The sequence below is a fragment of the Callithrix jacchus genome, chromosome X (assembly GCF_049354715.1).
Source record: "Callithrix jacchus isolate 240 chromosome X, calJac240_pri, whole genome shotgun sequence".
Classification (NCBI taxonomy): Eukaryota; Metazoa; Chordata; class Mammalia; order Primates; family Cebidae; genus Callithrix; species Callithrix jacchus.
The window spans coordinates 140,119,374-140,191,462 of NC_133524.1; the positions used below are offsets into that span (position 1 = coordinate 140,119,374).

A 72,089-nucleotide genomic window follows, 5' to 3' on the forward strand; every position below is an offset into this window, starting at 1 on the left:
GCTACCACCTGACATGTTGTGTATTTGTTTGTTTGCTTAAATTTTCTGTGTCCCCCCTCTAATCCATTCACTTCATGAGAACAGGGCCTTCTTGTATTTGTAGTACCCAGAATACTGCCTGGAACAGTATGAGCGCTCAGTATTTCTTGAAGATATGGAAGAACAAAGTGGCAGATTCTAGAAAACAAATGATAATTGAAATTTATACTTGTAGCTGGTGAAATAAATTCCAAATAGCCAGAATTTGTGAGTTCACACTGAGCTCCTCCTCTAAGTTTGAACACTGCCTTATGCATGTTTGTATTTTTAATGACTTGTATAGAAGTGGAATATGTAATGTACTCAATAAATATTAAATGAATGAGCATATTTTCACATTAGAAAAAAGGCTAGCTATTTCAACTTGTGCCCCTTGGGTTGATGTGAAGCAGGCTTGTTAAAGGTGATTGTAAAACACTTTAAAATGTTTGGGCACTAGGGCCATGGTTGATAGCAGTTAGATTTTTATTTGAATGGAGTAGCCATTAGTACTATGGTTAGTTCAGCAATCTGATTTTTCCACAAGGGCTCCTTCATGTGGTTTTAATGGTCCTTTTCCTATGAGGGAATTAACCTGCTTGCCTTTGCAGATAGTAAGTTAGGGGCATTATGGATGCAATCACAGCACTGTAAAAAGAGTTAAGTCCTATAAAGCTTTATATTTATGCCAAACTAGAGTCATTTGGGAATGATCCAGAATCATAAAATTTATTCTAAAATATAAATGAAATTATGGCTGAATATCAGAGAAATTCAGTTAACATATAAAAATACTTATTTTAAAAATTATTCATCCATATTGAAAAGTTCATGCTCTAAAAAAGTACATAATACTCATTTTAAAGTATTTTACTGCGTTTTAAAAATCTCCTCAATGTTATTTTCCTAAAATTACATTTTCTAGATATAAGGTAACCTTAAAATGCATCACTTAAACTGGGAATGTTTGAGAGGTAAAGGGGGCTGTGACAATACCTTTGGCTGATTACAGGAACAAACAGAACTCCTTAGGCCATCTGAGACATAATGTCTCTCTACCTGGCTGTGTATTAATCAGCTTTTACATAGTTAGACAAATTTGGTTTAAAAACATCCAGATTCCTGGTTAACTTTCACTCGATTATAAAAAGGTAGATAGCCAATAAAATTAATCTGATGACTTATATTGTATATTGTTACGGTTTTGCTGTGTCCCCACCCAAACCTCATGCTAAATCATAGCTCCAATAATTCCCACGTTTTAGAAGGTACCTGGCTGAAAGTAATTAAATCATAGGGATGAGTATTTCTTGTGCTGTTCTTGTGATAGTTAATAAGTCTCTTGAGATCTGTTGGTTTTATAAAGCACAGTTCCCCTTCAGAAGCTCTCTTGCCTGTTGCCATGTAAGACTTGACTTTGCTCTTTGTCTTCTGCGATGATTGTGAGGCCTCCCCAACCATGTGAAACTATGAGTCAGTTAAACCTCTCCTTTTTAATTACCCAGTCTCAAGTATATTTTCATTAGCAGTATGAGAACAGATTAATATAGTAAATTGGTACCAGTAGAGTGGGATGCTGAAGTAAAGATAACTGAAATATGGAAGTACTTTGAAACTTAGTAACGGGCAGAGGTTGGAACAATTTGGGGGACTCAGAAAAAGACAGGAACATGAGGTGAAGTTTACAACTTCCTATAGACTTGTTGAATGACTTTGGCTGAACTGCTGACAGTGATACGGACAATGAAGTCCAGGTTGAGGTGGTCTCAGACAGAGATGAGAAACTTGTTGGGCACTGGAATAAAGGTCACTCTTGCTATGCAAAATGACTGGAGGGATTTTGCCAAAGCCCTAGAAATCTGTGGAACTTTGAACTTGAGAGAAATAATTCAGTGTATCTGGCAGAAGAAATTTCTGACTGGCAAAACATTCAAGAGGGAGCAAAACATAAAACTTCGAAAAATTTGCAGCATGACTATGCATTAGAAAAGAAAACCTCATTTTCTGGGGAAGAATTTAAGCCTGCTGCAGAAATTTTTAATAGTGATAAGGACCCTAATGTTAGTCACCAAGACAATGGGAAAAATGTCTCCAGGGCATGTCACAGACCTTTGTGGCAGCCCCTCCCATCACAGGCCTGAAGGCCTAGGAAGAAAAATGCTTGCCTGGGCTGAGCCCAGGACCTCCCTGATGTGTGCAGCCTAAGGACTTTGAGCCCTGTATCCTACCTACTCCAGCTGTGGCTAAAAGTGGCCAAGGTAAAGCTTGTGTCGTGGCTTCAGAGGGTGCAAGCTTCAAGCATTGGCAGCTTCCATGTGGTGGTGAGCCTGTGGGTGCCTAGAAGTCAAGAATTGAAGTTTAGGAACATCTGCCTAGATTTCAGAGGATGCATGCAAACTCCTGGCTTTCCAGGCAAATGTATGATGCAGGGGCAGAGCCCTCATGGAGAACCTCTGCTAGAGCAGTGCCAGAGGGAAATGTGGGGTTAGACCCCCCTACAGAGTTCCCACTGGGGCACTGCCTAGTGGAGCTGTAATAAAAGGACCACTGTCCTCCAGACCCCAGAATGGTAGATCCACCAACAGCTTGCATCTTGTTCCTGGCAAAGACACAGACACTTAACGACAGTCCATGAAAGCAGCCAGGAGGAGAGCTGTACTCTACAAAGCCACAGGGTCAGAGTTGCTCAAGGCCATGAGAACCCACCTCTTGCACTGGTTGACCTGGATGTGAGACAGGGATTCAAAGGAGATAATTTTGGAGCTTTAAGATTTGACTGCCCTATTGGATTTCAGACTTTCCTGGGATTGTAGCCACTTTTTTGGCCAATGTTTCCCATTTGGAATGGGTGTATTTGCCAAATGCCTATATGCCCATTGTATCTTGGAAGGAACTAACTTGCTTTTGATTTTACAGGCTCATAGGTGAAAGGGCCTTGCCTTGTCTCAGATGAAACTTTGGACTGTAGACTTCTGAGTTAATTCTGAAGTGAGTTAAGACTTTGGGAACTATTGAGAAGGCATGATTGGTTTTGAAATGTGAGGACATATAATTTTGGAAAGGCTAGGGGCAAAATGATATGGTTTGGCAGTTTCTTCACTTGAATCTCATCTTGAATTGTAGCTTCCATAATTCCCACACATCATAGGAAAGACCTGGTGGGAGGTAATTGATTCACGGGGACAGGTCTTTTCCATGCTGTTCTCATGATAGTAAGTCTCATGAGATCTGATGGTTTTATAAAGGTGAGTTCCCCTACACAAACTCTCTTCTCTGCTGCCATATAAGATGTGATTTTCCTCTTCATTTGCCTTCTACCATGATTGTGAGGCTTTCCCAGCCATGTGAAACTGAGTCAATTAAACCTCTTTCCTTTATAAATTACTCAATCTTGAGTATGACTTTATTAGCAGTGTGAGAACAGACTAATACATGTATATTTTTGTTTCTTTTTACCCATGTCATTTCACTTATGACACACAAACACATCATTTTCGACAGAGGAGGAACTAGTTTATGCAATAATTCAAAAACCCTCACAGATCAATAAAGAGAACTAGCATTTATTTTATGTGTCTGGACTCCCAAGTCAGATAATAAATGATGAAACTGAGATTAGAATACAGATATGTCTACCTTCAGGGTCCGTGTTCTCTGCACCCACAGCAGGACACTTATTAATGCTTTCTCAATGGGTGGGGATTAAAACAAATAATATTGCTTATGAGTTGTTGAATATTTAAGCTGGGTGATGGGTAAATGGAAGCTAATTACACTATTCTATGTTTTGTTTGTGTTTGTCATTTTCTATAATAAAAAGTATGTTTCAAATAGCTTTTCTTCTTTTCACTAACTGCAACTTTGCTTAAATGCTAAGTTAATTGCTTTTTGCTTAAATGCTAATAGTGTGTATGCATAGCCATTTTTCTTTAAGGTTTTATGATAATATTAATATATACTCATTTAAAATATTCAGAAAGTACAAGAGTATAGAACAATAAATTTAAAAATATAAGCCACTTACCCAGAAATTAATATTATATTGATGCCTCACTTTCTATTTTATTTTTTCTTTTTATTGTGTCTTAAAATACACATGAAATTTACCAAATTAACCACTGGAAAGTGTAAAACTAAGTGGCATTGAGTATATTCATAATGTTGTGCAACCATCAACACCATCTCGTTACAGTACCTTTTCATCACTACAGTGGAAATTCCAAAACCAATATAATAACTCCTCATTCTCCCCTGGCCCTGGCAATCACTAATCTGCCTTCTGTCTTTATGTATTTGCCTATCTTGCATGGTAACATATATATATATATATATATATATATATATATATATATATATATAAAATATTATATGTCTATATAAATGTAACCAATTGTATTTGGTTTTTGTGACTAGTTTATTTCACTTAAATTTTCCAAGATTCATTCCTGCTGTATAATATATCAGTACTTCATGGCTTTTATGCTTGAATAATATTTCATTGTATGCATATATCACAGTGCATTTGTCTGCTCATCAGTTGATATGAATTGTAGTTGCTTTTACCTTTTGGTAATTTTGAATAATGCTACTCTACAATATTTTCAAATTAATTTGTGTTAGATTATCCTTACGTTGTTATACAGAAATACCTAAAGTTAATTAATTTGTAAGAAAAGAGGTTTAATTGGCTGATAATTCTGCAGGCTGTACAAGTGTGGTGCTGCCATCATTTGGCTTCTGGGAAGGCCTCAGGGAGCTTTTATTCATGATAGAAGCTGAAGGGGAAGCAAACAAATCACATAGTGAAAGCAGTATAAGAGAAAGTGGGAGGGAGGTGCCACATACTTTTAAACGATCAAATCTCATGAGAACTATCACAAAGATAACACCAATCCATAAATGATCCATCCCCTTGATTCATACACCTTCAACCAGGTCTCATCACTAGCACTGAGAATTAAAATTCAACATGAGATCTGGGCAGGGACAAATATCTAAACTATATCATTTCCTTTTCATTTTTAAAACTTTTAATTCACATGCACTTGTAGTAAATAATACAGACTAATTCCATTGTACTCTTTATCCATTTTCTTCCAATGGTAACTTATTTAACACCTCCAGGCTACTGACATTGGTACAGTCAAGATACAGATTAGTTCATATTGCCCTTTCTTAGACACACACACCTGCCTACTGCTACTATTCCCTCAGTAACCATGAAACTCATATTTTCTATAATTTCTTTATTTCAAGAACATTACATAAATAAAATTATATACTATTGAACATTTGGGGTATTTTTTTCACTCATGATAATATTTTGGACTCTAGGCAGGTTGTTTTATGTGTCAATGTTTCATTCTATTTTATTGCTGAGTAATATTCTGAAATCTATATGAACATAGTTTTCATTTCTCTAGGACAAATGCAAGGTTGCATGTATAGCTTTTATTGTTACTTTTATTTTATTTTTTTAATGCTACACCTCTCTAGAGTGGCTTTCTGTTTTCAGATTTTAATCAGTTATGACTAGGTGGTTCGGTTACTCTAGATTCTTGCAATCATTTGGTGTTGTCATTACTTTTTTCCTTTTTAAAAAAATTTAAGTTTTATTTAAAGTTCAGGAGTAATATACAGGTTTCTTATAGTGTTATATAGGTAAACATGCGTCATGGTATTTGTCATACAGATTATTTCCTCACCCAGGCATTAAGCCTAATATCCATCAGTTATTTTTTTCTGCTTATCTCCCTCATCCCACCCTCCAGACTCTCATAGGCCTCTCTAGTGTTCTGTTCTATGTGTCTATATGTTCTCATTATTTTGCTACCACTTATAAATGAGAACATGCAGTATTTGGTTTTATGTTCCTGCATTAATTTGCTAAGGATAATGGCCTCCAACTCCATCCATGTTCCTTCAAAGTATATAGTTCTGTTATTTTTAGGGCTGCATAGTATTCTGTGGTATATATGCACCACATTTTTAAAAATCTCTCATTGATGGGCATTTAGGTGGATTTCTTCCTGGTTCAGTCTTGGGAGTGTCTATGTGTCCAGATATTTATTTATTTCTTCTAGATTTTCTAGTTTATGTGCATAGAGGTGTTGATAATATCCTCTGATGGTTATTTGTATTTCTGTGGGGTCAGTAATAATATCCCCCTTGTCATTTCTGATTGTGATTATTTGGTTCTTCTCTACTTTCTTCTTTATTAGTCTAGCTAGCAGTCTATCTATTTTATTAATTGTTTCCAAAAAGCAGCTCTTGTATTCATTGATCTTTTCAATATGTGTCTGTGCGTGTGTCTGCATGTGTGTGTGTGTCTCAATGCCTGTATTAGGGTTCTCTAGAAGGACAGGACTATTAGGAAATATCTATCTATTTATCTATATATCTATATAGATATATGTATATATAAAGGGGAGTTTATTAAGCATTAACATTCACAATCACAAGCTGAGGAGCAGAAACAGCCAGCCCGAGTCCCAAACTGAAGAAGCTGGAATTTGATGTTCGAGAGCAGGAAGCATCTAGCATGGAACAAAGATGTAGGCAGGGAGACTAGGCCAGTATCTCTTTTTACATTTTTCTGTCTGCTTTATATTCACTGTCAGCTGATTAGATTGTACCCACCAGATTAAGGGTGGATCTGCCTTCCCTAGCCCATTGACTCAAATGTTAAATTTATTTTGGCAACACCCTCACAGACACACCCAGGATCAATACTTTGTATCCTTCAATCCAATCAAGTTGATACTCAGTATTAACCATCACAATCCCTTTCAGTTCTGATCTGATTTTCTTTATTTCTTGTCTTCTTCTACCTTTGGAGTTGATTTTTTCTTAGTTCTGTAGTTCCTCTGGTTGTGATTTTAGGGTGCTAAATTGAAATATTTCTAAGTTTTTGTGTGGGCATTTAGTGCTATAATTTTCCTTCTTATCACTGTCTTAGCTGTGTCACAGAGATTCTGGTATGTTGTATCTTCATTCTCATTAGTTTCAAATAATGCCTTAATTTTGTTATTTATGCAAAAGTCATTCTGGAGCACATTATTCAACTTCAATATAACTGTGTGTTTTTTTGAGTGAGTTTCTTAGTCTTTATTTGTAATTTCATTGTACTGTGGACTGAGATATTGTTCATTATGATCTCAGTTCCTTTGCATTTGCTGAGAAGTATTTTATTTCTAATAATATAATCAATTTTAGAGTTTGTACCATGTGGGAATGAGAAGAATATATATTCTATTGTTTTGGGGTGGAGAATTTTGTTGATGTCTGCCAGATCCATGTGATCCAGGGCTGAGTTGAGATCCTGAATATCTTAATATTCCGTATCAGTGATCTGCCTGATATTGTTGGTGGGGTGTTAAAGCCTCTCACTATTATTGTGTGGGAGTCTAAGTTTCTTTGAAGATCCCCAATAACTTGACTTATAAATCTGGGTGCTCCTGTGTTGGGTACATATATATTTAGAGCAGTTTGTTCTTGTTGAATTGAACCCTTTACCATAATGTAATGCCATTTTTTGTCTTTTTTGTTGTTTTCTCATTTAATGTCTGTTTTGTCTGAAACTAGGCTTCTGACTCTTGCTATTTTCTATTTTCTATTTGCTGGGTAGATTTTTGTCCATCCCTTTAATTTGAGCCTACGTGTGTCATTGCATGTGAGATGGGTCTCTTGAAGAAAGCATATCAATGTGTCTTGGTTCTTTATCCAGCTTGCCACTCTGTGTCTTTCAATTGGAACATTTAGCCCATTTACATTTAAGGTTACTATTAATATGTGTGGATTTGATTCTGTTATATGTTAGCTGTCATATGTTATTTTGCAGACTTACGTGGTTCCTTTTTGCTGTCACTGGTCTGCGTACTTCAGTGTCTTTTTGCAGTGTCTAGTAATGATTTTCTCTTTCATTTCAACCTTGGAAAGTCTGAGGATGAAGTGCCTTGAGGATGACCTTCTTGTGAAGTATCTTACTGGGATTCTCTGCATTTCCTGAGGAAAGTTCTTATGAATGATATCTTAAAATATGTTATCAAGTTGGTTTCATTCTCTCCATCTCTTTCAGGGACATTAATGAGTTATAGATTTGGTATCTTTACATAATACCAGTTCTCAGAGATTTTACTCATTCATTTTTATCCCATATTTTTCTATATTCTTTTCTGAGTGTCTTCTTTCAGAAAGCCAGTATTCAGTGTCTGAGGTTCTTTCCATCACTTGGTCTATTCTGCTATTTATACTTGTGATTGCACTATAAAGTTTTTGTAATGTGTGTTTCAGCTCTATTAGGTCAGTTATGATCATTTCTATATTAGCTGTCTTGTCTGTCAGCTCCTGCATTGTTTTATCATAGTTTTTAGCTTCCTTGGATTAGGTTTTAATGTACTCTTTTAGCTTAATTATTATTGTTCCTACCAATAGTCTGAAATCTATTTCTGTCATTTCAGCCATCTCAGCCTGCTTCTAAACCTTTGCTGGAGAGGTGATGTAATCATTTGGAGGAAAGAAGCCACTCTGACTTCTTGAGTTGTCAGGGTTCTTGTGCTGGTTCTTTCTCATCTTTATGGGAATATATTCCTTTAATATTTGAGTTTGCCGACTTTTGGATTTTATATTTTAATCCTATTTGATGACTTTGAGTGTTTGATTATAGTATAAAATGGATCCAGGCAACTGGCTTTGTTTCTGGAAGATTCCAGGGGACCAAGGCTCAGCAACCAATTCCTGGACTGTGTGCTCTCACTTTAGGGAATTTGTACTGGGCCCCAACTTTGTTCCATGGGTTTTTGAGGTTAAGAATCCACTGCACTGAAAGAAGGCTAAGGCGCTCTTGGACCATTGGACACTATACTTTGATGGGCAGTGTCAGCCAAAGCATTTTGTAGTGCCGTAAAAGCAGAATCTGTCTTCATTTGCATGTTCCCACAGCAGTGGTAATGACAGTGTGGTGTGGTATACACTTATCAGGGTGCTAGCAGGTGCTAGGGTGCATGCCACCCTGCAGGCATTCACTGCAGTGGCAGAGGCAATGTAGCTTGGAGTGTGGTTTGGGGGGGGTCCCTGCTGGTGAATGTACGTGTGGTCACACTGGTGGTGGTGTTGGTTCAGTGGCAGGGCACTGGCAGGCACATGTCTGTGTGTGTTCTCTGTGCACCACAAGCAGACATGGTCTTTTAGGGCAGAAAAGAATCTTTATCTTTTCATATACTCATTTGCCATTTATGTATTCTCTTTGATGAAATAACTTTTTATGCAGTTTGCCCATTTTCTAGTTAGATTATTTCTGGACTTTTCTTTTTCTTTTTTGAGATGGAATCTCAATCTGTCACCCAGGCTGGCATGCAGTGGTACAATCTCAGGTCACTGCAACCTCCGCCTCCAGAATTCAAGAGATTCTCCTATCTCAGCCTCCCGAGTAGCTGGGATTACAGGCACGTACCACCATGCCTGGCTAATTTTTGTATTTTTAGTAGAGATGGGGTTTCACTGTATTTGCCAGGCTGATCTCGAACTCCTGACCTCAGATGATCTGCCCACCTCGGTCTCCCAAAGTGCTGGGATTACAGGTGTGAGCCACTGCACCCAGCTTTTGTTTGTTTTTAATCAATAAATTTTATTATTTGTAGCAGTATTAGGTTCACAGCAGAGGGAGCTCAGTACAGAATTTTCATATACTCTCAGTCCCCATACATGCGTAACTTTCCCCATCACAGTGATTCATTTGTTAAATTGATTAACCCACATTGATACTATTATAATCACAAAAGTCCATAGTTTAGGAATCACTCTTAGTGTTGCACATTCTATGGACTTACACAAATGCATGAAATGTCTCCACAATTATCAAATAATATAGAGTAGTTTCACCACTGCCCTAGAAATCCTCTATGCACTGCCTATTTATTTCATGTAATTTACCGTAGCTTCAAAACAGTAAAATATGTGATTTTGGAGTTTTGAGTGGATACTGGGACAAATAAATAATTTTAGGGGCTATTGAAAAGTGATTATTTTATTTAATAATGTGAGAAATAAATGAGATTTGGGGGGCCACGGGTAGAATGATATTGTTTGGATGTTTGGCTCCTCCAAATCTCATCTTGAAATGTGATCCCATTGTTGGAGATAGGGTGTAGTGGGATATGGATCATGAAGATGGATCTTTCTTGAATGGCTAAGTGTCCTTTCTGTAGTAATGAGTGAGTTCTCATTCCAAGTTCAGAAAAGATCTGGTTGTGTAAGCGTGTGGCAGCTTCTACCTCTCTCTCTTGCTTTTCTTTCACTGTGTCCTTCACCTTCTGCCATGACTGCCAGCTTTCTACAGCCCTCATCAGAAGCAGATGTTGCACCATGCATCCTATATAGCCTGTAGAACTGTGAGTCAAAATAAACCTTTTTTTCTTTATAAATTACCCATTCTTAGGTATTCCTTTATAGCAACACAAATGGACTTACACATCCCATTGGTCACTCTGAAAACTTCTCAAGGAAAATGGGACACTAACATGCACAACCTTATTTTCTTTTTGTGGGAATGTGAGTTTAACTCCTTGATAAGGCATGACTCCCACTGCAGAGTGAATATGGAAGCTTAGCTTATTGCTAGGCCTCAGTGACACTACAGGAAGTTCAGAAGGGGAAGCAGAATGCCAACTAGTCTCACTTCCCACTGCATTGTTAAATCTCATTAATGCTGGATAAGGAGCTTCAGCTTTGCATTGGACACAGCTGGTGCTGGAAGTGCCATGTTGACTATCCCTGTCTTGTGTCACTTTAACATATTATATATGATTAATAGAATCAGAGGCACACTACTCTGTAGATAAATCAGAGCAAAGCCTTGTACATCTTCTACACAAGGGATAGAAGTTCAGCATCTTCCTTGTCCCCACCAACACAATACAGATGAGGAATGGAAGTGTACCACCTGCTTCAGCAGAGAGAGAGGTTGAATGGAACATGTGTTCTTCATTTAGCCACAATGGAACCATGGGGTAAGACAGTTTGTCAACTGGTGTTAGTCTAGAATAGGATGGGTATTGTAAAAAAAAAAAATAAAGATTTCTGTTATGTTTGACCATCATGTTTCAGTCTTCGTCTAGAAAAAACAGGATTTTCATGGAGCTTTTATGACTATATCTATTGTCAGTACTGAGTTGTAGGTCACTGGAGCACTCTCACCAGGGTGTATGGGAGATAAAAAGGAAACCTGGGAGCTCATCATCACGTTGTTCCCCAAGTCCTAAAGTCCCTGTGAAGTGATGCATTTTCTTTTCACCTCTCAGAGTCTTCTTATGCTTGTTTGTTGTATTATATGTAAACTCCTTTAGTTATAGAATACTAGGGCTATTCCATCTTGGTAGAACCAAAAGTAGTCCTTCAGAGTCTAATTTTATCATAGAAATATTATATTTTGCTTAAATGTGCTCAATTTAAAGTTAACTTATTTATTTAAATACAAATTTGAAGATTCTTTAAAAAATAAGAAAAATATTTAAACAAAACATAAGGTCATAGTTGGTTTGTATGTTTGCTTGATTTTTAATTTGTAAAATAAGAAAGTAGAACTGATTGTCCTCTAACACCTTTCTAGCTCTGGCAATCTAGGATCCTAAATGCAGTCTATAAATAGAATAAATGATGGCCAACCCACTTAGTATAAACCTTCAGTCTTCATTATTGTAATAAATGTTTAGAGATAGAGTTTGACCTTTTAACTTCAGAATCTAACATTTGTTGTTGGACAGATAATTCATTCAGCCTATAAAGAGGTGAATTTTGTTTCTACATGCAAATATCTGGACTCAGTAAAAACAGAATGTTGTGGTTGAATAATTGCTGTGTCAATAGAATCATCATAATTATTAAAAGAATGTATGAAAATAGAAAACATATGTTCAGATCAAAGCTTCAAGTTTGTGTGGTCTTTCAAAGAGAAGGAATCATCTTAATTAAGGCGGCATGGACTCTGGTGTACATAGACCTCCAACTATGTTCACATTAGAGTGAATCTCAACTTCCTCACTTCTTATTTATGTGAAAAAGAAAAGTCACTTAACCTCAAATACCTCATTTCTAAAATAAGAACACTTAGCTATCTCATGAATTTGATAGAAGAATTGCACAAAAATCATGTCTGGAAAAAGTAAGCACTCAGTAATGATAGCTAATGATAAAATCTTCATCATGAAAATACATACCATCATCATCATTGTATCTATACTAAATACATATATAGTAGAAAATGGTGGAAGCTAAATGGGTATAAAATGCTTAGATTCATGCTTAGCATATTTTATGCACTCAATAAATATTCAAAAGTATTGCTTATATCTATAAATTCATTGCAGTTCCTTACCACCTAATACTGGAATATCAAGTCAGTTGAGTGAACGCTGAAAAAACCATGATTTGTAACTGAACTCACTGGCTGGCTGCACATCAGGCAGCCATGCTTTTACTTTGTCAGCTATGTAAATGCTTTAAATGGTCTAAATTACTATAGTGAATACAAGATGTTTGTTTTAAAATGGAAAACACTTCAAACAATCATAAGGCCTGATTTTCCTGAGTTTCCTAATCAATTTTAAGTACTTAAGATCTGGAGGCCTTGATTTGAATTTACCAATTTCTGTAAGCTTGCAGAGTTCAGAGTCTTAGTCATATTGCCTTTCCATTAACCACAACCTCAGTGTGTTGAGGAAAATGTAAAATTTTCATCTACTTTCATAAAATAATATTAAGGTCCCAAACTTTTCTGAGAATATCTAAATGAAGCCTCGAAATTACTCCCAGCAGCATCTTCTTGTGAAAGCAATACACAAACCAACTGTTTTTAAAAAATAATTATCACATTCAAAAATGATGTCAAAAGTACATGCAGATTCTGATGATGACAGTGTAAGGTTGTAGTACAATCTTTAAAAAGATAATCTGCAGTTTTTGCAAGCACTATGTAATACCTTATTAAGTGAAATTGTACTGATCAACTTGCTTTTCTCCCACTCTGCTCTGGGCACACACACCTTCTGAAAATGAAAGTGACTTATAATTGGCTTATTTATAAAAGGAAATGATTATCTTCTCTCTCTAATAGAGAAATAGTTAAGCAATTGAGCTATTCTTGGAATTGGAATTATGATAAAATAATTAAAAATATCGTGGAGGCTTTAGCAGCATGGAAAAATGATTGTGTTGCAATGTTTGATGACAAAAACACTATACAAAGATGTATCTGAGAAATGCTTTAACAATGTAAAATATACACACATTGTCAACAATAGTAGTGGACACAGAAAAAAATGGAAACAACAGGTCTGTGTGATGGGAATATAGATTCATTTATTCCCATTGATTATCATTAACAGTTGCTCTGACAATGAACTGATGAAGCAGAACCATATTATGCAAGGAATTTGAATTTATCAGCTTGGTATTTTTCTAATCACATTTCTGCCTCCTATCTCTAAAGCTTTATTGTGTCACTACTGGGCTTTAGAGATGTCGAATAAGCTGGAAAGACCTGGCTCCTTTGTCTCTCCCCTGGCTAAACTCTCCACACCTTATGGCTGCATGCTGAGGCATAGCCTCAATACCCTTCCACAGACCACTGGTTAATGTCTACACAGCTTCCCTAACCAGGCATAAGATAACGTCATCTATACTGGAGCACACTATATCATTCCAGAACATTATTTATTTGCCTATTAATATCTGACCCCACATCTCAGTTCTACTTTAATCCCCTGAAACATTGAGTAATGCAGTTTCCATGCTAAGGTATATATTTCCCTCAGCTTTTGCTCTCCCAAAAGTCTGGTCTTCAAAAATCCTTGCCTTTGCTCAGCCAATCATTCTCAATCCCTTCGCCCTTCAAAAATTTCCAGGCCTCTATTTCCTATGACTGCCTTCACATATCCTTGTAAGTTCCTATGCCTCTGGAATAAATTCTAAGACAAAGGTTTCCAATGATGTGATACAACTTGCATAGCAATTTTATTGTTTTAGCAGTGCCAATAAGATTATAAGCCCTGGTTATCGTAAAAAACTCAGCATATCATTAGTACCCATGTCAGCTGCTCTGACAGTTTGATAAGGCATACAATTATACATTTTCATGTAATTATTATTTTGAGAAAGGCAATGTTATTGCTTACCTTGCTACTGAAAAAAGCATCTACTTTATATAAAAGCCATCAGATATTTTTTCATATTAATTCAATTTCCTTTAAACTATGTTAGAAGAGTAATAAAAGTACCCAAAGAAAAGCTATGACATAGTCATGTCTCATATAATTAAGACAAATTTCATTCCCCCCCATCAAGAGCTTCTCATAAGACAAACAGAAACTTTGTGGCTACTATATAAGTTGAAAACCAAAGTATATTTTTTATTCCATCGATAGTATATGTACTAGGCCATTCTTGCCTTGCTATAAAGAAGTACCTGAGACTGGGTAATTACAAAAAGTAGAAGTTGAATTAGCTCACATTTACTCTTAGAGGAAGGTAAAGCATGAGATCAGGCATCTCATGCAGCAGAGCAGGAGAAAGAAGGTAACAAGAGTTACCACACACTTTTAAATGACCAGATCTCAAGAGAACTCATTCATTATTACAAGGACAGCACCAAGCCACGCGAGATCCACCCTCAAGATGCAAACACCTACCACCAGGACCTACTTCCAACACTAGGGATTAAATCTCAACATGAGATTTGGGTGAAGGCAAATATCCAAACCACATCAGTATGGCAGTACAGCAGTGAAAGCTCTGGATTACACCTGGGTTTAAACAGCTTCACCAGGACAAGCTCCTTCCCTTTTCTCAACTTCACCTTTCTTACCTGTAAAATGGAAAGAGTAATAAGACCTCATAGAGTTGTTGTGAAGATTAAATGAGATAATATAAAGTGCTTAGAAAAGTGCCTTGACTACAGTAGGTTCCCAATAAATGCTAGTATTATTAACATTTTTCACACCATTGCTGAAATACATAAAGCAAGGATACAGTTATCAAGATTGATACTGCCACTTAATCCTAAATTGATTGAATTGATTTTTCAAGAGTCACCATACTGAAAAATAGGACAGTTAATAATTAAAATATAGAAAAACAAGAAGTTAAACATGTGGTAGAGAAAATAATTGATGACACCAGGCATGTGAAATAAAATAGTTATAATAAATTAAACAGATGCTAGCTTTAGTTTTATAGGTAAGGAAGGTATAAAAATTTTTGCATTTTTTTTACAGTCTGTACAGTCAGATTAAATAACACATATAGTCTTACCTTCAGAAGCTAAATTTTACAGAAATAATGAAGAATGTATAATATGGAGTCATACTTTAAAAACATCTTCAATGTGGTACTTGCAACAAACATGTAAATCCTGTTCAAATGGGCAAGTATTGTATCTAGGCCATCTGGATTTTAAAACCTATAATGCAGTAAATCCATTTTAAGTACTTTTTTTCTCTTGATCTTTCTAACTACTGATAAAGCATTAAGAAGGATATTCCAACTTTTTGTGTGATCTTATTTAGGGTCGATGATTTTGAAAGTCATAATAAATATGAAGGAAAAATAATTTTTGCATCAGAATGTGGAATCATCATTTATAGAGCAGCTGTAAAAATGGAAGATATATGATTAAATAGTCATCAGAACTATCATAAGTATGTTACCTTCCTATTATCACAGAAGTTGCATTCTGAAATTATATTTATCTGGAAATGAATAGTTGACCAAATATCTTTCTCTTTTAAAATTGAAGGACAGAGCATATTATAGGAAAAAGGAAAAGTGGCAGGCTGTATTTTCCAAAGACAGAAATATCAGTATATTTATTTCATACCGCATGCCCTTCTTACAGTATAAATGATACTCTCCCTTTTCCTTGTATCTGAGTTGGAGCTTGTGACTGTCCCAAAATTAGACTATGGTAGGAGTGATGCGATACCTCCTAACACTAGGTATAATATGTATGAAGCTTCTACTTGACTTTTTATCTGGAGACACATACTTTTAGAACAGAGCCACAATATTATAAGAAATCCTTGGCTACATGAAGAAACCAAATGTAAGCATTGCGGCAACAATTCCTGCTAAGGTGTAAGGCTACATACAGCATCAATTGTCAAACATATGAGTGAGCAAGCTTTCAAATGATTCCACTTTTGAACTGTTTAAACCTTCCAGCTAAGGTTCCAGAAGTAATGTAGCAAAGACAAGTTGTACCCACTGTGTCCTGCCTGAATACCTAAACCCGATAATGTTAACATCATAAACAATTGTTTTCCCACTACTCAATTTTGCAGTAATTTTTTTATACATATGTAGTAAATAAAACAGAAATTTAATGTAGCTTGTATTGAAGAACTCTTCAATCCCTCGATTATCCTCTTTTAGGTATAAGCTGTCTTTTGGTAGATGCTTTTTTTAAAAAACAAATAATACATGTGCTGGCCGTAGATTGGCTGAGGATCAATAGAACTGGCCTTCTAGACTCATGGGAAGACAACTTTCCAGTGGGGCAAATTTGTGAAATTAGCAGGCAAACGAAGCCCCACAAATAAAAAATTAGGTTCAGATTCTCCTAAAAATAATGATCTGAAGGCCCACTACCATGATCATTCCCAAAATGGTATTATACAGATTTTTTCTATTAAAGACAAAATTTTTGAAAATAGATCTGCGGAACACTATTACTTCATAGTATAAAATGTTTGTCTTCTCCTTAACTATGCTAAGGAGAAGACAAATCTCCTTCCATAATTCCTATACAATCCTACGATGGGCTTACTTTCTTTCCCAGCCTCCATAATGAGTTTAAATCCATTTATACTTATGTATAAATTTGGCCAATAACTAAAATGGGTGCATCTCTGCTATGTCATGCCACTCAGATTCCATTTTCAGAACCAATATATGTATTTTCTCTGACTACTAGACTGTTGGCTACTGACAGCACAGAGTTGAACTCCTCCATATGAATTACCCTTCCCTTTCCAAGGTCACACCTCTTCCCTGAGGGAAGCCCAAATATATTGACTGTTTCATGTGGGAATGCAAGTTCATTGCCTCCTTTGAAGATACCTCAAAGGTGTCTTCCCAGCTCAAGGGCTCTCTATGATCTCAGCTGTAGGATCCATTACTCCTGCACGGCGGTTTAACATCTCCCTCTGCCCAGCCTTGCTTCTCTGTCTTCCTTAAAAGTATCATTCCTTTAAGTCTGTTATTGGTGTAGACGAATGCTTGTGATTTTTGCACATTGATTTTATATCCTGAGACTTTGCTGAAGTTGCTTATCAGTTTCAGGAGTTTTTGGGCTGAGGCAATGGGGTCTTCTAGGTATACTATCATGTCGTCTGCAAATAGAGACAATTTGGCTTCCACCTTTCCTATTTGAATACCCTTTATTTCTTTTTCTTGACTGATTGCTCTGGCTAGAACTTCCAGTACTATATTGAATAGGAGCGGTGAGAGAGGGCATCCTTGTCTAGTGCCAGATTTCAAAGGGAATGCTTCCAGTTTTTGCCCATTCAGTATGATATTGGCTGTTGGTTTGTCATAAATAGCTTTTATTATTTTGAGATACATTCCATTGATACCGAGTTTATTGAGGGTTTTTAGCATAAAGGGCTGTTGAATTTTGTCAAATGCCTTCTCTGCGTCAATTGAGATAATCATGTGGTTTTTGTTTTTGGTTCTGTTTATGTGGTGAATTACGTTGATAGACTTGCGTATGTTGAACCAGCCTTGCATCCCCAGGATGAATTCTACTTGATCATGATGAATAAGTTTTTTGATTTGCTGTTGCAATCGGCTTGCCAATATTTTATTGAAGATTTTTGCAGGAAAAAAACAAACAAGCCCATTCAAAAGTGGGCAAAGGATATGAACAGACACTTTACGAAAGAAGACATATATGAGTCCAACAATCATATGAAAAAATGCTCATCGTCACTGGTCATCAGAGAGATGCAAATCAAAACCACATTGAGATACCATCTCACGCCAGTTAGAATGGCGATCATTAAAAAATCTGGAGACAACAGATGCTGGAGAGGATGTGGAGAAAAAGGAACACTTTTACACTGTTGGTGGGAGTGTAAATTAGTTCAACCATTGTGGAAGACAGTGTGGTGATTCCTCAAGGCCTTAGAAATAGAAATTCCATTTGACCCAGCAATCCCATTACTGGGTATATATCCAAAAGACTATAAATTGTTATACTATAAGGACACATGTACACAAATGTTCATTGCAGCACTGTTTACAATAGCAAAGACCTGGAATCAACCCAAATGCCCATTGATAATAGACTGGATTGGAAAAATGTGGCACATATACACCATGGAATATTATGCAGCAATCAGAAATGATGAGTTTGTGTCGTTTGTAGGGACATGGATGAATCTGGAGAACATCATCCTCAGCAAACTGACACAAGAACAGAAAATGAAACACCGCATATTCTCACTCATAGGCGGGTGATGAAAAATGAGAACACATGGACATAGAAAGGGGAGTACTAAACACTGGGGTCTATTGGGGGGAAAAGGGGAGGGCCAGTGGGAGGGGGAGGTGGGGAGGGATAGCCTGGGGAGAAATGCCAAATGTGGGTGAAGGGGAGAATAAAAGCAAAGCACACTGCCATGTGTGTACCTACGCAACTGTCTTGCATGCTCTGCTCATGTACCCCAAAACCTAAAATCCAATAAAAAATTAAAAAAAAAAAAGTATCATTCCAGAGTAGACCTCCTCCACACAAATCTTTGTCTGAGGACCTGTCTACTGTGAAACCAGCATTCAAGAAATCTCAGTAGAATATTTATCAAAAGTCAAAGATCGTAGTGAAAAGAGTAAAGCCTCGATTATGAAATTCCAGGTTTTATTAGCCAGCAAATGAAGTAGTATTGAAGGTGAATATTGGGAAAGGTCATCTTAGCAGCACAGACTCATATTGTTTGTTTCTGTTTTGGCTTCTCTCTGTGGTGACTTCTTGGAGTACCATACCGAGAAGAATTTTGAGGCCTTGTCAGTGATTGGAAGAGAAACTATTCCGCAATCAGCCAATTATTGTCTTCCTTGGACAAAAGCTGAGATGAGACACAACTAGTGTCAGGCAGTTACTAGTTTAATAGTAATTATTCAATAAGTGATATTCTGAAAATGAATATTTCTGTTGTTTCCTCATGTAACTGATGTAAAATTCACATGGCTTATAATGAGCTACACACTTTGTTAGAGTACACATTCAGTAGAATTATGTTTCCAATATTCATCCATGACTACTATCTAGTTCCAAGACATTTCATCACCCCAAAATTAAAATCTGTAGCAATTAAGAAGCGACCTTTTGCCCTTTTCCCCAAGGGCATGCCCTGCATTCCCTTTTGCCCTTTTCCCCAACTCCTAGAAACTACTAATCTGCTTTTGCTTTTATGTAATTACCTATTTTAAATTGTTACATTTTCTTGAAGAATTGGCCACTTTCTCATTATATCATAATGCCCCTCTTAATTCCTGATAACTTCCCTTACTGTAAAGTCCACTTTGTTTGTAATTAATATAGTTGTTCCAGCTTTCTTCAGATAGTTTTAGCATGGCATATCTTTATCCCTTTGCTTTTATTCTGTTTATATTTTTTGTATTCAAAATGGTTTTCTAGTAGACAACATATAATTGGGTCTTGTTTTTTATCTGATAGTCTTTGTCTTTTCATTGGCGTATTTAGACAATTGACCTTTAAAGGGAGTATTGACATAGTTGGAATAACACCTAACAGTTATGTTACTGTTTTCTTCATTGCCCTTATTTGTTTCTGTTTTTATTTTCTACAATTTTTCTTTCTGTGATTTTAATTAAGCATGATTCTATTTTGGCTCATTGCTTAGCCTGTTAATTAAAGTTGACTCATGAACAACACAGGTTTGAACTGCTTGGGTCCATTTATACCCAGATATTTTTTAAATTAATATAGTAGGTGCTCCATATCAACAGATACTGCATCTGCAACCAAATGTAGATTGAAAGTACAGGACACAAAATTGCTATATGTGGAGGACCAACATTTTGTATCTTCAGGTTCCACAGGACTGACTGCACGACTTGAGTATGTGTGAATTTTTGTATCCATGGGGTTCTTGGAACAAATTCCTTCAATTCTTGTTTGTCTGAGAATGTCTTTTTTCACCTTCACTTTTAAAGAATAATTTTACAGGATGCAGTACTGAGATTCTTTCTCAGCACAAAACATTTCACTTCACTCTTTTCTTGCTTTGATGGTCTCTGAGAAGTCACAAATAGTTCATATTTTTTCTCTTCTATAGGGAGGCCACTCCCCTTTCCCTCTGGTTTCTTTGGAGTTGGTTTTTAATTATCTTAATGTTCTGCATAATACGATAACCCTTAATTGTAGGGTTTGGGGGAGCATGTATCCTTTTTGTTGTTCTGTGAGCTTCCTGTATCAGTGGTTTGGTTTCTGACATTCAAATTTCATTTCTGAATTTGAAACAAAAATCTGTCATTAGTCCTTCAAATATTCATTTTGTTCCCTTTTCTCTTTTTTGTTTTCCTTCTGCTATTCCCATTATCTATACGCTACACATTTTGTAGTGTCCCACAGTTATTGGATGTTCTGATTTGGTTTTTGCTTTCTTTTTTTTTCTCTCTTTGTTTTTCAGTTTTGAAAAATTATATTACTATAACCTCAAGCTTACTGATTCATCCCTCAGCCAAGTCCAGTCTACTAATAAGCGCATTAAAAACATTCTTTATTTCCATTACATTGTTTTCAATCTCTAACATTTCTTTTTTATTCTTTCTTAGAATTTCTACCTCTCTACTATACATTACCCACTTGTTCTTGCAAGTTGTCTACTTTCAATTAGAATTCCTTGTATATTAATCATAGTTATTTTAAGTTGATGGTCTAATAATTCTAGCATTTTTGTCATATCCGATTCTGATTCTAATTTTGCTTTGTCTCTTCTTGCATTTTTAGCCTTTTAGTATGCATTGTAAATTTTGTTGTAAGCTGGCCTTGAGGCAGAATACAAAATCAACATACAAAAATCAGTAGCATTGTATATATACCAATAATGAACAATCCAAAAAAAGAAAAAAGAAAGCAATCCCATTAACAATAGCTACAATAAATATACAATATGTAGGCATCAATTTAATGGAAGAAGTGAAAAGACTTATACAAGGAATACTATAAAATACTAATGAAATGAAATTAAAGAGGACACCAAAAAATGGAAATATAATCCCTGTTCATGGATTAGAAAATGACTACTGTTAAAATGACATTACTAGCAAAAGCAGTTTACAGATTCTGTGTAATTCTTACAGAAATACCAGTGACATTGTTTACAGAAAAAGAAACAAAATGCTGAAATTTATATGGAGTCACAAAAACTCTGAATAGACAAAAAATATTAACCACAAAGAAAAAAACAACAATAAAGCAGGAGCCATCATGATATGTGACTTCAAAATTTATTACAAAGTTATAGTAACCAAATAAGCATAATACTGGCATTAAAAGCAGACAGACACACACACAAACACACACACACACACACACACACACACACAATTTTTGATGACTTGACACTTTCATCAATATATAATTCCTTGTAGTTATTTTTGTCTCGAAGTCTATTTTGTCTAATATTAGTATAAGAACCCACAACTCTCTATTGGTTACTGTTCAAATGGGATATATATTTCCACCCTTTTTATTTCAACCTATTTCCATCTTTGAATCTAAGTTAATTCTTTTGTAAACAGCATATAATTGGATCATTTTTAGAAATTCATTCTACCAATCTCTGACTTTTAAATCAAGAGATTAATATATTTACATGTAATGCAATTATTGATAGGAAAGGCCTTACTTTTGCCATTTTGCTAGTTGTTTTTCATTTCTTTTTAATGATTAATTGATTATTAATCATTTTTATCCCTTTCTTTTTTATTTTTTGGCATATTTTAGTTTTGCTTCCTTAGTGGTTACCATAAGGATTGCAATTAACATTTTAATGGTATAATAAAGGTGAATTATACCAATATACCTTCTACAGTATGCAAAAAATTCAGCTCCTATACAGCTCTATCCCCCCTTATGTTCTTATGGTCACAAATTATGTCTTTATACTGTGTGCTTATTAACATAGGTTTATAATTATTTTATCCATTTTTATTTTAAATCATATAAAAGAGAAGATTAGATAAGTGACCAGCAGACTACACAGTACTGCTGACTTTTATATTTACATTTACCATCACCTTTATCATTGCCTGTTATTTATTTATTTATATGGCTTTTAGTTAAGGAGTAGTGATCTTTCATTCCAGTCTGAAAGACTATTTTTTTTTGCATTTTTGGGGGTAGGTATACAAGTAATGAATTCCTTTAGTTTTTGTTTATCTGGAGATCTTTATTTCTACTTCACTTTTGAAGGATGATTTGGACCCATATGGACTTCTTCATTGAAAAATTATTTTTCTCTCAGCACTTTAAATATGTCATCCTAATACCCTCTGAATCCTATGGTTTTTGAAAAAGAGATCAGATAGTAACCTTATTGAGCACCTCTTGGACTTGACAAGTTGCTCTTTTGTTTTTTCTATTTTCAAGATTCTTTCCTCGGTACTGGCTTTGGACAATTTGTCTGTTTGTGCATATTATTGAGTTTATCCTGCTTCAAGTTTATTAAGCTTTTTGGAATTACAGATTCATGTCTTTCACTAAATTTGAGGATATTCAAGTATTTTTTCTGGTTTTTTTTTTTTTTTGCTTTCTCTTCTTCTGAAATTTTTATTATGTAATATGTTTGATGGAATCCCATTGGTCTCTTAGGCTCTGTTTTTGTTTTTGTAATTTTCTTTTGCTTATCCTCAGCCTGAATATTCACAGTTAATATAATTTGAAGTTCACTGACTCTTTCTTCTGCCTCCTTTTACCTGCTATTAAACCCCTCTAGTAATTTTTAACTTCAGTTTTTGTACTTTTTACCTCCAGAGCTCATATTGAGTTGCTTTTTGTAATTTGTATCTCTTTACTTATATTGTATATTTTGAGACATTTTTCTCCTAGTTTCTTGAAGTTTCTTATCTATGTTTAGAATTTAACAACTGTAGCATATTTAAGACAGTTGTTGCAAAATCTTTGTCTAAAAGTCGAATATCTGAACTTCCACCTCAACAGTTTGTATTTATTTCTCTGTGAAAGAACCATACTTTCATATTATTTTTGCATGTCTCATAATTTTTGTTGAAATCTACACATTTTGATATTATAATGTGGCAACTATGACAATGATTCTCCTCCATCTATGGAATTTGTAATACCTGTTTCAAATTATTATTGTTTGCCTGTATATTGACTTTTTATAAAGTGTGGCCTTTTTAATGTGTGGCCACTGAACTCTGTGTTCTGTTAGCTTTAGTGGTCAGCTTTGACAAAGTTTTGACAGTGTTTCCGTAAGTGCCTGGGGTCACCAGTATTTTCCCAGTCTTTGCAAATTGGCTTTTTGTTGTGCCACTCTTTCAGCAATTTCCCAAGGTGTTTACAACTCTACCTTAGCCTTCATTTATTACTTGTGCAGAGACTGGAGCTAGCCAGAGGTAAATGCATAGGGTCTTCTTAGGCCTTTTTGAGTATTTGTTTCACCCTTGGCATGAATGTAACTTTCTCATTTATTCCATAGACATGGAAGCTTTAAAAGCTCTTTATTCTCACATGCATCTTCTTTCTCATCTCTTCCCTCCCAGAATTTTGGTCTGTCTATACTTGCCTCAACTGTTGTCACATTTCCTGGGCTTCAAGAATCAATATTTTGTCTTTTATTGCTTTTAGGAAAAGCAACTCAGTAAGCTGTATCAACCCTGGAAATGGTCAAAGTTAGACAAAATAAAAGAAAACCTTAATACAAGTCTTTACAGAAGCTGCCAGACAGGTTGCAACTGACAACCATATCATTTGAGAATAAAATCTCTATTGCTTTCTCTGGTACCAGCAATCTGCATCAGGAGTGAAGTGCACATTGCTGTTCTTACTACTACTGTAGAATTGGAGTGTGGGTGATGGCAGACAGGCAATTTAAAATACCACAGCAGTTTCTCACTACAAAGCAGCAGCTTCTTTCTCCACCTATGATCCAATTAACTCCCATGAGGTCCCTCCCCCTACATGTGAGTATTACAATTCAAGATGAGATTATGCAGGGGGACACAGAACCAGACCATATCAGTATGCAGTCATGGTATCTTTGAATTTATATAACAGAAACCATGTGCATTTACCATTAGCTTTCTGAGGAAAAGTTAAGAGATAACATTTATAGTGAGTAGATATGAACTTAGTCTCTTTGTTCAAGACTGCCTAGGTTTGAATCTCTATGTCACCACTTGCTATGTGGCCTCCATTCCTCATTCCCTAACGATGCTGATAGGAAAACTGCCAGAATTGTAAGCTGCTTGCGTAAGCTGCTTGCGAGGGTTAAATTACCTTAAGCATATGAAGTGCTTGATATTTAGTAAATGCTAAATAAATGTTAGACATAATTATTTGAAAATGTTAGACATTATTAGTATTATTAATAGTGTCATTCACATTTAGTGAAGCATTTCAATGCAAAGGAATATTCTTCATTTAAATGTGCATTATTTCTTTTAATTTTTTTGAGACAGTATCTCACTCTATTACCCAGCCTGGAGTGCACTAGCACAATCTTGGCTCACTGCAATCTCTGCCCTTTGGGCTCAATTTTCCTGCCTCAGCCTCCCAAGTAGCTGAGACCACAGGCACCCACCACCACGCCTGGCTATTTTTTTTTTTTTTTTTTGTATATTTGGTGGAGATGGGTTTTCTCCATGTTGCCTAGGCTGCTTTCCAACTCCTGGCCTCAAGCGATCTGCCCAACCCAGCCTTCCAAAGTGTTGAAATTACAGTGGTGAGCCACTGTGCCTGCCCAAGTGCATTGATTTAAAGTTTACTAAAGTAAAATTATTTGGGGGGATCTTTTAAAAATTAAGCTGTTTCTCTAAGAATTTAAAATAAAGCTACCATTTGACTCAGTAATCCCCTTACTGGGTATATACTCAAAGGAAAATAGATTATTATATCAAAAGACACATGCAATGCTGTGCTCACCACCACTATTTACAATAGCAAATGCATGAAATCAACCTAGATGCCCATCAATAGGTGGAATGAATAAATAAAATGTGGTACATATACACCATGGAATTCTATGCAGCTGTAAAAAAACAATGGAATTATGTTCTTTGCAACAACGTGTGTGAGTTGGAGGCCATAATCCTAAGTGAATTAATGTAGAAACAGAAAACCAAATACCAGATATTCTCATTTATTAGCAGTAGCTAGATATTGAGCACAAATGGACATAAATGTAGAAACAACAGACACCATAAAGTACTAGATGGGGGAGGGAAGGAGGAGGGCATATGTGGAAAACCTACCTATTGGATACTAGAATCACTACCTGAGTGCAATATATTCATGTAACAAAACTTCATGTGTGCCCCGTATCAAAAATTAAAATTGAGAAAAAAATAAGGTAGTGTAAAATTAAAATAAGAGTATAATTAAGATCACTATATTTACTATCTATGCATAGACATTTTTTTAGTATATATCAGCCTCAACGTTTTTTGAGTAGATATCAGCCTCAGTATTCTATTAAAATTTTAATTAGAGAGATTCATTCCATAATCTTAGATATTTTGGATACCTAGATTAATGTGCTACCTAGACCTAAACTTTAAGCAATTAAATCTAAATTCATGGAATTAGATACTTAGACATCACCTTTAAAGGATATTTCTTTCACTAGCTCAAGCTTACATTTTTAGTTATAACCACAGCTGGGGCTAGAACATTTTATAATATGAGTCACTATCAGTGCTTTTTCTCATCACCATGCTACAGTTCACTTTCCATGGTTGTGCAATCATTCAGCCAATATTTACTAATTACCTATTTTGTGTCTGACACCATGCTATTTCCAGATGATACCATAGCAAACAAGATCAAGTCTGAACTCTCAGGATATTAGCACTCAAGCTACCACACATCCTTGTCACTGTTCCAATTTTTAAATAATAAAAAACTCTTATTTTCCAAGTGATATCAAGCTTCAAAAGTTCAACAGCTTTATGCTTTTTGCCAGAGAAATATAGTAGCAAGTGTTAGACATTTCGATGTAGAGAGTGACAGGCCTGGTGAGATATTCACACCCACAGGAAAGAGCTGTAGGGGGCAAGGCCCTCTGAGGCCTCACTAAAAATCACCAACAAAAGGCAGATGGATAGAAGAAGCATACACATTTATTTAAGGGGTGTACGTGGGAGCTTTCAGAATGAAGACTCAAAGATACAGGGGAAATTGTCCATTTTATGCCTAGGAAGTATGGACAGAGGTACAGAAATAGGATTGGACAAAAGGGTATAAACTAATCCTAATGAACTGAGCGGGGAAAACACAGAAAGGCCTGTATGTCTAGATTATGACTGGATTTCTTTGAGCAGCATTCTTCCTTCTGGGTGTGTGGCAGGGACCCCTCTGAAATGGGGGGGTCTTCTGACCTACAGTCAAACAAAGTAGATCAGACAATTTCTTTATGGCCAGTTTTTACACAGAAGATGGAGTGTAAATTAGAGTAATATTTTTAGGTTTTATTGCTGGATTTGGGAAAAATAGGTGTGGGTTTCTCTGGCATGCCTTAGGGAAGAAGGATTCTAGTTTCTATGGCTAGCCTTGGAGGAGAATGAAACTGAGAGACAGGAGGGTAGGAGAAGAATGGAGAAAAACTTTTGCTCCTGAGGTCTTCATTTTGGGGTATTGTTTTCTGAGCCCCAAAAGAGCAAAATTACAGTTGATCATTTTGTAAACAGCTTTTCCAGGACAAACTCATCCACATCAACTAGGGGAGTTTATGCCACTTTCTCCTAAGTTCCCTACTGTGGTCCTACTGATCCCGAGTATGGCACTCAAAAAGTGTAAGTGTGACCTGATTCCACACCACACCTTATCAGAGAGTTGAAGAAAGACACTATGATCTCTCCTGAGACTTTCTCTTCTCTGAGTTCAGTGTTCTTCCTATATCATCCACTTGTTTCACCAGATCCATTCTCCACTCTGCTCCATGCTGCTTGGTGCTCCTAAAAACCTGACTCATATACACCATGCACTGTATTAATAAGCTCTCTTGTTTTCTGGCACCGGGATAGTTTTTAGTGAATGGTAGGTCCTTGCCGATGATTGGAGAAGGAGAATGAAGTCAGAGTATTTATTTATCTGGCTACCTCCTTGCAGAATTTCTGTCGTCTTGTTTCATCCCTTTACCTAGATCATCACTTTTTGTCTGACAGTTCTCTACACACAGCTCCCTAATTCTCTAGATTCCAGTAATTGTCTCCTCATTCACCCTATCAGACTTAGGGTTAATAGCAGTTGCCTTCCTCTTTCCAACTCCAACTTATTTCTTTCGGTTTCCCTATACAGTCCCATTCCTCTGTAGTCACTAAATGTTAGACATTCATTAAACTCTTCTCTAGTTTTCCCTATTTGAGTGTAGAGTCTGCTTCTTATCAGAACAATTCTTGATACAGTTCTTTCCATCACTTGCCCTGTGACACCATTTCACGTCTCAACATCACTCAAGTTTCTCCCTTCCTCAAATGACTATTTAATTTGCCTCTTTTCCTCTTAAGGGTTCATAACTGAAAATACTTACTGAAGTGTAGTCTGATCAACACAGGACAGAAGAAGAAAGTCACCTCTTGCTTTACTTACCTTTCATGGAATTTATTCAAAGATACGAATAGCTTTTGAACAGCCTCTTCACATTTTTGGTTCACTCTATATTCACTGTCAATTGAAAACCTCTCAGTTGATTTTTTGATACTACTGTTTAATCAAATGCCTCTCATTCTATTCATAAGATGTTAGTTTTGGGATGCCAAGATTAGAGCATGCCAATATGCTCTAGTAAATTTTTTCTTGTCGGATTAAAACCATAGTTAAAGTGGCCCACAGTCTAGCCTGTTTAAGCTCTTACTGCATTTAAATCTTGTTGTTGGAAAAACCTTCTAATCTTTGTGTCATTTTTAGACTTAATACATATATTGTCAAAATCTGTGTTCTAATGCATCGTCATGAATCTGTAAAAAAGAGAGGGCTGAGAATATCTGGATGACAAGTAAGCACATTAAAATGATGTATAACATCATTAGCCATCAGGAAAATGCAAATTGAGATCACAATTAGATATCAGTACACACTTCCAGAAAGGCTAAGTTTTTGAAAGTGTCAAAACCAAATGCTAATGCACATGCAAAGAAACTGAATCGTGCATGCATTGCTGGTGGGAATGTAAATGATACAGCCACATTAGAAAGGTTGGCATTTTCATACACAACCAACTAGAGCAACTACCATACTACCTATAATCTGGGTAATTATTACAGAGAAATGAAATCTTATGTTCACACGAAATCCTGCATGTGAATGATTATAACAGCTTTATTTGTAACAGCCAAAAACTAGAAACAGGCCAGATGTCCTTCAACAGGTAGAATGATTTGGCAAACTGTGGTACATTTATACCATGGAATATCATACTCAGGAGTATAAAACAATAAACCATTCATATATGCAACAAGAATTAATCCTTAGAGACTTATGGCGAGTGAAAAAAATATAATATGGTTTGTATGTTTGTTGCCTCCAAATTTCATATTGAAATGCAATTCCCAATGTTGGAGGTGGGTCTGGTGGTAGGCGATTAGATTACCGAGGTGACTCTCTTATGTGATAAGTGAGTTCGTGCTCTGAGATCAGACATAATCTGCTTTTTAAAAGTGTGTGGTATCTCTTCTCTCTCTTTCTTGGTCTTTCTCTCACAATGTAATGTGTCTGCTTCCCCTTTGCCTGCCATAATTGTAAGCTTCCTGAGACCCTAACCAGACACAGATCCTGGCACCACACTTCCTGTACAGCCTACAGAATTGTGAGCCAATTAAACCTTATTGCTTTATAAGTTACTCAGTTTCAGGTATTTCTTTATAGCAATGCTAAAACAGACTAACACACCGATTCCAAAAGGTTATATAATAAATGATTCCATTTATACAACATTCTCAAAATGACAAAATTATATATGTGGAGAATAGTTGTTACTAGGGGTTATGAACTGGAGAGGAAGGTTGGGGAAAAGTATTAAAAAGCAACGTAAGAGGTCTTTTGTGTTGATGTAACTCTTCTGTATTAGTATTATGGTGGATGTCCCTTGAATCTAGGCATGTGATACAACTGAATATAATGGAACACACATACACACACACAAGAACACATGTAAAACTAATGAAATCTGAATAGATGGAGCGTATTAATGTCCATTTTTTTTTTTGCTTTTTCTTTTTTCATTGTGCTTTAGGTCCTGGGGTACATGTGCAGATCATGCGGGATCGTTACATAGGTAGATACATGGCAAGGTGGTTTGCTGCCTTCATGCCCCCATCAGCCACATCTGGTATTTAATGTGCATTTTCTGGTTGTGATGTTGAACTATACTTTTGCAAGATCAGTGGAGGAGACTGAGTAAAGATATTCTGGTAGTTCTCCATAGTATTTGGACATGTTAACAGATATATTAAAAGGCATTCAGTATAATTAATTATAAGAGAAATGCCTATTAAAACCACTGTATCACTTCACACTCATTAACAATGCTGTTATCAAAAAGACAATAAATAGCAAAAGTTGATGAGCGTGTGGAAAAGATAGAACCCTAGTACACTGTTGGTGGAAATGTAGATTGGTATAACCATTATGTAAAACAGTATGGAGGTTACTAAAGAAATGAAAAAGTTGACCGCTGGGCATGAGGACTCATGCCTGTAATCCCAGCCCTTTGGGAGGCTGAGACAGGCATATCTCTTGAGGTCAGGAGTTTGAGACCAGCCTGGCCAACATAGTGAAAACTCATCTATAGTAAAAATACAAAAATTAGCCATGTGTGGTGGCACGTGCCTGTAGTCCCGGCTACTCAGGAGGCTGATGGAGGAGAATCACTTGAACCAGGGAGGTGGAGGTTGCAGTGAGCCTAAATTACACCATTGCACTCCAGCCTGGGTGACAGAGTGAAAGTCCATCTCAAAGAAACAAAGTGACTACCATATGACACAGCAATCCTTCTTCTGTATAAATACCCAGAGGAGATGAAATCACAGCCTCATAAAGATATCTTCACTCTTGGCTGGTCACAGTGGTTCACACCTGTAATCCCAGCCCTTTGGGAGACCCAGATGGATGGATCAGCAAGTCAGGAGTTCAAGACCAGCTTGACCAATATGATGAAACCCTGTCTCCACCAAAAATACAAAACTTAGCCAGGTGTGGTTGCACATGCTTGTAGTCCCAGCTGCTCCGGGGGCTGAGGCTGGAGAGTCACTTGAGTCCAGGAGGCAGAGGTTGCAGTGAGCCTAGATCACACCACTGTGCTCCAGCCTTGGCAACAGTGTGAGACTCTGTCTAAACAGAAAAATATATCTGCAGTCTCATATTCATTGTAGCATTATTAACAATAGCCAAGATATAGAGACAAATTAAATGCCCATCAGTGGATGAATGGATTTAAAAATGTGATGTGGGGGGGCGGTGGAGGGGTGTAGTTACATATAGTTATACAGAACAAAATATTATTTGATCTTAAAGAGGAGATCTTCACATTTGCCACAACATGAATGATCCTGGAGAACATCACACTAAGTTAAATAATCCAGACAGAAAGGAAAAGATTCAATGGTCTCATATGAAGACTGTATAACTTAGGGGCTCAAATAGACTGAGGTAAAGAATGAAACATTGGAGGTGGGAGGGGAAATGAGGAGATAGAGGTTGAAGGATACAAAATGGCAGATATGTAGGATGAACAAGTCTAAAGATCTAATATACAGAGGGGCTCAAGGAAATTGTCTTATGAATTTTTGTTAAATAAGATTTTTGCTGCTATTTTCACACACTGAAAAATTAGAGAAGAGGCTGGGCGCGGTGGCTCACACCTGTAATCCCAGCTACTAAAGAGGCGGAGGCAGGAGAATTGCCTGAACCCATGAGGCGGAGGTTGCGCTGAGCCGAGATTGCTCTATTGCACTCCAGTCTGTGTAACAAGAGAGAAACTCTGTTGCAATTTAAAAAAAAAAAATTGAGAAGAGTGATATGCTAATGTGCTTGACCATAGTAACAATTTTAGTTTCTGTATTCCATAATATGTTGTAAAACTCAAATATACACAACAAAATTTCATTAAAATAAAAATAAAAAATCAATCATACTTCTACATATTAACATTGAACATGTGGAAATCAAAATGAAAAATATGATACTATGTACAGTCTCTTGAAAGAAAATGTAATACTAAGGTATAAGTTAAAACATGGACAAAAAGGTGGGTACAAATATTAAAAATCAAAATATCTTCCTAAAATTTAGAAAATACAAAAATATACCTGACATATTCATTTACAAAGAAGAACAGATTAGACATAAACAGATGCATCTTAAAAACAGGGCTGAGTGAAACAAGAATTGATGATGGATACATAAATTGAAAACTAATGTCCACAAACAGTATGAGACATATATTAACACTCATACAGAGAAAAGGATGCACATCAATGCATTACAACGATTGCCAATGTAGACAAGAGGAATAAAACTGGGTCGTGGAAATAAAGGAGAGTGAATGAGTAAATCAACAGGAGTGTGTCTTGAGCAATTAACCCGAGGAACAGACCTCAGCCCTCTACACTTGATGCCGAAACCACTCTACCGTATTTCCTTCGATAAAAACAGGATTTTTTTCCATGGAAGAATTCTTTGTTTTTTTTTTTTTTTTTTTTTTTTTTTTGTTTGTTTGTTTAATTGCATTTTAGGTTTTGTGGTACATGTGAAGAACATGCAATTCTTAGTCACTGACATTCTATGAAAATACTGGTGTATGGAAGTGGTAATAAAAGTATCAACTTGTATTGTATGATTGTGTTCAAATTCTCTGTAGACTATGCTTTCGTTTATTGCCTGCAGTAGACAATGGCCACTCCCAGTGTCCCACATTTGGTAGGCTCCTGCTCCACCTAGAGTTTCTTATCAAAGAAGTGCCCTAGTATTGGGACCATGTCCTGCAAATACCATCATTCTAGTGAGTGTGATGTGCTGTTTTACTTTCCGTAGGTTGAGGTTCTTGGTCTTTTAGAGGGTGTTCAGTTGCTCAAAGAGTTGAGTGAGTTAGAAAACACACTACCATGAGGTATATGTCCTGGAGGTGTTGATTTTGATGTCTTCATTGTGGAAAGAGTGTCACGGTCACCTACATACAATGCAGCTCTTTTTATGTGCCCTTCTAAATATGTACATGCTCCAAGAAACACCAAATCCTCTACTTTGTCTCCTGTGGGATAAAATTTTAAGAAGAAGATTTGTCTCCAGGAATCAGTTCTTCACCAACTCCTTATTTAGAATGTCTGCCTCACTTGTGGGTCTGCCCACCAACCTTATAGGACCTCATATCCCTCCCTTCTTGAATGCCTACCTCTCCCCTTCCCTTCCTCCTCACCATCAGAAAACAGGCAGAGAGACACTCAGTCATCAGCTCCTCAACATTTATTTTGTTGTTGTTGTTACTTGTCCAGTTGGGTTTCTCCCCATGTGACTAATCCTGCCCACCCTCCTGTGAGGATCTGTCACATCAGTTGAGGTCTTCATCCTTCTGTGAAGAGCATTCACATGAGTTGAGGTCTTCGTCCTGCTGTGAAGACTTTTTACATGGGTCGAGGTCTTTGTACTTCTGTGAAGGTCCTTCCAATGGGTCGACGTCTTCGTCCCTCTGTGAAGATCCTTCCCATGTGTCGCGGTCTGCGTTCTCCTGTGAAGATCCTTCCCATGAGTCAAGGTCTTTGTCCTTCTGTGAAGATCCTTCCCATGGGCCGAGGTCTTCATCCTTCTTTGAAGATCCTTCATATGAGTCGAGGTCTTCATCGTTCTTTGAAGATCCTTCATATGAGTCGAGGTCTTCATCCTTCTTTGAAGATCCTTCATATGAGTCAAGGTCTTCATCCTCCTGTGAGTATCCTTCCCATGAGTCGAGGTCTTCGTCCTTCTGTGAAGATCCTTCCCATGGGCCGAGGTCTTCATCCTTCTTTGAATATACTTCATATGAGTCGAGGTCTTCATCCTTCTTTGAAGATCCTTCATATGAGTCGAGGTCTTCATCCTCCTGTGAATATCCTTCCCATGAGTCGAGGTCTTCATCCTTCTTTGAATATCCTTCATATGAGTTGAGGTCTTCATCCTTCTTTGAAGATCCTTCATATGAGTCGAGGTCTTCATCCTCCTGTGAATATCCTTCCCATGAGTCGAGGTCTTCGTCCTTCTGTGAAGATCCTTCCCATGGGCCGAGTTCTTCATCCTTCTTTGAAGATCCTCCATATGAGTCGAGGTCTTCATCCTCCTGTGAGTATCCTTCCCATGAGTCGAGGTCTTCGTCCTTCTGTGAAGATTCTTCCCATGGGTCAAGGTCTTTGTCGTTGTGTGAAGATCCCTCACACGGGTCGAGCTCTTCGTCCTTCTGTGAAGATCCTTCACATGAGTCTAGGTCTTTGGCCTCCTGTGAAGATCCTTCAGCTGTGTCATCTAGGTCTTCATCCTCTTGTGAGTATCCTTCCCATGAGTCTAGGTTTTCGTCCTTCTGTGAAGATCCTTCACATGGGCCTAGGTCTTTGTCCCCCTCCTCTTGGATTGGATCAATGGAATTCTGTCGGGACTGGTCTTTCTCCATTTGATTTGAACATATTTTCTTACCCTTCCTGTAGTAAAACACTAATATTGTTGGATATTGTGATTTTTTGGTCTTCTTCAAGCTTTGTTCAGAGGCTAAAGCTCCGTTCAGTGTCTCCTGTGTCTGGTAAGAAACCAGGGAGAGGGCAGAAAGACGTTATTTTTGGTGAAAATGGTAGAGACTGAATAGCCGTGCTGGCAGGAGGGGTTGTTTACAAGAAAAAATGCAGGTTGAGAAAGAGGTGTGTGCCAGAGAAGAACAAGGTGGAATCATAGGGTAGGGATCTATGGGGAAGAAGAAGAGGAGCATGGCTAGGGTCATCCGCGTTAGTCCCAACTGCACCATTTTGTAAGCTCTTTGCTATTTTGCAGGCCTTGGTCAAAGTGAAACATTCCATGGGGGTTCAGGCTGTGAGAAACAACCTGCCTAACCGCCTGAGCACAGGGCAGACAAAGGCCCAACTAAAGAAACATCACTATCACATCTTGCTTGGCAAAGCTCTAAGGAACACCACAATGATATTTCACCAGAACAAGGGCCAAACCATCTGACCATAAGCACATCTCATAAATAACCTGCCAGTCAGCAAACCACAGTGCTTAGATCCCTCACACCCACGCCTGTAATTACCCCAGACTGTAAGCGGCAGTAGGCTATGGCATAAAGCTGGCCCCCCACTTCCACAGGTGCCTGCAATATTTCTGTGCTGCTATTTGAGCCGCCCCATCTCTATGTGTCCTTCGCTCACCCTAGCTTTCCCTACAAAACTGAACAATCTTACCTCATCACTTTCTTTATTACTAGATTCACAGGGACTCTTCCTCTTCTTCCCGTTGGTGCTTGAAGTTGGACCTTCCATAATTATGGCAGGTACTAGAATGTGTATACTAGCCCCTTCTAGGGTACAGATACCCACAGCTACATTGAAGCTTGCCAGTGGGTCTTCCCAGAGCTCTTGCCCTCCCTATATACACCCTCCTGGTGACCAGGCAAAGCCACACCCTTGAGCTTTGTTTGATCATACAGGCAGTGTCCCAGCCAATGGCAGTCCTAGGATGGCTTTGACATCACAAAGCACCACCCCTGACAACTCCCTGACAACTCCCTGGCAACTCGCTGGCAACTCCCTGACAACTCCCTGGCAACTCCCTGGCAACTCCCTGGCAACTCCCTGGGCTTGGGGGCAAAGGATGAAAGGGATGTAGAGAAAACCAAATGCTGTTGTTGTTTCACCATCCCCTGAAGATGCATCCAAAACTGATCTGCCACCACTCCTCATTTCTCCATGTTTAATGTTCATGGATCACATCAAGTGAGAGGATGATTCCTTCAAGCTCTTCCCCACAGCCCTTCATATTAAGTAATCCATTTTTTCTCTTCCAGTCCCCACCATGACCTAGCATTTTAGATGTCTCACCTGAAATCCCATCAAGCTAGTGTGGCTACATCTAATTATTGGTGGAGATGTGAATTATCCCATTTCCCTCCTACAGTTCCTTCATATGCACCTTGAAGACAGTTTACTTTTAGCCTACTGCCAGGCAAATTTCAACCAATATTATTTACCCAATGTCCATGTAGTTCACTTAAGTGTCCTATTTCCAATCTGAAATGTTGGCTTTAAGTCTGTCAAAACTTTACTGAAAAAAGATGCTCTCCTGTGTATCCTAGTCTTGTTTCAAATGAACAGTGTCTGTTCATAGTAAATGTAGTATTCCAACGTGAATTCTACCAGTATGTGCAGTGCAGGGAGGAATGGATATTCAAGTGCTGGAAGCTTTTCTGAGTGTTTACATGCAGCATACTGCAATCTAAGACCAACATGTGCACCAGTGTGGGCATAGTTGTACTTTATACTGCAAATTGTGTCCAGTGAAAAAAAAAAGGCATTCAGATTTGAAGGAGAGTAGTAAGAGTATATTTTATCAAAAACTACTTGAGAGTCTGTGTAGTAAAGTCAATCTTAAAAAAGGCTTCTACAATCATTGAGGTTAGCAAGATTGCAGGATAGGAGATCAACATATAAATCAATTGTATGTTTACATAATAGAAGTGAACAAGTAGAAGTTGAAATTAAGAATGGTGAAATGTAAAATACCACTAAAATATTAAATGCTTAGGGATAAATCTGAACAGAGACATAAATGATCTGTATACTTAAAGCAACAAAATTTGCAAAGATAAATTAATGACACAAGGAAAAAAATTGAGATGTATAATTTGATTTTCAGTTAGATGATTCAATATTGTAAGATGTCAGTTATTTCCAAATTCATCTGTAGCTTCAACTGAATCCTAATCACAATTCTAGGAAGGCTTCTTAATATAAATTAACAGGATAATTATAATATTCATACAAAAATATAAATTTTCTAGAATAGCCAAAAGAAAAGTGTTGAATCTTAAAAAGCTCTGGATTGTATCACTGTCAGTGTTTTAGTTTTGACCGTGTAATGTGGTAGTGTACCGAAGATTTTACTATTGATGAGATTGGGTAAAGAATATATAAGAAGGCCAAAGATAGAAAAGGCATGGCCCTAGGTTTACCCCACAGCTTGACACTTGTGCCGTTCTCTATAGAAAGTCACGAAACTCAAAAATGGGAAAAAAGTTGATAAATAAAACAAAAGAGAATTAGACCTTGGGTTTTTGTTCTAGAGTTCAACAAGGTCCTATATCTTTACTTCATACACCATAAAATCAATAAAACCCTAGGAAAATGGTCTGCTAATTTTCAGAAACATTATTTATAGCATTCCCAAGACTGTCGTCTAAACACTAACACATCAGGTGAACATTGTTATTAAGGTATACTTTATTTTTTTAGTGAATCCCTGATGTTGTCTAGAGATTAACAATTCCAATTAGTAAACCCTTACAAACTCACATCTAAGTATTTATTTCCTTTGGACTCTTGTCTGAAATTAGCAGTGAGAACAGCACCCTGTCAGGTCATGTTATAAAGGACAAAAAAAAAAAAAAAAATCAAGCAAGAATCAACAGGCACACTGCATCCAATAGGGCAGGTCAATACTGATTAAAATTGCTGAAAATAACAGCTTTCAATTATTTTTTTTATTACCTTTTATCATTGTTTTTTAAATTTTTTACCAAAAAATGTTTTGATGAGTATATCACTACCCAAAGAAAATTCATCAAAATGTTAGGAACACATTCAGTGTATATTCCTATTGAAAGATGACAGCTTACATTATAAAATAACATGTATTGAAAAACTTAACGATTATGTTATATTTGTCACTAAAATGAATTTTAAAAGTTTAAGGTCATCAGCGTACAATGAGTTCATCATATTGAACTTTTTAAAAGATTTCTGATGTGTTCAGTTTTCAAGAATATTGTTCCTTATCATATCAGATTGAGTGACACACTCTCTTATGCCATGCTATAAGTCAGAGATGAAGCCAGGACCAGAACCAGGGACCACTGGATACCTTTTCAGCTCGTTTTCGGGCCTTTGTACAAATGCTATTGTAAATTGACACTAGTTTAGTCATAGTAATAACCTCAACTATATTTTCAATAATTGTTGTCACACTTTTTAGCTGCCTAAGGCAGGTTTAAACACCACACAAAGTACCAGCTATAGGAAAGGATCTTCTTGGGATTTGCTCCACTCTGGCCACAGAGAGCAAGGTGTTAGAAGCCAACCATATATTTTGCTCTGGAACACAGACAGGTGAAGAGTAATCAATGAGAACGAGTTGGTTATGAAAGAGGGATAATTCCTACTGCTGACTTTGAATGTGACTGAATGAGTGGCTTTGAAAAATGCCAGCACCATTACCTCCACTACAGTCACTACTACCTCGACATGACTACCGCTACTACTACTAGCAATAGATTCCATACCCCAAGAACCTGCTATATGTCACGCTCTGCGCTGAGCATGTAGTATCTAGATCAAACAGATGGTCCATCCAAAATGGAACAATTTGACAAATATTTGTCTGCAAAGGAACCATTTTCAAACAGGTGGATGCAGGGGGAACATCAGAGATTGTGCTAGTAGCAGCTGCCATCACTCCAGACCTAAAAAAATGAGAGCAGGGAGGAAGCGGTTACTAGAACCTACAATGATCAATAATCATGAGGAAATGGCTATCTGGAGATGAACAGTGACCTCTACCAAGAGACTCATCCAGCCCGAGGTGACTCACAGGGATGGAGCCAGGAGAATAGGCCCACAGCCCTCACTCTCCTTCCTTTCTCCCTCCCACCTCTGACTCTCCTTGAGGCTCCCCATTAGCCAAACCCGGTGGACATCAGAGAGCCCAGGAGCCCATTGAGAGAAGCCCTCTAAACTGCCTCCCAGGACAGAGTGGGTGAAAAAGGGTGATATGTGGATCTGGAAAGGCAGAGGGACGATGTTCAGCAGAAATGCGATACTCACAGCAGTATCAGGAGGTAGAAGCCACCACGGGGACCCCATTTACTGGTGAGGAAATTGTGGCCTAGAGAAGCTCAGCATGTCTGTAATTGTGCACCAGTGTTCAAACCTAGGTTCATTCTGCCCTAAATCTCATATTCTTTCTGGCAATCTGGGCAAACTGCATACCTTCTTCAGACTTTGGATCCCTCCGTTGTAGAATGAGTAAATTGGAAAAACGGATGCCATTTAAAAGAAATATGCTATGAGGTCAGGTACAGTGGCTCACACCTGTAATCCCAGCACTTTAGGAGGCTAAGTGGGGCAGATTGCCCGAGCTCAGGAGATTGAGATGAGCCTGGGCAACAAGGCAAAACCCGTCTCTACGAAAAATAGTAAAGATTAGCTGGGCGTGGTGGCGCATGCCTGTAGTCCCAGCTACTCCATGGGCTGAGGAATGCAAATTGCTTGAAACCAGGAGGCAGGGGTTGCAGTGAACCGAGTTGGGGCCAGTGCATACCAACGTGGGTGACAGAGCAAGACTCTGTCTCAAAAACTGAATAAAATAAAATAAAATCATAAATAAATACAAATATGCTATGGGTCTGACATAGATGGCTTTTATTATGTTGATGTATGTTCATTCTATACCCAGTTCAGTTTTTTTCAGGGTTTTTAACATAAAAGTATATTGAATTTTATCAAATGTCCTTTCAGCATCAATTGAAATGATTCTATGGCTTTTAGCTTTCATTCTGTTGATATGCTGTATCAGACTGACTGATTTGTGCATGAACATACCTTTTGGCATACCAGCGATAAGTTACACGTGGTCATGATGAATGATCTTTGTAATGTATTGTTTGGTTTGATTTGCTAGTATTTAGTTGAGAATTTTAGCATCAATACCCATCAGACATTTTTGCCTGTAGTTTTGTTTTTTCCTTTGTGATGTGACTCGAGGTAGACTTCTTTGAGTTAAATATGTTTCTTGTTCTATAATATTCTTATACTTGCATATTGATACCTTTCTTTATGTTTGGAAAGTTCTCTATTATTATCCATTTGAAGAAACTGTATACCCATAGTTTTTTTTTCTATCTCCTCTTAAAGGCCACTAAATCTTAGATTTGTCCTTTTGAAGCTATTTTCATGATCCTATAGGCATGCTTCATTGATTTCTACTCTTTTTAGTCTTTTGTTTTTCTTGACTGTAGATTTGCAGATGGCTGGTCTTCACACTTACTAATTCTTTCTTCTGCTTGATTGTTTCTGCTATTAATCAAATTTGATAAATTCTACAGTCTATCACTTGCATTTTTCAGCTCCAGAATTTCATCTTGATTCCTGTTAATTATTTTAATCTCATTGTTAAACTTATCTGATATAACTCTGAATTCTCTATATTATAGTGAATTACTTTGAGTTTGAGCAACACAGGTATTTTGAATACTCTGTTGAAAGGTTACGTATCTCTTTCTTCAGAATTGGTCCCTGTGGCTTATTTGCTTCATTCAGTGAGGTTATGTTTTCCTGGATGGTGTCGATACTATTAGCTATTCTTTGGTGTCTGGTCAATGAAGAGTTAGGTATTTATTGTAGTCTTCACTGTCTGAGTTTGTTCGCACCCATCCCTCTTGATAATGTTTTCCAGATAAATTGCAAATACTTGGGTGTTTGCGTTTAAGCTGTATCTGCTTTTGGGTGCACCCCAAGCCCACTAATGCTGCAGTTCTCGCATACTTGTGGAGGTACCACCTTGATGGTCTCGGAAAAGATCCAGGAGAAGTCTCTGGGTAATCAGGCAGAGACTCTTTTCTCTCCCCTTAATTTCTCCTAGACAAACTGTTTGTGTCTCTCTCTCCATGTTCTGAGCCATCTAAAGCTGGGGGTAGAGTGACACAGGCACTCCTCTGGCCACCAGCACTATGACTGTGGTGGGTCAGACCTGAAGCCAGCACAGCTCTGGGTCTTGCCCAAGGCCTGCTGTAACCACCCCCTGGCCCCTGCCTATATTTGCTCACAGCCCTAAGGCTCTGTAATCAGCAGGTGGCAAAGCTAACCAGGCCTGTGTCCTTCCTTTCAGGGCAGTGAGTTCCCACAGGTCAGTTCAGAGGTGCTATCCGGGAGTCAGGAATTAGTTAAAGATTTTAGAACTCTACCTGGTGTTCTATTGTATTGCATCTGAGCTGGGACTCAAGCCACAAGAAGCCGTTTTTCCCACACTTCCCTTCCTTTTCCAAAAGCGAGGGAGCCTCACCCTGTATTCTCCCCTGCTGCAGGCCAGGGAGAGTACTGCAGCACTACCACTGATTCTCCCTTAAGTCCCAAGGGTGCTGAAGTCAGCTCATGGTGAATTCTGCCCGGACAGGTACTCGCCCTTCAGGGCAGTGGGTGCCTGTGTAGTCCAGGGCAGGTCCAGAAATGGTGTCCAAGAGTCACATCCGTGAACCGGAGGCTCCGATAGTCCATGTAGCCCACGTGTTACTCTATTCCCTCTTACCATGCTGATACCTGAAGCCAGTAAGTCTCAGAGGACAACTCAATGCCCTCACTGTTTATTCAAGGCAAAGGACTGTTCAGTTATCCGGTTATGAATGCTGCCAGGACCTGGTCATTTCTTTCAAGGCAGCACGTTTCTTTCCGGCCCAGGGTATGTCTAGGCATGTCCCGAAGGTAGTGCCTAGAACACAGTCTTCACAACTCTGACCAGTGCCCTATTCTGCTGTGGTTGACTGGTATTCAAGACACAAGGAAAAAAAAAAAAACCGCTCCTCACAATTCCCTTTCCTCTCCTCAATTGGAAGTAAGGGCTCTTTTATGAAGCTGCCAGCCGTGCAGTCTGTGGGGCTAGGGCAGGGATGACGCCAGCACACTCTCGGCTGCTTTAGCTGGTGTCTCAGTAGGTCATCTGCACCTTTTCACAACCCCGCCACTGTCCACTGTCTCTGGGCCCAGTTCAGTGCTAAAGCTGCAGTCCTTATGGCCGAGACTGCCTTTAAGGTTTTCTGAGAAACCTGGAACAGATGAGCCCCTGGTGGCAAGGCTTGTGGGAACTCAAGTTATGATTGCTGGGATGGGCGATTTCCCTCTGGCTTGAGCTGGTTTAAATGCTCCCTTCCCAGGTGGGAGTCAGCTAAGTTTGGTCTGGGTTTCCTTTCTGCCGTAAGAGACAGGACTGAGTTCAGTACCTCACAATTGCTGTGCTCTCGCTCTTCCGGCTTCCAGAGATGCTCTTTACATCACACGGCCACTGCCTAGGGTAGGGAAGGGGTAGTGTCAGCGACTTAAGACTGTTTTTTTTTCTAACTCGTCAGTGTCTCTTTCAGTGATACAAGCAGGTACTATGAGAGTTCACCTGATTTTTGGTTCCTATAGAGGTGTTTTGTTCTGTGTGGATGGTTATTAAATTTCTGTCATTGGGAGGGGGCTGATCTGGAGGCTTGTTTTCTGCTGTTCTTACTCCACCTCTCTTACCTTAAGGTTTATTTTTTTTTTCCCTCTGGAATGTCTCAGACTGAAGAGTGTGATCCTTTATTACTATCCTAATAGGAAAAATGCTTTCATGTCACATGCTGGATGGAAATATTAGTTTGCAATGACAAATACCTTCAATTGTACATATCAAAGAGTAAGAAGAAAAGCATTGTAATTTTTTTGTTTTTACCTTCTTGTCTGACAACTCGAAAGAAGAGTTTTCTATTCCAAAGATGATATTAGGGGAATTTGTTCTGTAAATCAGTGGTAGGCATTTAATATTTGGATAGAGAAAAGAAAACTGGATTTTGTTGACTGATATTTAGTATATTTTATTGTTTCGTGTTATCCCTGACAATGATATGACTTAGCAAAAAACAGTTACAAAACTGAATATAACTAAACACACATACACACACACACAGAAGAACACATGTAAAACTGATGAAATCTGAATAGATGGTGTGTATTAAAGTCCATTTTCTTTTTGCTTTTTCTTTTTTCATTGTGCTTTAGGTCCTGGGGTACATGTGCAGATCATGCAGAATTGTTATATAGGTAGATACATGGCAAGGTGGTTTGCTGCCTTCTTCCCCCTATCACCCACATCTGGTATTTAATGTCCATTTTCTGGTTGTGATGTTGTACTATACTTTTGCAAGATCAGTGGAGGAGACTGAGTAAAGATACTCTGGTAGTTCTCCATAGTATTTTGACATGTTTACAGATATATTAAAAGGCATTCCGTATAATTAATTATAAGAAAAATGCCTAATTAAAACCACTGCATCATTTCACACTCATTAAGAATGCTGTTATCAAAAAGACAATAAATAGCAAATGTTGATGAGGGTGTGGAGAATTAAGAACCCTGGTACACTGTTGGTGGAAATGTAGATTGGTATAACCATTATGTAAAACAGTATGGAGGTTACTAAAGAAATGAAAAAGTTGGCCGCTGGGCATGGCGGCTCATGCCTTTAATCCCAGCCCTTTGGGAGGCTGAGACAGGCATATCTCTTGAGGTCAGGAGTTTGCAACCAGCCTGGCCAACGTAGTGAAAACTCATCTATAGTAAAAATACAAAAATTGGCCATGTGTGGTGGCACGTGCCTGTAGTCTCGGCTACTCAGGAGGCTGATGGAGGAGAATCACTTGAACCAGGGAGGTGGAGGTTGCAGTGAGCCTAAATTACACCATTGCACTCCAGCCTGGGTGACAGAGTGAAACTCCATCTCAAAGAAGCAAAGTGACTACCATATGACACAGCAATCCTTCTTCTGTATAAATACCCAGAGGAGATGAAATCACAGCCTCATAAAGATATCTTCACTCTTGGCTGGTCACAGTGGTTCACACCTGTGATCCCAGCACATTAGGAGGCCCAGGTGGATGGATCACCAAGTCCGGAGTTCAAGACCAGCCTGACCAATATGTTGAAACCCTGTCTCTACTAAAAATACAAAACTTAGCCAGGTGTGGTGGCACATGCTTGTAGTCCCAGCTACTCTGGAGGCTGAGGCTGGAGAATCACTTGAGTCCAGGAGGCAGAGGTTGCAGTGAGCCTAGATCACACCACTGCACTCCAGCCTTGGCAACAGAGCGAGACTCTGTCTAAACAAAAAATATATATCTGCAGTCTCATATTCATTGTAGCATTATTAACAATAGCCAAGATATAGAGACAAATTAAGTGCCCATCAGTGGATGAATGGATTTAAAAGTGTGGTGTGGTAGGGCGGGGGGGATGTGTATAGTTACATGTAGTTATACAGAACAAAATATTATTTGATCTTAAAGAGGAGATCTTCACATTTGCAACAACATGAATGATCCTGGAGAACATCACACTAAGTTAAATAATCCAGACAGAAAGGAAAAGATTCGATGGTCTCATATGAAGACTGTATAGCTTAGGGGCTCAAATAGACTGGGGTAAAGAATGAAACATTGGAGGTGGGAGGGGAAATGAGGAGATGGAGGTTGAAGGATACAAAATGGCAGATATGTAGGATGAACAAGTATAAAGATCTAATGTACAGAGGGGCTAAAGGAAATTGTCTTATGAATTTTTGTTAAATAAGATATTTGCTGCTATTTTCACGCACTTAAAAATTAGGGAAGAGGCTGGGCGCGGTGGCTCACGCATGTAATCCCAGCTACTCAAGAGGCTGAGGCAGGAGTATTGTCTGAACCCAGGAGGCGGAGGTTGCGGTGAGCCGAGATTGCTCTATTGCACTCCAGCCTGTGTAACAAGAGAGAAACTGCGCCGCAATTAAAAAAAAAAAATCTGAGAAGAGAGATATGCTAATGTGCTTGACCATAGTAACAATTTCAGTTTCTGTATTCCGTAATATGTTGTAAACCTCAAATATCATAACAACATTTCTTTAAAGTAAAAGTAAAAAATCCATCATACTTGTACATACTAACATTGAACATGTGGAAATCAAAATTAAATGCATGATACTATGTACAGTCTCTTGAAAGAAAATGTAATACTAAGGTATAAGTTAAAACATGGGCAAGAAGGTGTGTACAAATATTAAAAATCAAAATATCTTCCTAAAATTTAGAAAATACAAAAACGTACCTGACATATTCATTTACAAAAAAGAACAGATTAGACATACACAGATGCATCTTAAAAACAGGGCCGAGTGAAACAAGATTTGATGATGGATACAGAAATTGAAAACTAATGTCCGCAAACAGTATGAGACATATGTTAACACTCATACAGAGAAAAGGATGCACATCAATGCATTACAAGGATTGCCAATGTAGACAAGAGGAATAAAACTGGGTCGTGGAAATAAAGGAGAGTGAATGAGTAAATCAACAGGAGTGTGTCTTGAGCAATTAACCCGAGGAACAGACCTCAGCCCTCTACACTTGATGCCAAAACCACTCTACTGTATTCCCTCCAATAGAAACAGGATTTTATTCCATGGAAGAAATCCTTTTTTCTTTGTTTTTTTTTAATTGCATTTTAGGTTTTGTGGTACATGTGAAGAACATGCAATTCTTAGTCACTGACATTCTATGGAAATACTGGTGTATGGAAGTGGTAATAAAAGTATCAACTTGTACTTGTATGATTGTGTTCAAATTCTCTGTAGACTATGCTTTCGTTTATTGCCTGCAGTAGACAATGGCCACTCCCAGTGTCCCACATTTGGTAGGCTCCTGCTCCACCTAGAGTTTCTTATCAAAGAAGTGCCTTACTATTGGGACCATGTCCTGCAAATACCATCATTCTAGTGTGTGTGATGTGCTGTTTTACTTTCCGTAGGTTGAGGTTCTTGGTCTTTTAGAGGGTGTTCAGTTGCTCAAAGAGTTGAGTGAGTTAGAAAACACACTACCATGAGGTATATGTCCTGGAGGTGTTGATTTTGATGTCTTCATTGTGGAAAGAGTGTCACGGTCACCTACATACAATGCAGCTCTTTTTATGTGCCCTTCTAATTATGTACATGCTCCAAGAAACACCAAATCCTCTACTTTGTCTCCTGTGGGATAAAATTTTAGGAAGAAGATTTGTCTCCAGGAATCAGTCCTTCACCAAGTCCTTATTCAGAATGTCTGCCACACCTGTGCGTCTGCCCACCAACCCTATAGGACCTCATATCCCTCCCTTCTCGAATGCCTACCTCTCCCCTTCCCTTCCTCCTCACCATCAGAAAACAGGCAGAGAGACACTCAGTCATCAGCTCCTCAACATTTATTTTGTTGTTGTTGTTACTTGTCCAATTGGGTTTCTCCCCATGTGACTAATCCTGCCCACCCTCCTGTGAGGATCTGTCACATCAGTTGAGGTCTTCATCCTTCTGTGAAGAGCATTCACATGAGTTGAGGTCTTCGTCCTGCTGTGAAGACTTTTTACATGGGTCGAGGTCTTTGTACTTCTGTGAAGGTCCTTCCAATGGGTCGACGTCTTCGTCCCTCTGTGAAGATCCTTCCCATGTGTCGCGGTCTGCGTTCTCCTGTGAAGATCCTTCCCATGAGTCAAGGTCTTTGTCCTTCTGTGAAGATCCTTCCCATGGGCCGAGGTCTTCATCCTTCTTTGAAGATCCTTCATATGAGTCGAGGTCTTCCTCCTTCTTTGAAGATCCTTCATATGAGTCAAGGTCTTCATCCTCCTGTGAGTATCCTTCCCATGAGTCGAGGTCTTCGTCCTTCTGTGAAGATCCTTCCCATGGGCCGAGGTCTTCATCCTTCTTTGAATATACTTCATATGAGTCGAGGTCTTCATCCTTCTTTGAAGATCCTTCATATGAGTCGAGGTCTTCATCCTCCTGTGAATATCCTTCCCATGAGTCGAGGTCTTCATCCTTCTTTGAATATCCTTCATATGAGTCGAGGTCTTCATCCTTCTTTGAATATCCTTCATATGAGTCGAGGTCTTCATCCTTCTTTGAAGATCCTTCATATGAGTCGAGGTCTTCATCCTCCTGTGAATATCCTTCCCATGAGTCGAGGTCTTCGTCCTTCTGTGAAGATCCTTCCCATGGGCCGAGGTCTTCATCCTTCTTTGAAGATCCTTCATATGAGTCGAGGTCTTCATCCTTCTTTGAAGATCCTCCATATGAGTCGAGGTCTTCATCCTCCTGTGAGTATCCTTCCCATGAGTCGAGGTCTTCGTCCTTCTGTGAAGATTCTTCCCATGGGTCAAGGTCTTTGTCGTTGTGTGAAGTTCCCTCACATGGGTCGAGCTCTTCGTCCTTCTGTGAAGATCCTTCACATGAGTCTAGGTCTTCGGCCTCCTGTGAAGATCCTTCAGCTGAGTCATCTAGGTCTTCATCCTCTTGTGAGTATCCTTCCCATGAGTCTAGGTTTTCGTCCTTCTGTGAAGATCCTTCACATGGGCCTAGGTCTTTGTCCCCCTCCTCTTGGATTGGATCAATGGAATTCTGTCGGGACTGGTCTTTCTCCATTTGATTTGAACATATTTTCTTACCCTTCCTGTAGTAAAACACTAATATTGTTGGATATTGTGATTTTTTGGTCTTCTTCAAGCTTTGTTCAGAGGCTAAAGCTCCGTTCAGTGTCTCCTGTGTCTGGTAAGAAACCAGGGAGAGGGCAGAAAGACGTTATTTTTGGTGAAAATGGTAGAGACTGAATAGCCGTGCTGGCAGGAGGGGTTGTTTACAAGAAAAAATGCAGGTTGAGAAAGAGGTGTGTGCCAGAGAAGAACAAGGTGGAATCATAGGGTAGGGATCTATGGGGAAGAAGAAGAGGAGCATGGCTAGGGTCATCCGCGTTAGTCCCAACTGCACCATTTTGTAAGCTCTTTGCTATTTTGCAGGCCTTGGTCAAAGTGAAACATTCCATGGGGGTTCAGGCTGTGAGAAACAACCTGCCTAACCGCCTGAGCACAGGGCAGACAAAGGCCCAACTAAAGAAACATCACTATCACATCTTGCTTGGCAAAGCTCTAAGGAACACCACAATGATATTTCACCAGAACAAGGGCCAAACCATCTGACCATAAGCACATCTCATAAATAACCTGCCAGTCAGCAAACCACAGTGCTTAGATCCCTCACACCCACGCCTGTAATTACCCCAGACTGTAAGCGGCAGTAGGCTATGGCATAAAGCTGGCCCCCCACTTCCACAGGTGCCTGCAATATTTCTGTGCTGCTATTTGAGCCGCCCCATCTCTATGTGTCCTTCGCTCACCCTAGCTTTCCCTACAAAACTGAACAATCTTACCTCATCACTTTCTTTATTACTAGATTCACAGGGACTCTTCCTCTTCTTCCCGTTGGTGCTTGAAGTTGGACCTTCCATAATTATGGCAGGTACTAGAATGTGTATACTAGCCCCTTCTAGGGTACAGATACCCACAGCTACATTGAAGCTTGCCAGTGGGTCTTCCCAGAGCTCTTGCCCTCCCTATATACACCCTCCTGGTGACCAGGCAAAGCCACACCCTTGAGCTTTGTTTGATCATACAGGCAGTGTCCCAGCCAATGGCAGTCCTAGGATGGCTTTGACATCACAAAGCACCACCCCTGACAACTCCCTGACAACTCCCTGGCAACTCCCTGGCAACTCCCTGACAACTCCCTAGCAACTCCCTGGCAACTCCCTGGCAACTCCCTGGGCTTGGGGGCAAAGGATGAAAGGGATGTAGAGAAAACCAAATGCTGTTGTTGTTTCACCATCCCCTGAAGATGCATCCAAAACTGATCTGGCACCACTCCTCATTTCTCCATGTTTAATGTTCATGGGTCACATCAAGTGAGAGGATGATTCCTTCAAGCTCTTCCCCACAGCCCTTCATATTAAGTAATCCATTTTTTCTCTTCCAGTCCCCACCATGACCTAGCATTTTAGATGTCTCACCTGAAATCCCATCAAGCTAGTGTGGCTACATCTAATTATTGGTGGAGATGTGAATTATCCCATTTCCCTCCTACAGTTCCTTCATATGCACCTTGAAGACAGTTTACTTTTAGCCTACTGCCAGGCAAATTTCAACCAATATTATTTACCCAGTGTCCATGTAGTTCATTTAAGTGTCCTATTTCCAATCTGAAATGTTGGCTTTCAGTCTGCCAAAACTTTACTGAAAAAAGATGCTCTCCTGTGTATCCTAGTCTTGTTTCAAATGAAGGGTGTCTGTTCATAGTAAATGTAGTATTCCAACGTGAATTCTACCAGTATGTGCAGTGCAGGGAGGAATGGATATTCAAGTGCTGGAAGTTGTTCTGAGTGTTTACATGCGGCATACTGCAATCTAAGACCAACATGTGCACCAATGTGGGCATAGTTGTACTTTATACTGCAAATTGTGTCCAGTGGGGAAAAAAAAGGCATTCAGATTGGAAGGAGAGAAGTAAGAGTATCTTTTATCAAAGACTACATGAGAGTCTGTGTAGTAAAGTCAATCTAAAAAAGGCTTCTACAATCATTGAGGTTAGCAAGATTGCAGGATAGGAGATCAACATATAAATCAATTGTATGTTTATATATTAGAAGTGAACAAGTAGAAGTTGAAATTAAGAATGGTGAAATGTAAAATACCACTAAAATATTAAATGCTTAGGGATAAATCTGAACAGAGACATAAATGATCTGTATACTTAAAGCAACAAAATTTGCAAAGATAAATTAATGACACAAGGAAAAAATTGAGATGTATAATTTGATTTTCAGTTAGACGATTCAATATTGTAAGATGTCAGTTATTTCCAAATTCATCTGTAGCTTCAACTGAATCCTAATCACAATTCTAGGAAGGCTTCTTAATATAAATTAACAGGATAATTATAATATTCATACAAAAATATAAATTTTCTAGAATAGCCAAAAGAAAAGTGTTGAATCTTAAAAAGCTCTGGATTGTATCACTGTCAGTGTTTTAGTTTTGAACGTGTAATGTGGTAGTGTACCGAAGATTTTACTATTGATGAGATTGGGTAAAGGGTATATAAGGCCTCTGGGTGCGTATTTTGAAATTTCTTGCGAACTTATAATTGTTTCAAAATAACAACTAAAAATGTTTTAAAACAGAATAAGACAGAAGGCCAAAGATAGAGAAGGCATGGCCCTAGATTTACCCCACAGCTTGACACTTGTGCCGTTCTCTATAGAAAGTCACGAAACTCAATAATGGGAAAAATAGTTGATAAATAAAACAAAAGAGAATTAGACCTCGGGTTTTTGTTCTAGTGTTCACCAAGCTCCTATATCTTTACTTCATACATCATAAAATCAATAAAAAACTAGCAAAATGCTCTGCTAATTTTCAGAAACAAATAATTTATAGCATTCCCAAGACTGTCGTCTAAACACTAACACATCAGGTGAACATTGTTATTAAGGTATACTTTATTTTTTTAGTGAATCCCCGATGTTGTCTAGAGATTAACAATTCCATTTAGTAAACCCTTACAAACTCACATCTAAGTATTTATTTCCTTTGGATTCTTGTCTGCAATTAGCAGTGAGAACAGCACCCTGTCAGGTCATGTTATAATGGACAAAAACAAAAAAAACAGAAAAAACAAGCAAGAATCAACAGGCACACTGCATCCAATACGGTAGGTCAATACTGATTAAAATTGCTGAAAATAACAGCTTTTAATTATCTTATTTATTACCATTTATCATTTTTTTTAAATTTCTTTACCAAAAAATGTTTTGATGAGTACAACACTATCCAAAGAAAATTCATCAAAATGTTAGGAACACATTCAGTGTATATTCCTATTGAAAGATGACAGCTTACATTATAAAATAACACGTATTGAAAAACTTAACGATTATGGTATATTTGTCACTAAAATGAATTTTAAAAATTTAAGGTCATCAGCATACAATGAGTTCATCATATTGAACTTTTTAAAAGATTTCTGATGTGTTCAGTTTTCAAGAATATTGTTCCTTATCATATCAGGTTGAGTGACACACTCTCTTATGCCATGCTATAAGTCAGAGATGAAGCCAGGACCAGAACCAGGGACCACTGGATACCTTTTCAGCTCGTTTTCGGGCCTTTGTACAAATGCTATTGTAAATTGACACTAGTTTAGTCATAGTAATAACCTCAACTATATTTTCAATAATTGTTGTCACACTTTTTAGCTGCCTAAGGCAGGTTTAAACACCACACAAAGTACCAGCTATAGGAAAGGATCTTCTTGGGATTTGCTCCACTCTGGCCACAGAGAGCAAGGTGTTAGAAGCCAACCATATATTTTGCTCTGGAACACAGACAGGTGAAGAGTAATCAATGAGAAAGAGTTGGTTATGAAAGAGGGATAAATCCTACTGCTGAATTTGAATGTGACTGAATGAGTGGCTTTGAAAAATGCCAGCACCATTACCTCCACTACAGCCACTACTACCTCGACATGACTACCGCTACTACTACTAGCAATAGATTCCATACCCCAAGAACCTGCTATATGTCAGGCTCTGCGCTGAGCATGTAGTACCTAGATCAAACAGATGGTCCATCCAAAATGGAACAATTTGACAAATATTTGTCTGCAAAGGAACCATTTTCAAACAGGTGGATGCAGGGGGAACATCAGAGATTGTGCTAGTAGCAGCTGCCATCACTCCAGACCTAAAAAAATGAGAGCAGGGAGGAAGCGGTTACTAGAACCTACAATGATCAATAATCATGAGGAAATGGCTATCTGGAGATGAACAGTGACCTCTACCAAGAGACTCATCCAGCCCGAGGTGACTCACAGGGATGGAGCCAGGAGAATAGGCCCACAGCCCTCACTCTCCTTCCTTTCTCCCTCCTACCTCTGACTCTCCTTGAGGCTCCCCATTAGCCAAACCCAGTGGACATCAGAGAGCCCAGGAGCCCATTGAGAGAAGCCCTCTAAACTGCCTCCCAGGACAGAGTGGGTGAAAAAGGGTGATATGTGGATCTGGAAAGGCAGAGGGACGATGTTCAGCAGAAATGCGATACTCACAGCAGTATCAGGAGGTAGAAGCCACCACGGGGACCCCATTTACTGGTGAGGAAATTGTGGCCTAGAGAAGCTCAGCATGTCTGTAATTGTGCACCAGTGTTCAAACCTAGGTTCATTCTGCCCTAAATCTCATATTCTTTCTGGCAATCTGGGCAAACTGCATACCTTCTTCAGACTTTGGATCCCTCCGTTGTAGAATGAGTAAATTGGAAAAACGGATGCCATTTAAAAGAAATATGCTATGAGGTCAGGTACAGTGGCTCACACCTGTAATCCCAGCACTTTAGGAGGCTAAGTGGGGCAGATTGCCCGAGCTCAGGAGATTGAGACGAGCCTGGGCAACAAGGCAAAACCCGTCTCTACGAAAAATAGTAAAGATTAGCTGGGCGTGGTGGCGCATGCCTGTAGTCCCAGCTACTCCATGGGCTGAGGAATGCAAATTGCTTGAAACCAGGAGGCAGGGGTTGCAGTGAACCGAGTTGGGGCCAGTGCATACCAACGTGGGTGACAGAGCAAGACTCTGTCTCAAAAACTGAATAAAATAAAATAAAATCATAAATAAATACAAATATGCTATGGGTCTGACATAGATGGCTTTTATTATGTTGATGTATGTTCATTCTATACCCAGTTCAGTTTTTTTCAGGGTTTTTAACATAAAAGTATATTGAATTTTATCAAATGTCCTTTCAGCATCAATTGAAATGATTCTATGGCTTTTAGCTTTCATTCTGTTGATATGCTGTATCAGACTGACTGATTTGTGCATGAACATACCTTTTGGCATACCAGCGATAAGTTACACGTGGTCATGATGAATGATCTTTGTAATGTATTGTTTGGTTTGATTTGCTAGTATTTAGTTGAGAATTTTAGCATCAATACCCATCAGACATTTTTGCCTGTAGTTTTGTTTTTTCCTTTGTGATGTGTCTTTGTCCAGTTTTGGTATCAGGGTAAAACAGGAGTTTTTGAATGATTTTGAAAGTATTTCCCTCTCCTCCATTTTTTGGAATAGTTTGAGTACAACTGGTATCAATTTAAGTTGATTCTGGTTCTTCTTTAAATGTTTGGTAGAATTCACCAGTGAAGCCATCAAGTCCTGGGCTTTCCTTTACTGGAAGACTGCTTATTATGGCTTTTAACTTGTTACATATCTTTGGCTTATTCAGGTTTTGGATATCTTCATGCAGACTTGGTAAGTTGTATGGATAAGAATTTATGCATTTCTTGGAGATTTTCCAATACATTTTCATACAGTTTCTCATAGTCACCACTAACGATCCTTTGAATTTCTGCAGTATCAGTTGTCATGCCCCCTTTTACTCTCTGATTTTATTTATTCGGATTTTCTCTGGTTTTTCTTACTTAGTCTGGCTAAAGTTTGTCAATTTTGTAAAGCTTTCCGAAAGCCAACTTTTTGTTTCATCTATATTCTGTATTGATTTTCTTCATTTTAGTTTTATTTATCTCTGCTCTGATCACTAATATGTATTTTCTTCTATGAATTTTGGACTCACTTTGATCTTGTTTTTCTAGTTTTTTAAGATGTATCATAAGATTATTTATTTGCAGTTGTGCTTTTTAAATGTAGAAACTTCTATCTAGGCAATTCCTACTTAGTGTTGCTTTTGCTGTATCCCATGGGTTTTGGTATGTTGTGTTTCCATTATTATTTTAGAAACTTTTCAATCTACTTCTTAATTTCTTCATTGACCCACTGGTAATTCAGGAGCATGTTGTTTAATTTCTATGTATTTGTATAGTTTCTAGGATTCCTTTTCTTATTAGTTTCCAGTTTTATTTTTTGGTGGTCAGAGAAGATCCTTGATAGTGTTTTAAGTTGTTTAAATGTTTTAAAACTTGGTTTATGACCTAACTTATATTCTTATCCTTGAGAATGATCCATGTGCTGAGTAAAAGAAGGTGTACTCTGTAGGCCTTGGAATACACGTTTTGTTAATGTTTATTGGATCCATTTGGTCTGTAATGCAGATTAAGTCTGATTGATGTTTCTTTGTTGACTTTTATGTCTGAAAGATCTGCACATTGCTGAAAGTGGGGTGTTGAAGTCTGCCACTCTTACTGTGTTGGGACCTGTCTCTCTCATTAGTTCTAATGCTGTTTCCTTTATATATCTCGGTGCTCCAGTGTTGGGTGCATATATATGTAAAATTTTTGTATCCTCTTGCTGAACCAATCCTTTCTTTATTATGTAGTTACCTTTTCTTCCCCTTATAGTTTTCATCTTGAAATCTATCTGTCCGCTTTGAATACAACTAATCCTGCTTCTTTTGGGTTTCCATTGAGATGGAATATCTTTTTCCATTCCTTTATTTCAAGGCTATGTGTGTCTTTATAGATAAGTGTGTTTCGGGTAGGCAACAGATCAATGTGTCTTGTTTTTTCATACATTCAGCAAGTCAAAGTATTTTAATTGAAGAGTTTAGCCCATTTACATTCAATATTATTATTCATAAGGAAAAACTTACTCCTGTCATTTTGTTATTTATTTTCTGATGGTTTCATGATCTACTCCTCCTTTCTTCTTTCCTTCCTGTCTTCCTTTAGTGAAGATGATTTTTCTGTGAGTTTATGGTTTAGTTTCATACCTTTTATTTTTGTGTATCCATTGTATATTTTTTCGTTGGAAGTTACCATGAGGCTTGCACATACTATCTTAAACCCATTATTTTAATCTGATAACTACTTAGTTCTAGTTGCATAAAGAAACAAAGAAGCAAAAAACAAATAAATAAAACTGATAAAAATTGCACCTCAACTTCGTCTCACTGCTTTTTGACTTTTTGTTGTTTCTATTTATATATTATTGTAATGACTATGTCTGGAAAAGTTGAAGTTATTATTTTTTATTGGTTTATCCATAATCCTTCTACTTAGAATAAGAGTAGTTTACACAGTACAATTACATTGTTATAATATTCACTTTTACAATTACCACTGAGTTTTGTTCTCACAATTGCCCCTGAGTAATTACATTTACCCCTGAGTTTTGTGCTTCAAGTTTGAAAGATCGTTTTTTCAGATATATTATTCTAAGGCAAAAGATTTTTATCCTTCAGCACTTTAAATATATCATGCCTTTCTCTCCTGGCCTGAAAAGTTTCCACTGAAATGTCTGCCGCCAGCCATATTGGAGATTCATAGGATGTTGTTGGTTTCTCTTATCTTTCTGTTTTAAGAACCCTTCTTTATCCTTGCTTTTTGGGAATTTGATTATTAAATGACTCGAGGTAGACTTCTTTGAGTTAAATATGCTTGTTGTTCTATAATAGTCTTATACTTGCATATTGATACCTTTCCTTATGTTTGGAAAGTTCTCTATTATTATCCATTTGAAGAAACTGTATACCCATAGGTTTTTTTTCTATCTCCTCTTAAAGGCCACTAAATCTTAGATTTGTCCTTTTGAGGCTATCTTCTCGATCCTATAGGCATGCTTCATTGATTTCTACTCTTTTTAGTCTTTTGTTTTTCTTGACGGTAGATTTGCAGATGGCTGGTCTTCACACTTACTAATTCTTTCTTCTGCTTGATGGTTTCTGCTATTAAGAAAATTTGATTGCTGCATAATATTCCATGGTGTATTATGCAGCAATCAAATTTTCTTAATATTATGCAGCAATCAGAAATGATGAGTTTGTGTCGTTTGTAGGGACATGGATGAATCTGGAGAACGTCATCCTCAGCAAACTGACACAAGAACAGAAAACGAAACACCGCATATTCTCACTCATAGGCGGGTGATGAAAAATGAGAACACATGGACACAGAAAGGGGAGTACTAAACACTGGGGTCTATTGGGGGAAAAGGGGAGGGCCAGTGGGAGGGGGAGGTGGGGAGGGATAGCCTGGGGAGAAATGCCAAATGTGGGTGAAGGGGACAAGGAAAGAAAAGCACACTGCCATGTGTGTTCCTACGCAACTGTCTTACATGCTCTGCTCATGTACCCCAAAACCTAAAATCCAATAAAAAATTAAAAAAAAAAGAAAATTTGATAAATTCTACAGTCTATCCCTTGCATTTTTCAGCTCCAGAATTTCATCTTGATTCCTTTTAATTATTTCAAACTCATTGTTAAACTTATCTGATATAACTCTGAATTCTCTATATTATAGTGAATTACTTTGAGTTTGAGCAACACAGGTATTTTGAACACTCTGTTGAAAGGTTACGTATCTCTTTCTTCAGAATTGGTCCCTGTGGCTTATTTGCTTCATTCAGTGAGGTTATGCTTTCCTGGATGGTGTCGATACTATTAGCTATTCTTTGGTGTCTGGTCAATGAAGAGTTAGGTATTTATTGTAGTCTTCACTGTCTGAGTTTGTTCGCACCCATCCCTCTTGATAATGTTTTCCAGATAAATTGCAAATACTTGGGTGTTTGCGTTTAAGCTGTATCTGCTTTTGGGTGCACCCCAAGCCCACTAATGCTGCAGTTCTCGCATACTTGTGGAGGTACCACCTTGATGGTCTCGGAAAAGATCCAGGAGAAGTCTCTGGGTAATCAGGCAGAGACTCTTGTTTTCTCCCCTTACTTTCTCCTAGACAAACTGTTTGTGTCTCTCTCTCTCCATGTTCTGAGCCATGTAAAGCTGGGGGTAGAGTGACACAGGCACTCCTCTGGCCACCAGCACTATGACTGTGGTGGGTCAGACCTGAAGCCAGCACAGCTCTGGGTCTTGCCCAAGGCCTGCTGTAACCACCCCCTGGCCCCTGCCTATATTTGCTCACAGCCCTAAGGCTCTGTAATCAGCAGGTGGCAAAGCTAACCAGGCCTGTGTCCTTCCTTTCAGGGCAGTGAGTTCCCAGAGGTCAGTTCAGAGGTGCTATCTGGGAGTCAGGAATTAGTTAAAGATCTTAGAACTCTACCTGGTGTTCTATTGTATTGCATCTGAGCTGGGACTAAAGCCACAAGAAGCAGTTCTTCCCACACTTCCCTTCCTTTCCCAAAGGCAAGGGAGCCTCACCTTGTAGTCACCCCTGCTGCAGGCCAGGGAGAGTACTGCAGCACTACCACTGATGCTCCCTTAAGTCCCACGGGTGCTGAAGTCAGCTCATGGTGAATGCTCCCTGGACTGGGACTTGCCCTTCAGGGCAGTGGGTGCCTGTGTAGTCCAGGGCAGGTCCAGAAATGCTGTCCAAGAGTAACATCCTTGAACCGGGGGCTCCGATAGCCCATGTGTTACTGTATCCCTTCTTGCTATGCTGGTACCTGATGTCAGTGAGTCTCAGAGAATAACCCAAGGCCCTCAGTGTTTATTCAAGTCCAAAGGGTTATTCAGTTAGCCGGTTATAAATGCTGCCAGGACCTGGTCATTTCTTTCAAGACAGCACGTTTCTTTCCAGCCCAGGGCGTGTCTAGTCATGCTGTCCAGAAGGTAGTGCCTGGAACACGGGCTTCACAACTCTGACCAGTGGCCTATTCTGCTGTGGTTGAGCTGGTATTCAAATGCAAGGAAAAAAACGTTCCTCACAATTCTCTCTCCTCTCCTCAAGTGGAAGGGAGTGCTCTTTTTTGGAGCTGCCAGCCGTGCAGTCTGTGGGGCTAGGGCAGGGATGACGCCAGCACACCCTCGGCTGCCCCAGCTGGCATCTCAGTAGGTCATTTGCACCCTTCCACAACCCCGCCACAGTCCACTGTCTCTGGGCCCAGTTCAGTGCTAGAGCTGCAGTCCTTATGGCCGAGACTGCCTTTAAGGTTTTCTGAGAAACCTGGAACAGATGAGCCCCTGGTGGCAAGGTTTGTGGGAACTTAAGTTATGATTGCTGGGATGGGCGATTTCCCTCTGGCTTGAGCTGGTTTAAATGCTCCCTTCCCAGGTGGGAGTCAGCTAAGTTTGTCTGGGTTTCCTTTCTGCCGTAAGAGACAGGACTGAGTTCAGTGCCTCACAACTGCTGTGCTCTCCCTCTTCCAGCTTCCAGAGATGTTCTTTACATCACACGGCCACTGCCTAGGGTAGGGAAGGGGTAGTGTCAGCGACTTAAGACTGTTTTTTTTTTCTAACTTGTCAGTGTCTCTTTCAGTGATACAAGCAAGTACTATGAGAGTTCACCTGATTTTTGGTTCCTATAGAGGTGTTTTGTTCTGTGTGTATGGTTGTTAAAGTTCTGTCATTGCGAGGGGGCTGATCTGTGGAGGCTTGTTTTCTGCTGTTCTTACTCCACCTCTCTTACCTTAAGGTTTATTTTTTTTTCCCTCTGAAATGTCTAAGAATGAAGAGTGTGATGCTTTATTACTATCCAAATATGAAAAATGCTTTCATGTCGCATGCTGGATGGAAATATTAGTTTGCAATGACAAATACCTTCAATTGTACATATCAAAGAGTAAGAAGAAAAGCATTGTAATTTTTTGTTTTTACCTTGTTGTCTGACAACTTGAAAGAATAGTTGTCTTTTCCAAAGATAATATTAGGGGAATTTTGTGCTGTAAATCAGTAATAGGCATTTAGTATTTGGATAGAGAAAAGAAAACTAGATTTTGTTGGCTGATATATAGTATATTTTATTGTTTCATATTATCCCTGACAATGATATGACTTAGCAAAAAACAGTTACAAAACTGAATATAACTAAAGACACACACACACACACACACACACACAGATGAACACGTGTAAAACTGATGAAATGTGAATAGATAGAGTGTATTAATGTCCATTTTCTTTTTGCTTTTTCTTTTTTCATTGTGATTTAGGTCCTGGGGTACAGGTGCAGATCACACAGAATCGTTACATAGGTAGATACATGGTAAGGTGGTTTGCTGCCTTCTTCCCCCCATCACCCACATCTGGTAATTAATGTCCATTTTCTGGTTGTGATGTTGTACTATACTTTTGCAAGATCAGTGGAGGAGACTGAGTAAAGATACTCTGGTAGTTCTCCATAGTATTTTGACATGTTTACAGATATATTAAAAGGCATTCAGTATAATTAAATATAAGAGAAATGCCTAATTGAAACCACTGCATCACTTCACACTCATTAAGAATGCTGTTATCAAAAAGACAATAAATAGCAAATGTTGATGAGAGTGTGGAGAAGAAAGAACCCTGGTACACTGTTGGTGGAAATGTAGATTGGTATAACCATTATGTAAAACAGTATGGAGGTTACTAAAGATATGAAAAAGTTGGCCGCTGGGCATGGCAGCTCATGCCTGTAATCCCAGCCCTTTGGGAGGCTGAGACAGGCATATCTCTTGAGGTCAGGAGTTTGCAACCAGCCTGGCCAACGTAGTGAAAATTCATCTATAGTAAAAATACAAAAATTAGCCATGTGTGGTGGCACGTGCCTGTAGTCCCCGCTACTCAGGAGGCTGATGGAGGAGAATCACTTGAACCAGGGAGGTGGAGGTTGCAGTGAACCTAAATTATACCATTGCACTCCAGCCTGGGTGACAGAGTGAAAGTCCATCTCAAAGAAACAAAGTGACTACCATATGACACAGCAATCCTTCTTCTGTATAAATACCCAGAGGAGATGAAATCACAGCCTCATAAAGATATCTTCACTCTTGGCTGGTCACAGTGGTTCACACCTGTAATCCCAGCACATTAGGAGGCCCAGGTGGATGGATCACCAAGTCAGGAGTTCAAGACCAGCCTGACCAATATGTTGAAATCCTGTCTCTACTAAAATTACAAAACTTAGCCAGCTGTGGTGGCACAGCTACTCTGGAGGCTATGACTGGAGAATCACTTGAGTCCAGGAGGCAGAGGTTGCAGTGATCCTAGATCACACCACTGCACTCCAGCCTTGGCAACAGAGTGAGACTCTGTCTAAACAAAAAATATATATCTGCAGTCTCATATTCATTGTAGCATTATTAACAATAGCCAAGATATAGAGACAAATTAAATGCCCATCAGTGGATGAATGGATTTAAAAATGTGATGTCAGGGGTTGGGGGGTGTAGTTACATATATTTATACAGAACAAAATATTATTTGATCTTAAAGTGGAGATCTTCACATTTTCCACAACATGAATGATCCTGGAGAACATCAAACTAAGTTGAATAATCCAGACAGAAAGAAAAATATTCAATGGTCTCATATGAGGACTGTATAGCTTAGGGGCTCAAATAGACTGAGGTAAAGAATGAAACATTGGAGGTGGGAGGGGAAATGAGGAGATGGATGTTGAAGGATACAAAATGGCAGATATGTAGGATGAACAAGTCTAAAGATCTAATGTACAGAGGGGCTAAAGGAAATTGTCTTATGAATTTTTGTTAAATAAGATTTTTGCTGCTATTTTCACACACTTAAAAATTAGAGAAGAGGCTGGGCGCGGTGGCTCATGCATGTAATCCCAGCTACTCAAGAGGCTGAGGCAGGAGAATTGCCTGAACCCAGGAGGCGGAGGTTGCGCTGAGCCGAAATTGCTCTATTGCACTCCAGCCTGTGTAACAAGAGCGAAACTCCGTTGTAATTAAAAAAAAAAAAATCTGAGAAGAGAGATATGCTAATGTGCTTGACCACAGTAACAATTTTAATTTCTGTATCCCATAATATGTTGTAAACCTCAAAGATACACAACAAAATTTCTTTAAATTAAAATATAAAATCCATCATACTTCTACATACTAACATTGAACATGTGAAAATCAAAATTAAATGCATGATACTATGTACAGTCTCTTGAAAGAAAATGTAATACTAAGGTATAAGTTAAAACATGGACAAGAAGGTGTGTACAAATATTAAAAATCAAAATATCTTCCTAAAATTTAGAAAATACAAAAATGTACCTGACATATCCATTTACAAAGAAGAACAGATTAGACATACACAGATGCATCTTAAAAACAGGGCTGAGTGAAACAAGAATTGATGATGGATACAGAAATTGAAAACTAATGTCCGCAAACAGTATGAGACATATGTTAACACTCATACAGAGAAAAGGATGCGCATCAATGCATTACAAGGATTGCCAATGTAGACAAGAGGAATAAAACTGGGTTGTGGAAATAAAGGAGAGTGAATGAGTAAGTAAACAGGAGTGCGTCTTGAGCAATTAACCCGAGGAACATACCTCAGCCCTCTACACTTGATGCCGAAACCACTCTACTGTATTTCTTTCAATAAAAACAGGATGTTCTTTCATGAAAGAATTCCTTGTTTTTGTTTGTTTGTTTGTTTGTTTGTTTAATTGCATTTTAGGTTTTGTGGTACATGTGAAGAACATGCAATTCTTAGTCACTGACATTCTATGGAAATACTGGTGTATGGAAGTGGTAATAAAAGTATCAACTTGTACTTGTATGATTGTGTTCAAATTCTCTGTAGACTATGCTTTCGTTTATTGACTGCAGTAGACAATGGCCACTCCCAGTGTCCCACATTTGGTAGGCTCCTGCTCCACCTCGAGTTTCTTAACAAAGAAGTGCCCTACTATTGGGACCATGTCCTGCAAATACCATCGTTCTAGTGTGTGTGATGTGCTGTTTTACTTTCCGTAGGTTGAGGTTCTTGGTCTTTTAGAGGGTGTTCAGTTTCTCAAAGAATTGGGTGAGTTAGAAAACACACTACCATGAGGTATATGTCCTGGAGGTGTTGATTTTGATGTCTTCATTGTGGAAAGAGTGTCACGGTCACCTACATACAATGCAGCTCTTTTTATGTGCCCTTCTAAATATGTACATGCTCCAAGAAACACCAAATCCTCTACTTTGTCTCCTGTGGGATAAAATTTTAGGAAGAAGATTTGTCTCCAGGAATCAGTCCTTCACCAAGTCCTTATTCAGAATGTCTGCCTCACCTGTGGGTCTGCCCCCCAACCCTATAGGACCTCATATCCCTCCCTTCTCGAATGCCTACCTCTCCCCTTTCTATCCTCCTCACCATCAGAAAACAGGCAGAGAGACACTCAGTCATCAGCTCCTCAACATTTATTTTGTTGTTGTTACTTGTCCAATTGGGTTTCTCCCCATGTGACTAATCCTGCCCACCCTCCTGTGAGGATCTGTCACATCAGTTGAGGTCTTCATCCTTCTGTGAAGAGCATTCACATGAGTCGAGGTCTTCGTCCTGCTGTGAAGACTTTTCACATGACTCAAGGTCTTCGTCCTGCTGTGAAGATTTTTCACATGCGTCGAGGTCTTTGTCCTTCTGTGAAGATCCTTCCAATGGGTCGATGTCTATGTCCCTCTGTGAAGATCTTCCCATGTATTAAGGTCTTCATCCTTCTGTGAAGATCCTTCCCATGAGTCAAGGTCTTCGTCCTTCTGTGAAGATCCTTCCCATGTGTCAAGGTCTTCGTCCTTCTGTGAAGTTCCTTCCCATGGGTTGAGGTCTTCATCCCTCTTTGAAGATTCTTCATATGAGTTGAGGTCTTCATCCTCTTGTGAATATCCTTCCCATGGGTTGAGGTCTTCATCCCTTTTTGAAGATTCTTCATATGAGTTGAGGTCTTCATCCTCTTGTGAATATCCTTCCCATGAGTCGAGGTCTTCGTCCTTCTGTGAAGATCCTTCCCATGGGTTGAGCTCTTCTTCCATGTGTGAAGATCCCTCACATGGGTCGATGTCTTTGTCCTGTGAAGATCCTTCCCATGGGTCGAGGTCTTCGTCCATGTGTGAAGATCCTTCACATGTGTCGAGGTCTTCATCCATGTGTGAAGATCCCTCACATGGGTCAAGGTCTTCGTCCTTCTGTGAAGATCCTTCCCATGGGTCAAGGTCTTTGTCCTTGTGTGAAGATCCCTCACATGGGTCGAGCTCTTCGTCCTTCTGTGAAGATCCTTCACATGAGTCTAGGTCTTCAGCCTCCTGTGAAGATCCACAGCTGAGTCATCTAGGTCTTCATCCTCTTGTGAATATCCTTCCCATGAGTCTAGGTTTTTTTCCTTCTGTGAAGATCCTTCACATGGGCCTAGGTCTTTTTTCCCCTCCTCTTGGATTGGATCGATGGGGTTCTTTCGGGACTGGTCATTCTCCATTTGATTTGAACATATTTTCTTATCCTTCCTGTAGTAAAACACTAATATTGTTGGATATTGTGATTATTTTGGTCTTCTTCAAGCTTTGTTCAGAGGCTAAAGCTCGGTGCAGTGTCTCCTGTGTCTGGTAAGAAAATAGGGAGAGGCCAGAAAGACATTATTTTTGGTGAAAAGGGTAGAGACTGAATAGCCGTCCTGGTGGGAGGGGTTGTTTATGAGAAAAATTGCAGGTTGAGAAAGGGGTTTGTGCCAGAGAAGAACAAGGTGGAATCATAGGGTAGGGATCTATGGGGAAGAAGAAGAGGAGCATGGCTAGGGTCATCCGTGTTAGTCCAAACTGCACCATTTTGTAAGCTCTTTGCTATTTTGCAGGCCTTGGTCAAAGTGAAACATTCCATGGGGGTTCAGGCTGTGAGAAACAACCTGCCTAACCGCCTGAGCACAGGGCAGACAAAGGCCCAACTAAAGAAACATCACTATCACATCTTGCTTGGCAAAGCTCTAAGGAACACCACAATGAAACTTCATCAGAGAAAGGGCCAAACCACCTAATCATAAGCACATCTTATCAATATCCTGCTGGGCAGCAAGCCATACTGCCCAGTTCCCTCCTATCCATACCCGTAATTATGCCAGCCTGTAAGCAGTGGTGGGTTCTGGTATTAGGCTGGTCCCTGACTCCCACAGGTGTTTGCAAAATACCTGTGTCACTGTTTGAGCAGCTCCCTCTCTGTGTGTTTTTCTTTCACTCTCACCTTCTTTTTGAAACCTAACATTTTGTTGCCAAAACCCAGAATGGTGATTAGGTTCTAATGAGTAAGTTTTCTCTTGCCGCCTGGAAAGCAGCAAGCAGCACAAACTGGACCCCGGCCTACTTCCAGATCCTGAGTGGACTCCCTGTTCCCAGTCCCGTTCTCCTTATTTCTCTCATCTTCTCCAGGCCTGAGCTAACGCCCAGATATTGATCAACCTTTCCGTCTAATGTTTCCTTCCTTCCTCTTTCCAGGCAGCCTCAACAAGGATCACCTCCATTGTCAGACATCACAACCAGCGCTGGCCTTCAGTTAGTGGGTGAGTCTCCCTCTTCCTCCTTTCTGGATTCCTCTCTATTTCTGCTGGTTCTTCAAAAAGTTTCAGTGCTGGGTGAGAGGTCTCCCCAGTCACCAGGTAATCACAGCCTGGCTTCTTAGGGGACACTCTCAGAACACTTGCCACTCTGGCCGCTCTGGCCGCCAGGGAACTGTGAATAGCTCTGGGGCTGCCCTGACTCTAAAGATTTCTTCTCCCAGGAGGAATCGAGTACTCACTTCCCTTTGGGGTATTCACTTCTCTCGGGAGTACTTGGTCCCCTCTGGGGTATTCACTTCCTTCCAGGGCATTCACTTTCATCAGGGGTATCCACTCCCCTCCAGAGTATTCACTCCTCTCTTCCAAAAAACACATCTTCCAAATTCAACATAATCTAAAAAATTCAACTTCCAAGTTCAACATAATCTAAAAAACTTTCTCCAAAGCAATGATAAATTATCTGAAGTGCTTTTCTTTTCTCCATTCACCTTTCTCTCTCTCTCTCTCTCTCTCTCTCTCTCTCTCTCTCTCTCTCTCTCTCTCTCTGCCAATCCTGTTCACCTTTTCAAATCTTCTTCCTAAAGGAGAAATCCCCAAACAGGCCTCCTCCTCTAGGCAAGCCTTCCTTCTCTGCATTTCAACCTGACCAACAAACCCATTCCTCAACCTCCTGCCCACCACCATTCCCTCCAACTTCTTCTTTGGCTCTGGCGCCTCCAACCCCTTATTGTCGCCCTGCATCCCCACTGCCTTCTCCATCTCAAACCAGGTCTGAGGTCCAACCCCCTTTTGCCAAAAACCAGCCACATGCCCAAAGGCCTTCCAAAGCCCTTTTCTTGCAGGAGGTTGCGAGGGCTGAAGGCATAAGCTGAGTTCAATTGCCCTTCCCTCTAGCTGACTTCTCTTATATTAAAAGGAAACTCGGCTCCTTTTCAGTGGATCCTACCTCCTTCCAAAAGGAATGTCTGTACTTCCCAAAATCTTATGACCTTACCTGCCGTGACATATATGTCACTCTTTCCTCTACCCTCAGCCTGGAGGACAGGAAACACTTCTTTGTGGACACGCAGGCCCATGAGAACACATTCCACCAACAAGATGATGCTCATAACCCAAGAGAGACCCTAGCTATCCCCAGAACTGATCCCAATTGGAATGATCAGGCAACTTCCATAGACAGACAGGAACAAGGCCAAACAATATCATGCCTTCTAGCTGGCATAAATAAAGCCGCCCCTGCTCTTTTCTTCTTCTGCCTTTCAAAGGTCACAACTAAATTTGCCACCTTAAATCCTAATACAAATAAGGGCAAAATCTATCTCCGTTTATAATTTATCTCTGAGTCAGCCCTAGACATTTGAAAAACGTTTGAAAAACTGGAGGATGGCCCTCAAACCTACTGAAAAGACTTAATCAAAGTGGCCTTTAAGGTCTTTGAGAATAAAGAGGAAGACCTGAAAACCCCAAACCTAAAAAAGGACCAGGCTAAATACCAAATGCTGGTAGCTGCCACTCAGTTGTTCCCAAGGCATACAGAATCCCTCAGCTAGGCAACAGTCACCTCCAGGAGCCTGTTATAAGTGCAGTCAACAGGACACCGGGCAAAAGTCTGCCCTAATCCCAGGACACTCTGGAAACCTTTCCCCATCTGTGGTACCAAGGAACACTGGAAGTCAGGCAGTGCTCAGTGAAACTCTTCATCCTGCTTCAGCACCTGTACCTGAAGACTGTCAGGGAGTCCCCTGCCCCCACTGCCATCACCACCTCAGAACCCAGGGAAATGCTGCCAGTCTCTGCTAAGCCCATGTCTTTCCTGTTGGACACTCAATAAGAAAACTACTCAGTTTTACCAGAATATTCGAGACCATTTTTCAGTTCTCCTATGTCTATAGTGAGATTCAATGGAATCCCTTCTAGGCACAGACTGGTCCTTTATTATACAAACTATTCAACACCTGGCTTCACCCACTCTTTCCCAGTCATCTCTCAGTGTCCTACGCCTTCCTTGGAGTGGGACATATTAAGTAAATTCCAGGCCTCCATACAATGTGCCTCCTACAATTCTACCCCTTTTATTTTCCTCTGCTGCTCAAATGCTCTTCTCCCTCTCAACCTCATTATCCACCCTGTTACCTTCTGTTAATTCTGAAGTTTGAAACATTTCTAAGCCCACAGTAGCCACACGTCACAACCCAATTAAAATAACACTTCAAAACCCCTCCATTTTCCTTCACCAGTCTCAATATCCCTGTAATGCAGCCAGCCTCAGGGTCCTCAAACCTATTATCTGTAAACTTTTACAAGCTCAAATTCTCAAGCCTGTCAACTCTCCCCACAACACCCCTATTCTGGCTTTCTAAAAGACAGGCTCGTCTTACCCCTTGGTCCAGGATCTCCAAGTTGTTAACGAGGCAGTGGTACCAATCCATCTAGTGGTCTGCAACCCATATACTCTACTCTCCCATATTCCCCCATCTACCACACACTCCTCTGTATTGGAATGAAAAGACGCCTATTTCACTATTCCCATAAATCAGGCTTACGAAAGTCTTTTTTCTTTAACTTGGTAAAATCCTAATATTTTCATATCCACCTGACTAACATGGACTGTACTGTCACAGGGGTTCCGGGATCGCCCCCGCCTATTCAGACAGGCCCTCGTCCAGGACCTAGCTGAACTTCCCTTTGCTCCTAGCACCCTCCTCCAATATATCAATGACCTCCTTCTCTGTAGTCCCTCCCTTAACCTGTCCATCCAACACACCACTCAGGTTTTAGGTTTTAAACTTCCTCCATAGTAGAGAATATTGGGTCTAACCCACAAAAGCTCAGTAGCCCAAACCCAAGTTACTTACCTTGAGTTTGTCCTAACCCCTAACTCTCGAGCCATCCCAAGCCAATGAAAGGAGCTACTTTGGGACATGTTCCTTCCTCATACAAAATGTTCCTCCTCTCCTTCTTGGGCCTTGTGGGATATTTCTAGCTGTAAATTCCCAACTTTGACTTACTGGCCAAGCCGCTCTACACAGCCTCACATGGCCCATCCAAAAACCCCTAACTCCAGCTTGTCCCATCAACTCCCACTTAAAAAAAAGAAAAGCTAAAAAATGCCCTTTTAATAGGCCTGGCAGTGGGACTGCCCAACCTCACCAAGCCCTTTACTTTGTATGTACATTCTGACCAAGGCCTTGCTCTTGGACTACTCTCCCAAAGACACAGCAGTGCACCACAAGCTGTTGCATACCTGTCAAGTCAACTGGACTCTGTCATCCAAGGCTGGTCACTCTGACTAAAAATCTTGGGGGTGGCCACACTGCTGGCCTCAGAGGCACAGAAACTCACTCTCTACCAACACATTACTATTGCATATTCCCATGACCTGCAGGGCCTCATAAACCATCAATCCCCTATATCCCTCCCAGCATCCCACTTACAGCAGGTACACGCCTTATTCATAAGTAACCATCTAATCACCTTTCAGAGACATAAAACTTTCAACCCAGCCACACTCCTCCCTGTAAATACTTCCCACTCTAAGCTCTCTCACTCTTGCCTGGACCTCTTAAACTCCCTCTCCTCCCCGTTCCAATACATTTCAGAAGCCCCTTTGCTGGGAACACATACACGGTTAATTAATGGAAGCTCTTTTAGGGAGCCATGTCCAGCAGCTGGCTATTCCATCATTGCTGAAAATAATCTCCTAGAATCCAATGCTCTCCCACCCCATGTTACCTTGCAAGAGGCAAAGCCAGTTGCCCTAACCCAGGCCCTCACCCTAGCAAAGGGAAAGAGGGTCAACATTACACCCATTCCAAATATGCATACCGCATCCTACACTCTCATGCCTTAATCTGCCAGGAATCTGTAGTTTTCACACTAGAAAAGGAACTCCCGTAAGAAATGGCAAATTAGACATAAGTTGCTGGAGGTTGCTAAACTACCACTAAAGGCCAGCATTATTCATTGAAGGGGCACCAAATAGTTACAGAAGCTATAACCAAGAAAAGCTTTTGGAGACGTTTGGCAGCATGGCCGGCAGCCATTAAGACCCCATCATTATTGCCCATTTTTCCCAGCATACACCCTGTATATACCTAGGAGGAACAAACCCCACTTGCCTGCGCTGACACAATTCAGGAATAAATGTTTCTATCTCAATGAAGAAAGTGTCTTGGCCAAGTTTTAAAAAACCTTCTGTAGTTGTATATGTGCACAACCATTTCCATGCTGGTTACTGCCCCTATTCCAGCTTTTTAAAAAATAGATACATTCTTCCACCATGTCTGCCAATCTCAAAGATATTTCGAAGGTGTGTTCCCTTTGCATTTAAACTTCCTCTGAAGAAGCTATCAAACCACCTCCTTTCCCACACACGAGGCCTGAGGACACCTACCAAGGCAGGACTAGCAAATCACCTTCACCCACATGCCCCACATAAGTGATTCTATACCTTTAGACAATAATAGACACCTTCTCTGGATAGATAAAAGCTTTTCCTATCACCACGGAAAAGGCACACACCATCGCTTCTATTATCTTCACCCATATTATCCACCAGTTTCAACCCCCTGTTGCATCCAGTCAGACAATGGGCCAGCATTTGTTTCACAGTTTAACCAACAGTTGACAAAGTCTCTAAACATTAAATGGGCTTTCGATATTCCTCACCACCCCCAATCTTCAGGAAATTAAAAAAAAAAAAAACCCGACAAATAACCAAACTCTCCCTAAAGGTTAAAATGGCCTGGACTTCGCTTCTCAAATTGGTCCTCATGAGTTTATGAGTCATTTTCCAGAAGCCAGTCAGCCTAAGCCCATTGAAACTCATGTATGAAAGCCCCTTTATCCACCAGAATCTCCCTGTAATTTATCCCTCTTCTATGTGAAATACTTGGGTAGTGTTACACCTTATGCAACATCTAATAAGACAGCATGCACATGCTTACTTTCCCTAGCCTAAAAGTCCATCTTCAAGACACTCCACTGTTCCTACAAGAGGGCACTGGGGCTGAGTCGCAGACTCCTCCTCCTCCCCTCTCCAACTTAAGTGGACAGGTTATCACCAGGTTATCCTAACTACTCCCACAGCAACAAAGCTAGCCTCCTTTTCACACTGAATACACCATTCCAAACTGAAAAGAGCACCAGAGCCACATGTAGAAACTCCTTCACCCCCAAATTATTCTCCCTCCCTCACAGGACCAACATCACTGCACTTAACAAGAATTCCAGAAGTTGCCAATCTAGAAGGCCCTAGTCCATAATACTCCCTGCCTCCAATTTCAAACCTTTTGTCCCAGACTTTGTTTCAGATCTTCCCTGGTTTTCCTTCCCCATATCCCTGGGTAGTCCACGCCAATTTCTCACACTAATCCAGGAGGTATGACTTCCAAAATTTCACTCCTAGTCGAATCTCCTTCTTCTCCTTTTGTCTTCCTTGTCTGTGGGATATTCTGAGTTTCCCCCCCCAAACCTGTATCAGTTGAGGCCCTCAGCCTCACACACTGCCTCTTAAATCAGTCACACTCCCATCTTTCCTCCAATCGTTAAATTTGTTTGTTCACACAAATCCAACAGCTCATAGCTCTTCCTGACAACCTGGCCACATAAACCCAGGCCAAATAAACCTGCATCTCACCTACTCAGTCCATTCATCCCCAAAAAACTGTTTATAATCTTGCTGGGCTAAACACCTTCCCCTCAATCCATCAAATCAACCCACACCATCACACACAGGGCTGTCACCCTCCTTCGCCTCATAGCCTCTTAGCTCAGCAGGTTACAAGTTGGATTCCATAAAACACCTCTTACCAAGCCCTCCCCTCTCTGCCTGCCCTACTCTCCATGTATCCAACACAAGGGCGCTCCCTGGAAAAAATGCACAAACAATTCCCTCAACTGCAACCTTTATTCTTCTGCCCTGTCAGGACAGCAATGGCTGTTAGTTACAAAAATCCACTCATCTCTCTCTCTCCAAAACCAAGCAGCCTTCACCGCCTCCCCCACCAACCTTCCCTATTAGGCCCTCCCAGAGACTCCCTTTGCTGGCAGCTATTCAGTTTGGAAAAACATAAAAGTTAAAACAAAAGGTTTGTCCAGAAATCAACCCCCCATTTTCATGGCTTGCCCTAATACCCTACAACTTTTGTCTGTCCGCTCCCAGTGTCTTCTTCCTTTGCGGCACAAACTCTCATCTCTGCCTACTGGCCAGTTGGTGAGGAACAAGCACCCTGGTGTTTCAATCTAAACATTAACATTTGGCTGAGCAGCCAGACTATCCAGGTTGCTTTAGCAGCTTCTGTCTCATCTTCCTCCACAAACACTAAGCAGCCTCTACATCTCCCTCTAGTGTTAGCGGAACTAAACATCTCTGCTGCACTCAGCACTGGGATAGGCCTTTCTTAGGGCCTTAATCTTCCTCTTCCTAATACTACCAACTGCCCCATGTATGCCTATCTTCATATCTCGCTTTATCTCCCCAAGGCTAAACTCCCTTGTCCCGGCAGCCACCTAGCAACACATCGATACCATCCTTCTCCTCTGCCAAGTGCAGCACCGGTGCCTCCAGGGAAATAACTCTCAAGTCGATCACTCACTGCTGCAAAATCCAAACCCTGATTACAGCACCCCTACTCATCAGGAAGCAGCCAGATCAACAATTCCCCTCTTCCTTTTATACTAAAGTCGAAGGCAACAATGTGCGTCCAAACCACCATTTTGCAAGCACCCTGCTGTTTTGCAGAACTTGGTCAAAGAGAAACATTCCATGAGGGTTCAGGCCATGAGAAAAATCTTGCCTAATCACCTAATCGCAAGGCAGACTGAGTGTTTGCATGCAGGATACTGCAATCTAAGACCAAATGTGCAACAGTGTGGGGATTGTTCAACTTACTACTGGGAATTATGGCCAGTGGGGGGTGGGAGGAAACATTTGGATTGGAAGAGGAGAAGTACAACTATCTTCTGTTAAAGACCACATGAGAGTCTATGTAGAAAAGTCAATCTTACAAAAGGCTTTTACAATCACTGAGGTTACCAAGATTGCCCAACTAACGAAACACTCCTATCATGTCTTCTGGGCAAAGTTCTAAGAAGCACCACAGTGACATCCCACTGGAAAAAGAGCTAAGCAGCCTGATCATAAAAACATCTTATCAATACCCTTCCAGGATCATAAAACATCTTATCAATATCATGCCAGGCAGCAAGCCATACCACCCAGACCCCTCCCACCCATACCTATAAGTACCCGAGCCTGTACGTAGCCATGCGTTCTGGCATTAAGCTGGTCCCCCACTTCCACAGGTGTCTGCAATATACCTGTGTCACTGTTTGAGCAGCCCCCTCTCTGTGTGTCTATCTTTCACCCTCACCTTCCCTTCAAAACCTAACAATCTTAACTTGTCACTTTTTTTGTTGTTGGATATACTTTTCATCTTGGTGCTGGAAGTTGGCTGTTTTATGACTATGGCTGTTTGTAGAATGTGTATTCTAGGCCCTTCTAGAGTGCAGACATCCACAGCTACATTGAAGCTTGCCAGTGGTTTGCCCCAGAGCTCCTGCCCACCCTATATATACCCTCCTAGTGACCAGGCAAAGCCACACCCTTGAGCGTTGTTTGATTATACAGGCAGTGTCCCAGCCAATGGCAGTCCTAGGATGGCTTTGACATCACAAAGTACCACCCTGACAACTCCCTGGCAACTCCCTGACAACTCCCTGACAACTCCCTGGCAACTCCCTGACAACTCCCTGACAACTCCCTGACAACTCCCTGGCAACTCCCTGACAACTCCCTGGCAACTCCCTGACAACTCCCTGACAACTCCCTGGGCTTGGGGGCAAAAGATGAAAGGGATGTAGAGAAAACCAAATGCTGTTGTTGTTTCAACATCCCCTGAAGATCCATCCCAAACTGATCTCCCACCACTCCTCCTTTCTCCATGTTTAATGTTCATGGTTCACATGGATGTGAGAGGATGATTTCTTCAAGCCCTTCCCCATAGTCATTCCTATTAAGTGATTCATTCTTTAATCTTCCAGCCCTCACCATGACCTAGTATTTTAGATGTCTCACCTCAAAGACCTCCAAGCTAGTGTGGCCGCATTTAATTATTGGTGCAGATGTGAATTATCCCTCCTATAGTTCCTTCATATGCACCTTGAAGACCGTTTACTTTAGATTATTGCCAGGCAAATTTCAACCTATGTTCTTTTACCCAATGTCCATGTATTTCTCTTAAATTTTCTATTTCCAACCGGAAATAATGGCCTTTGGTCTGTCAAAACTTTGGTGAATAAACATTCTTTCCTGTGTATCCTAGTCTTGTTTCAAATCAGGGGAGTGTGTTCATAGTAAATGTAGTATCCCAACATGGATTCTCCCAGTATGAGGGGTGGGGGATGGAGAGGGTATTCATGTGCTGGAAGTTGTTCTAAGTGTTTCCATGCAGGATACTATAACCTAAGACCAACATGTGCACCAGTGTGGGCATAGTTAAGCTTTGTACTGGAGATTGTGTCCAGTGCAAAAAAAAATGCATTTAGATCGGAAGAGGAGAGGTAAAAGTATCTTTTGTCAAAGACTACACGAGAACGTATGTAGAAAAGTCAATCTAAAAAAGTGCTTCTACAATAATTGATGTTAGCAAGATTACAGAGTAAGAGATCAACATAAAAATCAATAACAATCATTGTATGTTTACCTATTAGAAGAGGCGTTGTTTCAGCCAATGGTAGTCCTAGGGTGGACAAGAAGTTAATTTCAACAACTGAAAGTTGAAACTAAGAACAGTGCAATTTAAAATGTCACTAAAAATATTAAAGTCT

At 39.5% G+C, this 72,089-nt stretch overlaps 2 protein-coding genes across 2 annotated transcripts; both read right to left on the reverse strand.

The window, feature by feature from the left end:
- Positions 1 to 32,719: 32,719 nt before the first annotated feature.
- LOC100412715 (uncharacterized) lies at positions 32,720 to 34,846 on the reverse strand. Its single transcript, XM_035288711.3, has 2 exons — positions 34,690 to 34,846; positions 32,720 to 34,031 (listed from the first exon to the last, which is right to left on the reverse strand). The coding sequence occupies exons 1-2, from the start codon at positions 34,765 to 34,767 to the stop codon at positions 32,820 to 32,822; spliced, it is 1,290 nt and encodes a 429-aa protein (XP_035144602.3). The 5' UTR covers positions 34,768 to 34,846; the 3' UTR covers positions 32,720 to 32,819.
- A 10,643-nt stretch (positions 34,847 to 45,489) lies between these two features.
- LOC100413069 (uncharacterized) lies at positions 45,490 to 47,650 on the reverse strand. Its single transcript, XM_002763354.7, has 2 exons — positions 47,494 to 47,650; positions 45,490 to 46,835 (listed from the first exon to the last, which is right to left on the reverse strand). The coding sequence occupies exons 1-2, from the start codon at positions 47,569 to 47,571 to the stop codon at positions 45,585 to 45,587; spliced, it is 1,329 nt and encodes a 442-aa protein (XP_002763400.4). The 5' UTR covers positions 47,572 to 47,650; the 3' UTR covers positions 45,490 to 45,584.
- Positions 47,651 to 72,089: the final 24,439 nt, after the last annotated feature.

Excerpts from the sequence above, each read along its gene's own strand:
- LOC100412715 (XM_035288711.3), bottom strand. The coding sequence starts at position 34,767 with ATGGAAGGTCCAACTTCAAGCACCAACGGGAAGAAGAGGAAGAGTCCC. Across the intron at positions 34,032-34,689 it reads GTAATAAAGAAAGTGATGAG|ACACAGGAGACACTGAACGG; the intron begins GTAAGATTGTTC and ends GTTTCTTACCAG.
- LOC100413069 (XM_002763354.7), bottom strand. The coding sequence starts at position 47,571 with ATGGAAGGTCCAACTTCAAGCACCAACGGGAAGAAGAGGAAGAGTCCC. Across the intron at positions 46,836-47,493 it reads GTAATAAAGAAAGTGATGAG|ACACAGGAGACACTGAACGG; the intron begins GTAAGATTGTTC and ends GTTTCTTACCAG.